Source organism: Cucumis melo, chromosome 6, assembly GCF_025177605.1.
Source record: "Cucumis melo cultivar AY chromosome 6, USDA_Cmelo_AY_1.0, whole genome shotgun sequence".
NCBI classification, from domain to species: Eukaryota; Viridiplantae; Streptophyta; class Magnoliopsida; order Cucurbitales; family Cucurbitaceae; genus Cucumis; species Cucumis melo.
In genome coordinates, this window is record NC_066862.1 from 8,258,133 (window position 1) to 8,330,221 (window position 72,089).

At 35.6% G+C, this 72,089-nt stretch overlaps 3 protein-coding genes across 6 annotated transcripts; 2 read left to right on the top strand and 1 right to left on the bottom strand.

Annotated features, from left to right (window-relative positions):
- The first annotated feature begins 6,760 nt into the window (after positions 1-6,760).
- On the top strand, positions 6,761-12,736 carry LOC103484157 (probable protein phosphatase 2C 76). Of its 4 annotated transcripts, none has more exons than XM_008441120.3 (9): positions 6,761-6,950; positions 7,603-7,871; positions 8,037-8,164; positions 8,790-8,888; positions 9,903-10,061; positions 10,343-10,429; positions 10,927-11,018; positions 12,137-12,211; positions 12,308-12,736. In XM_008441120.3, exons 2-9 carry the CDS (start codon positions 7,615-7,617, stop codon positions 12,470-12,472), a joined length of 1,062 nt encoding a protein of 353 aa, XP_008439342.1. In that variant the 5' UTR covers positions 6,761-6,950; positions 7,603-7,614; the 3' UTR covers positions 12,473-12,736. The 4 variants fall into 4 exon arrangements, with proteins under 4 accessions (XP_008439342.1, XP_008439344.1, XP_008439343.1 ...); XM_008441122.3 differs by having other exon boundaries at positions 6,766-7,322; XM_008441121.3 differs by having other exon boundaries at positions 6,766-7,296.
- Positions 12,737-16,997: 4,261 nt separating this feature from the next.
- Positions 16,998-20,495, top strand: LOC103484159 (probable trehalose-phosphate phosphatase C). The gene is made up of 9 exons (XM_051086963.1): positions 16,998-17,250; positions 17,331-17,471; positions 18,522-18,593; positions 18,688-18,774; positions 18,876-18,929; positions 19,066-19,167; positions 19,307-19,384; positions 19,881-20,021; positions 20,100-20,495. Exons 1-9 carry the CDS (start codon positions 17,047-17,049, stop codon positions 20,265-20,267), a joined length of 1,047 nt encoding a protein of 348 aa, XP_050942920.1. The 5' UTR covers positions 16,998-17,046; the 3' UTR covers positions 20,268-20,495.
- Positions 20,496-52,362: 31,867 nt separating this feature from the next.
- On the bottom strand, positions 52,363-53,030 carry LOC127149997 (uncharacterized). Its single transcript, XM_051086618.1, has 2 exons — positions 52,623-53,030; positions 52,363-52,383 (listed from the first exon to the last, which is right to left on the bottom strand). Exons 1-2 carry the CDS (start codon positions 53,028-53,030, stop codon positions 52,363-52,365), a joined length of 429 nt encoding a protein of 142 aa, XP_050942575.1.
- Positions 53,031-72,089: the final 19,059 nt, after the last annotated feature.

Below are 72,089 nucleotides of genomic sequence, written 5' to 3' on the forward strand. Positions count from 1 at the left end.
ATAATAATAATAATAATAATAATAATAATAATAATAATAATAATAATAATAATAATAATAATAATAATAATAATAATAATATAATACAAAATTTTAGCTTATAACCTTTTCTTTCTCTCTATTTTCTAGAGAGAAGAAAAAGGTTAAAAGATTTTTTTAGCACGACGATAAAAAAAAGTAGCAAAAAAGAAGTTTTCCTTATGCAATTTTTCTTTCTTTTACTTTTGAAAAAAAGAAGAACAAACATAAGAACTCAATCCCGAAGGAAATTGCTTGTTGTATGAGGTGCAGATCCTTGGGATTCCTACCTAATGCAACCTCCAACTAAGTTTTTCCTATATGAGATTAGATTTAGGGTAAAAAAAATAAATAAATAAAAATGAAAATAATGCATAAAAAAAATAAAGCGAAAAGAAGTAATAACCCATATTTTGTAGAGAAATATGTATCTTAAAAAAAATTCTGCTTAGAGAGGGTGTACCACAAATTAGGAATAAGTATAAAATCAAATTAGGTTATTTTATTGAATTTCTTTTTTCTAAAATAATAAAAATATGATATTGAAAGATTTTGTATAAAATAAAATACTTTGTTTTTTTTCCTAAAATGACAAAGATAAATTAAAAAAATTTTGTATGAAATATATTATTTTACTTTTTTCATAAAATGATAAATCAAATATGATATTAATAAAACAAAATACTTTGTTTTTTTCCTAAAATGATAAATCAGAAAATATTTTGTATTTATCTTTTTCCTAAAATGATAACTCAAAAATGATTTGAATTTTTTTTTAAATAATAGATATTCTCATTAATGGCTCTATTTTCTATTTTAATAAAAAAATAAAAAAAAAACATAAGATTTTAAATTATTACAAAAGATTTTAGCTTTTTTTTCTTTTTAAAATATGAAATCTTAGCCTAATTACGATTACTATATATTTTAAAGAATAAAAATAAATGTAGGATGAAATTAGTGGCTACTTTGATTTAAATTTGAAATAAAGGTTAGAATATGACCAATCCTTAATTTGAAGAAAGTCTAAGGTTTTATCCCCAACTTACTTTGATTTGAGGATAAAAATTTGTTGATTAATAGTCTTTTTTTATTATTATTGGAACCATATTTTAATTTAAGACAAAGATAGATTTCTAGCATATCCTAATTTGTCCTTAGATCACAAGAATTTGGAATGACCAATTTTAATTTTGGGATAAAATGACCAAATGTAATTTTCAGATAAATAAAGTTAGATTTATGACTCCATTTTAAATTTGAGATAAAAATGGGGTAAAGTCTAAATTTTAAAATATTTAAATATGCTTAATTATCATAAAGTGGAATTCGAAATTTTATTCCAAAATAGCATAAGATAATTGAATTTTAATTTTATTTAAAAAATTAAATCATTAAAATATGTTTAAATATGTCAAAAGTGAAATCCGAGATTTTATTCAAAAATAAAATAACACAAGATAATTGAACTTTAATTTTATTTAAAAAATTAAATTATTAAAATATATTTAAATATCTCATAAGTGAAATCCGAGATTTTATTCCAAGATAAAATAACACAAGATAATTGAACTTTAATTTTATTTAAAAAATTAAATTATTAAAATATGTTTAAATATTTCAAAAGTGAAATCCGAGATTTTATTCTAAGATAAAATAACATAAGATAATTCACTTTTAATTTTATTTTATTATTTAATCATTCCAAATCATCTTGGGAATTGGACTTGTTAGCTTTATAAATAGATCCATACCTTGATTATTCTTTTCTCATCGAGCAGAACAAAGGTATGATAGAAACAACTTTTCTTTTCCGATGTCCTACTTCTTTAACCGTCAACTTCTAGGGTTTGTTCATGATAGACGATGCAACTCTATCATGACGCTCTCCTGTTTCTTAGGGTTTGTTTATGATAGCCGATGAGTCTCTATCATGACGCCCTCCTGCTTCTTAGGATTTGTTCATGATAATCGATGAGTCTCTATCATAACGCCCTCCTACTTCTTAGGGTTTGTTCAGGATAGCCGATGAGTCTCTATCATGATGCCCTTCTCCATCCACTTCTACTTTCATATCTCCTTTGTTCCAAGACCACGTTATCAGCACACTAACTTGCTTCTGGTGATCTTATTTTGTAGAACGATGGTTTACTTCACAGAACGATTCTTGTCTGGAGTCCAACACCTTGTAGTTTCTTTTGATAGAAATCAACTAAAAGAAGATGGACTTGACTGCACCACATTGAAGATGAAGATCAACTGCACCGCATTGAAGATGAAGATTGACTGCGCCGCATTGAAGATGAAGATGATGATCATTTCAGATACGCCACATTGAAGATGAAGATGACGATCGCCTCTGTTGCGCCGTATTGAAGATGAAGATGATGATCATTTCTACTATGTCGCATCGAAGGTGAGGATGACAACCACATTTAAGATGAAGATGATTATCGTTTTTGCCGAGCCCGTATTAAAGATAGAGATGATGATCATTTCTACTACATCGCATTAAAAATGAAGATGATGATCGTCTCGGCTGTGCCACCTTGAAGATGATGATCGTTTGCATCGCGTTGTATTGAAGATGATCGCCTACATCGAAGATGATGATTGCTTACGCCACATGAAGATGAAGATGTTGATCGCCTCGGTTGCAACACATGTGAGAAAATGAAGACGATGCTCTTGGTTGTAACATGTTTGAGAAGATGAAGATGTAGATCCTCCCGACCACAACACATATGAGAAGATGAAGATGAAGATCCTCTTGGTCGCAACACATGGGAAGATCATCGTCTGCAACATATCCGAGAGGAGTAGAGTTCGCTGGTCAACATTTTCGAGAAGAGGCGAAGTTGCACCTTAAGAAGGCAGACAATTAAACATCTCTATTATCACCAAATAAGCCACCGAGGCCCTAGCTATGGTTCATAAGAGCCTGGACTTTGCATGCGAAGAATTTAAGAACTACAAGTGGAAGCTTTAACTTTGCCCCCTTTGCCCCCATTTATTTTTAGTCCTTTACTTACATCATCACAATGAATAATATTTTTTCTTTTGCGTGCGACTGAAATTAAAGTGAACTTTAAGCTGCCTACGTACTTTTTCTATAACATAGGGATCAAGTCATAACGTAGTTCAACTTTTTTTTTTTTTTTTGCCATTCACCTTTTAATCTCTTGTGGGCTAGGAGTACCATGCAATTTAGGCTCTTGTGATAAGGAGCTTTGCATATTTATCAACTTTTATTTTCATCAAGAATTTGCTCATCTCCTTCGTTTGTAGAATTGGTGAATACAATAAGTCTTGATTTCACGGTCAAGGAACCTTTTGTATTTATGACAAAAAACAACTTCCTTTTCATACGTGATGAGACATGACTGTGAATCTCATCGTCATTGTTTTCTTCATGAAACAGTTTTGCCTTCAAAGATTTCATCTGTCTTTGTTGTTGATTGTTTATCATCTTTAGACAATCAAAAGCAAATGTTGAAGGTTGATCTTTCTTCGATGTGGAGATACTTAGCTTTTTGAAAGCTGAAGTTCGAGTGTAAGTAGACATTTGACATTGGTTTTCTTCTTCTTTCATGGTCATACTCAATCTTTGAAAGACTAAAGATCGAGTATTTGAAGGCTTGATACGATCAAAGACAAAAGTCCTTTGCTTATTTTCATTTGAATTGTCAACTTCTTTAGAAGATCCATAATTATTGTCGACTTCTACTATGCTGGCAGCTTGACATGCAGTAACTTCTACTATTTCTTCTGAATGATCCTCAAGGAAACTTCTTGGGAGGAATTCTGCCAAAGTTATCGACCGTCGAGGTTGGAGGAAGTCTTCATCTTTTCCTTTGATAGGCTTAGGCTTCCACATCTTCTTGTTCCTTCTTCCCTTCTTTTTATGGGAGATGTTTCATTTTGCATAATTTTGATGGAAACGTGACTCCTTTTGAATGGAATTTAGTTGTCTTCCTTTTTGACGAGTGACGGCTATCCATCCTTCGCCATCATCCTTACCATGCGCTTCTTTATTTTGGAAGTTTATCGTCACAATCCTTTGTTGGAATAGCACATATATAGGTTCGGAAGTCCCAAATTGAATCAAACTTTTTCTTTGATCATCAAGTTGTGTTAATGGCGGAACACTTGAAGTCATCTCGACCGCAACATGATTCGTCTAAGCTACTTCATAAATATCTAGCTCGATCTTCTTTTCACGAGCCAACTTTAAAATCAGCTCTTTCAACACGAAACACTTTCCAACAGGGTGACTAATGACCCAATGATACTTGCAGTAGTTAGGATCATCTACTTTTCCTGCTTGTTCTGGTCGTTTGTATTTTGACAATTGAATAAGTTGGTTTTGTAACAACTGCTATAACATGTCTGCAACATCAAAGTCAGAAAATTGATAAATTTTTTCCTGATTTTCTTTAAAAGTTGGGTGTTGCTTTTCATCGTCATCATGCTTTCAATTTTTGTTTCTTTTCTTTTAGAGAAAGATTTCAAAGGAGTCGCATGAATAACCATAGTTTTATGACACTATTTGTTATCTTTTCAATGTCATTAAGTTCATTCTTGTCACTCATCGATTTTGGAATCAAGAAATCTTTTGCTCCTCTATTAGCGATACTCAATTCCATATCATGGGCACGAGTCGCCAATTTTTCGAACGTACGAGGTTTTATTCCATTCAAAATATAAAGAAGTCCCCAATGCATGCTTTGGGTGCACATCTCCACTGCAGAGAGTTCAGTGAGTCGATCCTTACAATCAAGACTCAAAGCTCACCATCGGTTAATGTAGTCGATGACTGGATCTTCCTTTCGTTTTCTTGTGTTTGTAAGCTCCATCATGCTGACGACATGCCTAGTGCTATAAAAGCGGTTGAGAAACTCTATTTTCAGCTGCTCCCAGCTATCAATTACTTCTGACTCTAAATCAGTATACCACCCAAAAGCATTTCCTTTTAAGCTTCGAACCAACTGCCTGACTAGTTGGTCTCCTCTTGATCTTGCATTTTCGCATGTTTCGACAAAGTGGGCGATATGCTGCTTTGGGTTGCCCTTTCCATCGAATTGCTGAAATTTTGGAGGTTGGTACCCAAGTGGCATTCTCAAGTTGTCGATTCTCTTGGAGTATGGCTTAGAGTACATGAAAGAAGTTTGCGATGGTCCTCCATACTGAGCCCTAATGGAATTCACAATCATATCCTATAGCTGCTGAATTGAGAAAGAAGCAACAGAAACTGATTGTTGTTGTGGTTGGTTTTCCTGCACCACATTCTTCCTTTTATCAGTAGCTTTGACAATAGGAGTTTGACTTGACTCTGCAGTTTCATCGAGTCCGCATCTGCTCTCTCAATACTGTGATTTCTGATCTCGTTCCTCCACAACCTTCATCAGAAAGTTAACTTTCCTCTCCCTTTCTGCCATGGTAGCATCGACCATTATATCAGCCATTATGACAGACATCACGTCAGGGTATGCTTCTTTCTTTGACTTGCTAGAGGCAGAATCAGAATTATCATACAAAGGATTTTCTTTGAGGACAATTCTAGATTTAGGAGACTCCATCAATTGCTTGAGAATGCTATGAGCAACATTAGAACATTGATCCTGCTCTTGAGTGATTCCCTTAGAACGACTGCGGGTAATGGGTCTTGTGTAAGCTTCGTTTGTAACAGAAGATTTGGATGTAGCCTTTTTTGATGCCATTGATTTTCTTGTAGATTTGAATGACAAGAGAGAGATGAGAGATAGAAAGGTCCCATCGGGTGTGCCAATTTGTTCACACGAGATTTCTGCAAGAAATTTGATTCGTGGAGTTAAACTTGTGTTGATGTTGTATTTACATTGATTTGATGCGATGTGGTTCGATCTCTAAAATTTGATAATTTGATTCTCTCGACTGGATGCTTATGCTTGATTTGAGGAAGTGAATCACTTGATGTTGTTGGAGTTGGAGTCTTGGAAGAAAGTTTGTATCTTCAAATGAGTTTCAATCCTTGAGGGTGTTTTTGAAGTTGGAGTCTTGAAAGAAAGCTTGTATTTTCAAAGAAGCTTCAATCTTTGAGGGTGTTCTTGAAGTTGGAGTATTGGAAGAAAACTTTTAAGCTTCAATCTTCGAGGGTATTCGACTCAGGAGCTGAGAAATCTTCTATTTCTTTAGGGCAAGTAAATAATATTAAATTAAACGAAAATAATTAATTTGATCAATTGTCATAATAAAAACACGTGACATCAATTTAATTTGGGACACATGCCAATTTTTAGTTAATCCCAATACAATTATTTTAGTAGATTACATGGCGTAATTGGTTCTAAATTTCTTATTCAACAATACTCAAGATTATTTTGGTGTCTTGTTGGTTTTGAAGTTCACTCCTCGTTGCCACGAGTTGAAAATTCTGGAAGCAATGGTTATTTTGTACTTGAAAGTATTTGATTGAATGATGAGATCATCAACATTTCTAAAGCGTTCTTTTCCTGAATGAGATTGAAATGAGAATCGTCTCACTTTTTCATGTTCTTTATTCACTTGGTAGAGTGCACTACTTTGAAGAAGCGAGTCTTCACTTGTTCTTCAAACTCCTTATCCCGAGGGGTCCATCCGGTACATGTTTAATAATGCAATATCGTAGCGCTCTCTCTCTCTTTTTTTGGTTTTGCTGTCCGTATGATTGTTTCTTCTTATATATATATGACCCAAAAATAATAGTTAAAAAAAGGCAAAAAGAAAGCATTATTCAGTGGACGCAAGCGAGGCACCATGTTGCCACCTGGCTTCTCCTCTTCGGTGCCAATGCTTCGAAAAGCCACCATTTTCTCTCTCTTTTCTCATATTTCCCTCTCCCTCTCTCTTGTTTATCCCCTTTTTCTTCCCTGTTCCACTCTATTCTGTCCCGATTCTTCCATTTTCTACCCTGAGTAAGTATATTCATCCGATCCCCTTTTTCATTCCCAATTTCCCAGATGGGATCATTCTTTTTTCTGTTCCCCATCATCCCTTTTGATCCCACCCTCGAATATTTCTGATTTCCCCCTGAAATTCCATTCTTCTTCAGTCAATCTGTATCGATTTTGTTCGAGACTGACTTTTTCTCACGATTATCCGCATTCTAAAGCCCCTCCCCCCATTTTTCTGGATTCTCTTTTTTATGTTTAGCCATCCAGGTAGCTTCTGTAAATAAAGGGTGGTGGATGAATAGAATGGATTTGATCATTTTGACGGACCTATTTCGTTAATATGGAGCGGAGACATAGTTTTAAGGAGGTGTTACTTGGGTCGATCATGTTGGGGTTGAAAGTTTTACTTTAGCGTTTGATTGGAGATCATCATAGCGAAAAATCTTGTTTTTGTTTTCGTATTATATTTTGTTTGCTATTTTTGGTTCTTGCCCATCTCTTCAGATCTTGGTATCATTCTGATATCAATAACATACAAGAGAGATAGAAGTTTTGAATGTTCCATTGTTTATGATGCGAGGATTTATTTTTGCTGCATCTGTTCTTTGTTATTGCTTTTGAATATTTCATCGAGTTTGCTTTTATTGATTACTATAATGATGTGATTGTGCAGCTGCTGGCTTAGATGGTATGCAGCTACAATATAAGGAATGTGATTGCTCAGGCTGGACATATAGGAATAATCAATAGAAGGATCCAAATCAATAATATCTGGAGGAGTTTGCCTTCCAATCTTGGATTTGTTCACACCTGGAAGCGTGAATATAGAATAAGTCTCATGATGATGGTAGATACAGGTGCATCTGAGAACCGTAGGCCGATTGTTGATAAGCATCCAGAGAAAGATGAAGATGGTGGCTATACAAGTGGAGGATGGAAAAGGTCTGAATAAAGCTTACTTCTATTTATTTAAAGTTATGTTGCTGAATTGTTATTTCGTTCTTATGAAGATGACAAGATCGTAATGCTTTGATCTTGTTATTGCACCTAAACTATGGATTCCAATAAGATGTGTACTAAAGTTGTTATCTTTGGTTTGATATACAGTGAAGATGGGAGACTTAGTTGGGGGTATTCAAGTTTCAGAGGAAAGAGGGCAACCATGGAAGATTTCTTTGATATTAAAATGTCGAAGGTCGATGGTCAAACTGTTTGCCTTTTTGGCATCTTTGATGGTTAGATTCTCCCACCATTCTTGCAGTGACATGATGTAGGTGTTAGTTATTAGTAAATTTTAATCTATCCAATTTCTAGGTGATATGTTGTTAACTATTAAGTTTCATTTAGGTCCCATTTGTTAATATATCTTTTTTCTATTTTTGAAAGTGATGGTTGTTTTCTCACGAATTTGTGGTGTGCTTTCAACTCCCTTTAAAAGACATTTGAATTCTCAACCAAATTCCAAAGACCACATCAAGTTTTTGAAAACTATATTTTCTTAGTTTTCAAATTTTGGTTTGGGTTAAGAAAACGTTTTTAATAAGTAGCAAAGCTAGAAAAATGTATGTATAAGCTTAATTTTAAAAAGAAAAACTTAAAAAATGAAATGGTTGTCAAACAGCCCCTTAGGTGATTGAAGATTTAAAGAAAATAAACTTTGAGATTCATCACTCTGCCAAACGACTCCAAGTTTCAACTTTATCACCCAAGCCATAATTGATTTTGATGCTTGAATTCAATCATTATCAGAGATGAATATCTTTTAATGCATAGTTGATGCTAATCTTTCAAATTAGTCCATCATGGATATATTACATATATTATAAATAGTAGAAATATTTACTTTCCATTTGGGTGCAGGTCATGGTGGGTCCCGAGCTGCAGAGTTTTTGAAGGACCATCTCTTTGAGAATCTAATGAAGCACCCAAAATTTTTGACGGATACCAAATTGGCTATCAGTGTGTTTCATTTCCCTTTTGCCTTATTCGTTTGTTTATGAAGATAAAGTCATTACGTTTATATGATGATTGTATTTTAGCTGCCTACAAGTATTGTTTTTTAAAGCTCAAGTTGCAACAAAGGCAATACTCTTCTAGTTCTAGGGCTTAAGCACAAGGTAAAAAAAGAAACGAGGACTTGTTTTTTGTGAGGCTCACTATATATAAAAGTACTACATTAGGAAGAGAGAGCATTGTTAATGTGGAAATATGAAAAAAAAAACCCTTCACAATGAGTTTTGCATTTAGGCTTTGTAAATTTGATTTTTAGTTAAAAAAGAAGGAAAACCCCAAATTATTGTTATTTTTTTAAAAAAATGAAAAAGCCACAAGGCGTAGGCTTTGAGCCTTGGGACTTCACTAAAGGTGGTGCCTTGTATTGTGAGCCTCATCTTTTCAATGTGAGATGCTAGACTTGGGCCTTGAGTCTAGGCGTGTGCCCAAGAGGGCTTTTTAAAACACTGCCTACATGTGTGACAGTACACGTACACTTATCTATATCGGACTTTGTAGCGTTCGTGTGACCATCAAGGAGTTCCTCCTCTATTCGCCTTTCAAAGAGGGGGTGTTTTTTGTGGCTGGCAGGGGTGTGTGCTTTTATTTGGGATGTTTGGGAGGAGAGGAATGATCGGGTGTTTCGTGGTAGGGATAGAGATCACAGTGAGGTTTGGTGCTTGGTTAGATTTCACGTGTGCTTTTGGGCTTCATTGTAACTATTCTGTGGGTAATATTTTAATTAGTTGGACCCCCTTCTTGTAATTGAGGTGTTTTGGTGGGCTCATTTTTTGTATGCCTTTGTATTATTTCATTTTTCTCAATGAAAGTTGTTTCTATAAAAGAAAAAATAAATAAATGTAATAGTACAGGATCTAGAAGTTTCATGTTCTTTGTTTACACAACTGTTTTCTATTGGGAAAATTGTATTTGGTCATTAACTCTGAATGTACATCAAAAGTTTTTTCTATGAATTCCCAGGTGAGACGTATCAGCAGACAGATGCTGAATTTTTAAATTCGGAAAAGGATACTTTAAGGGACGATGGCTCTACTGCTTCAACCGCTTTGCTGGTTGGCAATCATCTCTATGTTGCCAATGTTGGAGATTCACGTACTATTATATCAAAGGGAGGTGAAGGTATATTTATGCTATGTGACAATATTATTTGTTTGCTTTTTCTTGTTTTCTATGCTTTTTAGTTTTAATAATAATAATGTAAGGTAGAAACTCAAGGCTGTGAGCATGATAGTCTCTTGTAAAAGTAAAAGATAAAGATGATTAGAGTTGAACAAATCATAATGATTATAATGACTGATATTTAACTTTGACTATGAGCGTTGTTTCCTATGTTTGGTCTTGTGCCTTCATGCTTACTTTTCATACAGAAACTTGAAACTTATTTTCATTCTGCTGGGCAGCGATCCCTCTTTCTGAGGACCATAAACCAAACAGAACTGACGAGCGGAGGAGAATTGAAAATGCTGGGGGTGTTGTCATGTGGGCTGGTAAGAATTTAACGACAGTTTTGTTAATGATGTTAAGAACTGCTATCCCTGTTGGTTTTCTTGTGTATTGGCAAATGATCAGTAATAACTTGAAATAGATAAATTAGGGACGCAGAGTTGCACCATCACATTTACACTCTCCAATAAGAATGATTCACATACTAATGAAAAGTGTGAGTACCGAAGGGTGAAATATACATCTTAAATGAAAAACTGAAGGTCTGATTCGTGTTAACGACTTTGGAAGTAGAATGATTTCAGGGAAGTTGGAATTCGTTTCCTTATAATATCTATGGTTGCCTGAGCACTGTTAGCGTATACAGCAAATTAAACTTCTCAGAGATTAGTTTCTTCTGACCATCTTCTAGGTAGAATTTATTGCCTTTAGCTCTTGTTTTTGAAGTTTATCAAGTTGTAGTTCTTAATCACTTTTGAGTTCGTACGATGTCATTGCAGCAATCCGTACTGTAAGCACATTGTATTTCTGTTGTTGTCAGGCACTTGGAGAGTAGGAGGAGTGTTAGCAATGTCCCGTGCTTTCGGTAACAAGATGTTGAAGCAGTTTGTTGTGGCAGATCCCGATATTCAGGTATCATTTCCAACACCCCGTCGTACAGCTGACCATTTTAGTTTCTAAATTCGAGTCTGTTTACTATCTGCAGGGAGACTGAATAACCGTATAGTTCAATTCGTGATAGCTGGCTAACTAATAATGTATTTTTGGAAGGCTTTACTAAAAAATGAGGGAAAAATACCTTTTAGTCCCCAAGTTTTAAAGAATATGTGTGTTTGGTCTTTGAGTTTTATGTACTTTTCAGTCACCTAGTTTTCATTTGGTCCTAGAGTTTTCAAAATGTGTCTTTTTTGGCTCCGAGTATTTAAAAATAAGTTTAAAATGTTTCATCAAATAACTTTGTACTTTTATTTTAAATAAATAATTATATGACATTTAAAATTAGAAGAATGATTCATACAAATCATATTGTCTCTAAAACTATTTTTGTCTAATTTTAAATATCATATAATTAGTTTCAAAAGATCAAATTAAAGTATTTAAACTTTTAAATTCAGAAACTAAAAAGATTCACTGGGATCAAATGGGTCTATTTTTATAAACTTGGAGAGTAAAAAAGTACATATTTAGAACTCAAGAACCAACCCATATGAAAAACCCATATGAAAAACTTGAGGATTAAAAAGGTAATTTTTTCAAGAAAATAATGTATTTTTTTGAAGGAGAAGCTCTTTGATGAATGAAATATCTGGCAATGGTTTATAACTTTCTAGAATTGTGGCAACCAAAGGATGGTTGATTTAGACATATATCTAATCTCCATTGACAACGGAATGTAAATCAAACTTGCATAATCTTTTCATTAATGAATGATCAATGATAAGTAGCCATATGTCTAACAATTAAAGAAGTTACATAACAGCTCAGCAACAACTAAAACTGATACATCAAATATAAAAGAGCCTGTCGTTAGTGTCAAAGGTTCATCATTGCAGTTTTCCTGTTGCAATAAATTTAGCATGTTATCATTATGTATGGAGCAAGGCTAGATTCTTTTTTAGTTGCAATCTTACTGGAACATGATCTGTTCTATAAACTTGTACAACCGTGTTCTTGAATTCTATAGATTTGTTTATGCTTATTGTTGGACATACTTGCCATGACTTACAAATTTTGCCTGCCATACTTACCAGGATCTTGAAGTAGACAAGGACATTGAGTTGCTTGTTGTCGCAAGTGATGGACTTTGGGACGTGGTTCGCAATGAGGTATGCTTACTCATTATGCTCACTTGACACTACACAAACCTATTGAAGTTGCTCTACATGGTGATCTCCACACATCAACTTAAATTCTGTATGCAGGATGCAGTATTAGTCGCGGGGAAGGAAGATGAACCTGAGGCAGCTGCTCGGAAGCTAACTGAAGCAGCGTTTACCCGTGGCAGTGCTGACAACATAACGTGCATCGTGGTGAAGTTTCATCACGAGAATGCAGGTCCTGCGGCAGATACTCGAGAGAACAACTAAGAATTTTGTATTGCAATGTGTAGATTCTTTTTCTAGAGAGGAGAGAGAGAAGAAAGACAACTTGGATATTGGCTGTTAATTAATTCTGCACCTTCAGCAAAATGGGTGTGCATAAGAGCTGATTTGTTTATTCATTTGTATTTTGTAATTTGGTTTTCCTCAATCTTGTTTTTAGTTCATTCCACATATCTGTATGCTCTTTCTGTCTGTATCAATATACAGAACAAGTTAATCTAGTTTTATTCTGATGCTTCTTGTCAAGAAGAGCTTAGATTAACTTGTAATTTATGCAAGTCGTGTTTAGGGTGAGGTTTGAGCCATTACTAAAAAAAAAAAAAAATACTTTTTCTTCTTTTTATCTTATTATTATTTTATACTAACATGAGTCTATTATGGTTTAACTCCTGTTCTGCATTAGCTTACATTGTATAAAATATACATATTTCTGGTGTAATGTATTTTTGCAAAAAATTATAAAAATAAATCAGAAAACAGATTTTAATTATGAAATAAATATTTTATGATCACTAAAACGAGTTCTCATGTCGATTATTGTTTGATTTTTACATCTGATGGTTTTATTTTACACATTTTGTCCTTTTTTTTTTCTGGGTCATTCTTTATTTTCGTTCTCTATCATTTTAGTTTAAATATCTCTAATCCTAAATTTAAAATAGAAGAAGAATATATGGATATGGACCTTTTTCATAACAATTATGGACGAGAATTGAACCTTTCAATCTTTAGGATAAAATACTATTATTTTTCAATACAACAGTTGAAGGATGGATTAAAAACCTTTGATCCTCATACGTTGTAAATTACTTTTGAATTGAACTTAATTTGATAGATAAGTTGATTTTTCTTTTTCTTTTTCCTTTTAGTACAAATAAGATTGGAGATTTAAACCATGAAATTCTTGATCTTTAATCCATACGAGAGTTAATTTAAGTTAAATTTTTGTTATAATATAGTAATTAACTAACTTATTACTGTTGAAAGTTTACAAAAATTTTATATTATATTCGTTTTAAACTAAATTATTTAATAATCCTTTCAGTGAAATGTTAGATAAAGGTTGATATGAATTCATTATCATGCTCGAAACGAAATCAATTAAAAAACACATTTATTATATATATATATATATATTTTTTGAAGAGGACTTAAATGTGCAAAGATTTGCAAGGTATACTCGTGAAAAGGAATTTATGTTACAATAATATCAGAAAGAAAGAGACATAATGAAATAAAAAAAGAAAGTCAAGATGTGAAATTAATTTTGCAATTGCTTGGAAAGCTTCGTTTTAATTTTAATAAACAATCTTCAATTGAATACCCCATGCAAATTGAATTTAATTTATTTAATCCAAAATTACACACGAAGTTTCTAAATTAAATTCAAAATTAATGTATTAAATGAGGAACTAAATTAATTAAATTTTCATATCAACAATTAAAAAAACTAGTATTCAGTGAGAAATGTTGGGGGAAGTTTTGAAGTAATGGTGGGTAATATTATATTATTTAATGAATAAAAGTTAAGACACTTCCCAAAATACCCTTTTCTTATTCTCTTTATATATTTCCCAATCATCTTCATTTGGATCATTTGTTTTCTCCCTCATATCATCGGGAGCCATTTTTCAAAAACACATTATTGGTAAGTTTCTCTTTCTCTCTCTCTCTCTCTCTCTCTCTCTCTCTCTCTCTCTTAACTTACACTTTCCTCTCAACTGTTTGCATGCAATTATAATGCTAATGCATGTTTCTTGCCACATACATGGCATGCATCAACACTTGGCACCCATTATGTATGTATGTTATGTTTAATATCTCTACTTTTTATTCTTTCTCAATTCTTAACAATTTCTCATTTTTCTTTTTGCATATTATTTTCGGGAAATTCGTTTTCCTTTTTTTTTGGTTGGTTATTTAGTTGAGTAATTTGGACCTTACATGTGTGGAGGAGGGAGGGGGAGGGGTTGACTCATTGTCTCACCCACTGACCGAAACAAAAATAGCTGCCCGAAATTGGACAAATGGAGTCCGGCTATTCCGATTAAATCCCTTACTAAATGACACGTCAGAAAACAGTCCTCCCTGGAGTGACCACGTGGGACAGCGCTGGCCCTACCTTTTTAACTCCATTTTGTACGGTAGCAGGTCAGTTCTTGACCCGATTCATCCTCGTAAGAACGGTTACCGTTTTCTTTTGTCGGATACCGCCTTTTGGTCCCCCTTTTTCCACCGTTCTTTTTCCTTTTTTTTTGAACCAATCTACAACTTTACATTATTTTTTATATTATTATAACGTGTCTTCTCTTTTATGATAAAGATACTGAATTTCATTTCTTTTTGATAAGATAAAACATTTTCAATTTTCCCATATTCTCGTAATATAAAAATAAACTAACTTTACCACCTTTCCAAGACTTAACCAAATATATTTTAAAAATTAATTTGATAGTTCATATTCGTTATTTTTGTAAAAAATGTCAAGAAAAAAAAAAGGAATAAATGGATTATGACCTAGAGAACAATAGGTCAAGAGTGTGGATGAATTATTCAATGGTATAAACTAACACCTTCTATTTAAAATTTATTAAATCATTTCACTTTTTTTTTTAAAAAAATTATTTTATTTAGAAAGTAAATAAGTTTAATTGATTATAATATTTATTGTTTGGATGTTTTGGGAGTAAGGAAAAGGTAATAAGTTTAAGAATATAATATTTCAATCATACCTACTAACAAATATCATAGGCTATTTAGTAGTTTATCTGTAGCTATACAATTTTTAAAATTTGAAAAAATTTTATGATGTTTTATGTTTCGAAAATTAAAATGAGATTTGAAATTATATTCTATTCTAAAAGATAGCAACCAGTGATCCATTAAACTATCATCCAATTTTTGAAATATTATACAAGATAATTTTAGTTCTTGAATATATTTATATATACTTATTGATCTTTTAATTAAAGATATTTCAAAACAAAAATTATACTCATTATCTAAAAAAATCTAAGTTCCATGATTATTAATTTTTAAAATATTTTTAAGATAGCAGTTCTAAATATAACAACAAAACATAGAGTATCATCGCAAGTACAAAAGAATTTATATTTTGTTTAACTTTTTTAATTTTTAAAAAATGTTACATATGCAATTATTAAACCTACAAGTGTTATTACAAATTTTTTAATATAACAAAAGTAACAAGTTTAGAATATAGATCTTTTAGTTTTTAATACAAGGGACAATCGTATGCCTATCGAATTGTAATAGGATTTGTAAATAAATTTTCTTCAAGGTTATTTAATTACTAAAAAGAATGAGCAAAAATGAGGTATTATTTAATTTTATTATTTTTGTCATTGTTATTATAATTTAAAAATAAGATGTTTCAAACATTCATGGGAAATGATGAAAAGGAAAATTTAAATCTTCTTAACAAGGAAAAAAACGTGATATCATGCAATGGGGGTAGGTAGGGTATTATTCTTGCCAATTCAAAAAGAGTGCAAAGAAATAAAGAAAAACTCTAATTGTCACAATGCTTCACTCCCATCATCGTTAAAATTGGTTCAACTTCTTTTCGATAACGAATAAACGAATTTAACTAATCGATTTTATTAAAATAGTAACAATATGAATGCTAAATAAAAGACAAAAACGGATGAATTGAAATTTTTTCACGATTTTAAATTTAACTAAATATACACCTACATAATTTGTTTTACTTCTAATGCAATAATTTGACTTTTTTACTTTCTATAATCACTTTTAAAATAAAAAAATATACGTTCTCATTCTTTTTTTCGATTTATTTTTTAAATAGAAAATATACAAATATTATGGTAATCAAATACATTAAGCCTAAAGTTAGAGTTTATATTTAAAGTTAAATGTGTCGTCAGTTCCATTCTAAACATTTTTTTTATAATTATATATAAATCAAAATTACCAATTTTATGATGAAAATAAAACCGAACAAATGGAAGAATTTGGTTGGATTTGATTTTTTTAATTTTCCTGCCGGCCTTATACATCATGGTGCATATATATAAAACTGTGAATATATATATATATATATATATATATATATATATATATATATATATATATATATAGTTTGCAGTATAGTTTTAATTTGAACTTTTATCATTTGAATTTTAATTATTCCCTTATTACAAGATTTGACTTTTGGAAGTGAGGTTGAAATTGGTAAAAGATTATTTTAACTTCCAATTTTTGTTTTTGTTTTTGTTTTCTATAATTTATAAATGGGAGTCAGAAAGAGTGTATTTAGAGGTGGACCTTTTTTCTGAACCTAAAGGCAATTAATAAATAACAAAATAAAACTTAGGTTTGACTAAGAATCAAAGTAAATTACTAAAATAGCCACATCAGCTCTCCACGTGGCCGAATAAAATATTAAGTTACTTTTATCAAATTTTGCCTTTAAATAATCCCCCACCGAACAACACAAAACCTCCCCTCCCTCACTTTCTTTCCCACTCTCTACTCCATAGACAAAAGAAAAGAAATAATAATAATAATAAATAAAAATGGATATTTCTCATTTCTTTAGCAATGTTTTGTTGAAAATTTTCTTCCCTTTCACTTTTGGTTTTCCCACCGGCCGCCGCACAGTGTTCTTCAGATCGTTAATGGGACTGCCCACCCCACTTTCCGGTGACCGGAAGTCCGTACAAGTTGTTCCCAATATTGACAATTCTTCGGACGATGAAACCAATTACAATTCATGGCTGGTACGATATTAATTATTTTATTATTATTATTAGTATTATTAAATGAGAGATTATATCTTTAATTAATTAATGTGTATTAGAAAAAACATCCTTGTGGGTTGGAATCATTTGAGGGGATAATGAAAGGGCTGAAACGGAAGAAAATTGTTGTGTTTTTGGATTATGATGGAACTCTTTCCCCCATTGTTGATGATCCTGATCGAGCTTTCATGTCTTCTGAGGTAAATTATTTGTTTTCTTTTTTTTCTTAAAAAAAATTAATTTAATATATCTTGTTTAAATATTAACTTTATATGTTTTCTTTAATAATATAGATTCAAATCTTGAGGAGATATTAATGCCTAATTGGTATAATATCTCTGTTTTTATTTTATTTTGTTATTGTTCTTCATTGTTTGACTTTTATGAAGAAAATACAAATGATTTTCTTTTTTGTTTAAAATTTTAAACTTAAAATCTAAAAAACCTTTAATGTTGAAATTATAAAGTATTTACAAATATAGTAAAATTTGGTTATTGCATTGTTATTTAAATTTTTATTATGTTTTATAAATGCTTATTATATTTACAAAGGTCCGACCTAATTGCATCATGTAGTTTTAGATTAAATTGAAAATTTGAACCTAAAAGAAAATTAGAAATTAGTTTCTACCATTTATAATTAAAAGAAATTAACTTTTATAATTTAATAAATTTTTTCATAAATAGTCTCAACTATATATTTACGAGGTCGATTTATAGAGATTACCTATAGTAAGGATTAAATTCTAACTCTTACGATCACACCGACCAAATCTTTAACTTTCTCATAGCTAAATTTGTAATTTAACGCTTCAATTAGTACTTTTGCTTCAACTTAAAGACAGTTAGTAAAAGTTTGTGTGTGTTATTTTATTTTTAACTTCAAATGTCGTAATTTAATCTTTACTTTTTATCATATATTAACCCACATTTTTAAATGATAATAATGTGATATAATAATGCTAATTGTTAATCATGTTAATTTAGTTGTATTAGGGTTATGAAAGAGACAAAATATTTAGAAGTATCTATTAATTGGTAGAATGAAACAAGTGAGTAGAGGACAATTTGCCAACAACTTTTGAGTTTTTACCAAAACATAGACTTCAAATATTTTAAATTAAAATTTTGTTTTCTTTTCAATAATTTGTAAATAGTCTCATTGTTTACAATTTCCTTTAAAAGAATATTTGTGAAATTATAGAATGATTATATATAAATACATATTTTTTCTCTCCCCAAAAATGTAGATGAGAGAGGCCGTAAGAGAAGTGGCAAAATGCTTTCCAACAGCAATAATAAGTGGAAGAAGCCGAGATAAAGTAAATTGTTTAAATGTTGAACATTTATTATTATTTATAATTTATATGTATATATTTAAAAGAATTAAAAGAATGAATAATTAATAAATTTCAGGTAAAAGAGTTCGTGAAATTAAGTAATGTTCATTATGCTGGGAGCCATGGAATGGACATTACTACGGCTCCAACTTCCGACAATGAGGTTCTTGTAGTTTTATAACATTTCGACATGACGAACTTCACCAACAAAAGTATGAATTAAAATAAATAATACTACCATATGCTATATTTTAATTATTGTAGGTCGATGCGGTTTCTTTTCAACCTGCCAAGAAATTTCTACCAGTAATTCAACAAGTAATTTTCTATTTTCTTAAGGATATAATATTACATAATAATAATTATGCTATATTAATAATTAATAATTGGAACTTTAATTTTTATATGATATAAGGCTTGAAATATGGAAATATATATCATTTAAATGTGACAGATTAGGGAAGTATTAGAGGAAGAAACTAGAAAAATCGAAGGTGCAATGGTGGAGGATAATAGATTTTGTGTTTCGGTGCACTTTCGACATGTTCATGAGAGGGTAAATATACAAATCTTTGTCGATTCATTTGTCATATATATTATATATATATGAACCTCCTACTTACATATGAATAAAGCTTAAAGAAATTAATTAGTGTGTTGAATATTTTGATTATAATTGACTTGTATGTTTGCAGGATTTGGATAAATTGGAAAAAAAGGTAGAGACTGTTCTTGAAAGATATCCTGATTTTCATATAACTTCGGGCAAAAAGGTAAATAATTGTATAATTCGAATTGCAATGTAGGTCGGTTGAATTATATTCTTTTTGTCCTGGAAAAGAAAACATTATACTTTTTTAATAAGAATGTATGTGTTTGTATACGACGTTTTAGATATGTAGTGAGATGGTGTGATGGTACTAAGAAGCACAAGCTCTTTAGTTTGGTTAAAGCGTTTCTATCTTATACTTGTTACATTTGTATTAGTATTATTGGATATTTGTTAATAAAATAAATATGTTAGACATGCAGAAAGAAACTTGTTGTATAGACTAAAAAGATACGACATATCATATCAGACAACGCAATAAATGCATAGATTCATTTACTTTTATTTCTTTTTAATAAATGTGTCCTAGTCGTGTTGCAACCTAGATTTTTAAAAAATGAAGTGTCATCATATTCGTGTGATCGTATCAATCCATATTTATTGGTGATATAGTTTTATATGTATTATGGCTTTATATAATAATGTAACCTATTTTGTAGGTTATGGAGATAAGACCTACCATAAATTGGAACAAAGGGCATGCAATGGAATATTATCTGCACACTCTTGGACATACTAACGAAGACGATGTTGTTCCTCTTTACATCGGAGATGATCGAACTGACGAAGATGCTTTTAAGGTAGTGTATATGTGTGCGCGTGCATATAAAGATCAAATTTAATAGTAGGGAATAAATTAATGAGCATAAATTTTGTAGGTAATACAAATGAGAGGGCAAGGGATTGCAATACTTGTATCATCAATACCAAAGAACACAAGGGCATCATACTCTTTGAAGGATCCATCGCAAGTTCTGGCTTTTCTGTTAAGGCTAGTAAGATGGAGGAAGCTCTCATCTTCTTCAATTACAAACCCACTTCCTTAGATTTAGAGAAAAATAGGGGAGGTGATCTATTTAGGTATATAGGTATCTACGGAAATTAAACAAGAGATGGAGATACCTAAATCCTACAATTAATTAAATACACATGCGTTTTATTTGTTGATTAATATGAACATATAATAACATGAACAAATTGCCCCTTTTGTTGGCCTAATTGAGCCTAATTGAGGAGGTTGTTACATCTTATAATAGTTGTATATTGGCTCAAAATTGTTATGATTTTATTACAACACATTATATTATTATCCTTTTTATATAAATATAATAGGAAGATTATTTTAATGAATATTAAATTAAATGATGTATGCCAATCAATATTCAACTGCTAGCTAGTTAAAACATTACTTGAACTAAGAAATTAGATATTCAAATGTCTAGAGGTTGTTTTGACTTACTAGTCAAACAAAAAAATAGGTTATAAAGGAAATTTTAAATTTTGTTTAATCTCTCATAACTTTTGTGTATGTGACCAAATTTAAATTAAAAGATCTTGATGCTTAGAAAATGAGTTGGCTTGACTTTGACGGACAATTTAATTGTTTATTTCATAGAGAAAAAGAGAAAAGAGAGAAAGAAGTGAAGACAATTGAACTCAATTGTGGTGTGTATACAAATGATCTCTACAACCTCTGTTTATAGGGTTGTGAGAATAATGGTTATAAAACCAAACATAAATAGGGGATAAGAAAGTTATGAATATCAATGAGAAGGTTAATTGATGAATTTGTAATCTAATGAGGTTATGGACATCTAATAATATTTAACTTTAATTTAAAATATTTATAATAATTTAATGGAAAACTTTCGTAAATGTAATAAAATATCAAAGTATTTACGACCCATGTAACAAAGCCTTAGCCATTTTTTAAATACTTCAGGTTTGCCCTTTCATCTTTCTTCTCTTCCTCGCGATGAAATCGTCTTCTTCCTGCGATTTCTTTCATTTTCCTCATGCGATTTCTTTCATCGTCTTTCTTCTTTTCTCCTTTTTTTTTTTTCTTGCAATTTCTTTCCATCATCTTTCTTATTTTTTAATTTTTTATTTACGTCGTTTAATCTGTCTTCCTTATTTTCCTCTTCTTTTTTCGATTTCTTTCCATTGTCTTTTTACTTTTCCTCTTTTTTTTTACGTCGTTTACATTTGGTTAACCAAATTTAAATGGTTGTATACAAAAAAAATAGGAAAATCTAAAAGATTGTGTATAAAGAATCTTAAAAAAAAATCATTTAGATTGGAGTAGCCAAATGTAAACTATCGTGTAAAAAAGTAACAATCGTGTAAAAGAAATAAAAGTTCGTGTATAAAGAATCTTGAAAAAAAAATTCATTTAGATTGAAATAGCCAAATGTAAACGATCGTGTAAAAAAAAAAAGATTATGTATAAAGAATCTTGAAAAAAAAAATCATTTAGATTGGAGTAGCCAAATGTAAACGATCGTTTAAAAAAAGTAAACAATCGTGTAAAAAAATAAAAGATCAAGTATAAAGAATCTTGAAAGAAAATCATTTAGATTGGAGTAGTCAAATGTAAACGATCGTTTAAAAAAAGTAAACGATCGTGTAAAAAAAATAAAAGATCATGTATAAATAATCTTGAAAAAAAAAATCATTTGGATTGGAGTAACCAAATGTAAACGATCATGGAAAAAAAAGTAAACGATCGTGTAAAAAAATAAATCATCGTTTAGAGAAATCTAAACGATCGTGTACCAAAAGAATTAAAAAAATAGTGTACCAAATTTTGAAAAAAAAATCATTTAGATTTGGCTCCCCAAATCTAAACGATCTTGTAAACAAATTTAAACGTAACCAAATTAAATGATCGTGTAACAAAATTAAACGATGTAATTATATCTAAACGATCGCTTACCAAAAAATAACCAAATTTAAATGATCGCAAATATATTACACTTACGTTGTTGACGACGTAGTTAACGGAATATTTGTGGTATTTTATACGGTGGACCTCTGAGTTTTTTCCATTTTCGAAACTGTTCTATAAATTGTAAATATTTTACCGTCTTTTTTATATTTTTGAAAAGACTCCTACTTTAATCTTTTGTTGTTGCAGTCTTTTAGCCTTTTCAAATGAACTTTTTTATTTAGTAATTTATTAATATCCTTTTAGACAAGTTTTGTGTCACTAAGTAGGTAATTTAACTAGACACGTTTCATTATGTACCATGATTATGAATGAAATGAGTTGGGTCGAACAAATATCAAATTATAAGTTTGGCATTATAGCCATTTAAATGTTAAACTTTCCCAAACTCATGTATCAATTTAGATCGTTTTTTAGATTTTGTTCAACTAATTGAGTGTGAAACTTATAATTTGAGTCCTTTTAACAAAATCCAACGTAATATTTATTTAAGTCAATTAATTTAGACATTTCGTTCCGACTATCTAATTTGAAAATTATCCATAGATTCGAAGACTTCTTCAAATATCAGTTTTACAAAATTAAACAATTACAGTAAATGAAAATAAAATTTTCGGGAAGTTCAAATTAAGAGTTTAAATGGATTCATTTAGAAAATGTAAATTGACGTACTTATAAAGTTTATGATTTAAAATGACACAAATTATTAATTTCAGATTTATATTAATATAACTTGTTAAGTTTAGGGATATAAGTTGATATTTTTAATTCCTACCCATTCTAAAACTATTTATCTCTATCCCTATTCCTATTTCTACTAAGTTGGAAGAGGCTAAGAGAGGAGAATTCTTAATCTTCGCCCTTTGACTTTTTCTATATAGACACTTTTGTTCTCTCACTCACATCCTTCCATACTCTTCTACCTACTTTTCGTAATTTTTTTCTTCATCTAATTAAGATCATTGTTAGTAAAACATGTCAATTCAAACTAAATATTTTATCCTACAAATAGACACAAATTGACTCCTCATTCATGAAACATCAATTCAAATTAAAAATTTCATCTTAACACAAACTAAATCTTTTAGATAGAGGTATTCCAAAACTCTTTCTTCTAACCCACTTCACTACATTGATAACATGATTGGAATAAATATATGGAATATATCGGATTCAGTAGAAGAAATCTTCAATAGAAGAAATATGGATATACAGATTCAATAGAAGAAATCTTCTTTTCTGAAGCATTTTGTGTATGGGTGGACTAATTTCAAATGATTGGTTTTATTGTTTTATCTTTTTTTTTTTTTCCAATATTGTATTAAATTTTGTTTGTTTATTTATATGGAAAAACTCAAATTCGAAACAATAAAAAAGATCTTCTCAACTGTACATGTGGATAGTAGACCTTAAATCTGTTTGTTGTTTTAAATAAGGAACCCCGTTTATGGCACGGGGATCTCGAAAGGCAAAAATGTGTGTCATGAATGAGAGAAGTAGGATGAGTTAGCGGCCAAGGGAAAAGAGATAGGTTTTATCCTAAAGGTATCTGAAAGAAAAGCGAGGATTCCAATAATGGAAGAGCGCTTACAGTTAGATGTTTAAGCTTACAAGCACCAAGGATTAGAAAAAACATTCTTCGCAAGATCAGAGCAAGGAAATAAAGGTCTAGTGTGCAAGTCATGGTCTTTGGAATGTTTGTTGATGGAGGATTATGTCCAAAAGAACTCGAGAAGGTCTCTGCCGATTCTTTTGACTATTTGCTGTCTCACTATGAATTTGACCTTGAGTTCAATCTCAACATTTCTCCTACTAATGGGAATATGAGTGAATATATGATCTTTTATTAGAATAATAGCTTTTCAAAAAGAATTGAAATTGCCGCTGAAGAAACTTGGACTACTTCCCTGCTTGCCACTGCTAAAAGAGATAGAGACTTCTTCCCTGTACTCTTTCTTATCTATTTTCATTGAATTAATTAGCCTTTGGCAATAAAAGGAATCAGACTCGACCTACAACTGACCCACGTAGCGGGAGAAACGAAGCACATTTCTCTAAGAAAATCAGAGAAAGCGAGCCCTTCGGACGGAGCGCAATCAATGAACATCCATAAATCAGGGGAGTCTGGAGAAAGGAAGAAAAAAATATTGGAAGAAGAAGAAAAATATTTGAAGTTCAATAAATGAATAAGGTTTCGACTGAAAGGAGAGAGTTGAATGAGACAAATTGGAGTTCCATAAATGAGTCCGACCTATCCACTTAAAGTAATAGAAGTTTCAGTTCTTGAAAGAAAGCAGGAACATGAAAGTTTGAGTTCCATTAAAAGGTCCGACTATCCTAAGACGTTTCATAAGGAAGGCCTAAATCACTCTTTTTGGGAGAGGTTTCTAGCATGAACTGGTGTGGAAGCTTCTTTGAAAAGGGCTAGTTATCCTATGGTGATATGAGGATCCGAAAATACTAATACTGGAGTTTGGCATCCCACGTAGCGGTTTTCTTGAAATGAGATTATGGTTTACAATCGAAAGAAATGATAGAATCTCTGATTGAAATGAACTCACATCTTTGCACTGAGGGCGCATGAGAAATGATAGAATCCCGTCTATGATACTCAAGGGCGCATGAGAAATGGAATGAACTTACGTCTTTGTACTGAGAAGGGCTGTCATGAAACTCTTTCCATTCCTAGTTTGACTTAGTCTGTCTCCTCCATCTAAATAGGACTAAAGAAGAAGGTAGGTTATCAGCCGCTCGAATGAGTCCTTGTTCATTGAGCGATTGGGCGAGACCTGCTTTCTGCAGAGTCAGAGTATGAATTCCCAAGTAAGAAAGGAAAAATATTGAGTTTACGAAGAATGAATTCTCATTCTCAGTTGGAATTCTCTTTAGCTTTCTTTTCTTATGAAGAAGAGTAGAATAAGACATAGAAGCTGCTATTTTAACTTAGTTTGGGTCAGATTCTATAGGATCAAACCTATAGGACTTAAGGAATGATCGAAGGGAATAAAAAAGAAAAAAAGATAAAGAAAAATAAGTAAATAAAAATGACGTAGAAGAGCCCATATTCAAAATGAATGAAAAGGTGACTTAATCGGTCTTGGTCACTCTTCGGGACGAAATGAAAGAAGGGAGGAGATTCTCGAACGAGGAAAAGGATCCAATGACTTTGAAAGAATTGAGCGAGGAGCAGTATGAGGTGAAAATCTCACGTACGGTTCTGTCGAGTGGTAGCAAGGGTGACTTATCTGTCAACAGGAGGGGAAGGAGCGAAACTTCCCTCGTACCTAAAAAGTGCTGAGTTAGAAGGATTTTACCATTTTTCATATCATCGAATAAGCTTAAGTATAGAAAGAGCCTACCCTTCTTCTCCACCATGAGGTTAGGCAGCACTGGAGGCAAGGGTAGGTAGAAGACCGGGGGTTGGAGGGAACTACTAAAGGGATGTGCATAAAAAGGAGAGTTTTTTTTGAGTCAATCATCAAATTTGTATTTGATCGCGAAAACTTGCAAGTGTGTAGATTAGAGACTGAGTGGGTCTTTTAGCATGATAAAGAAGTAGGTGGCTAGGGTAGCCCCCATTTCTCAGGAAAAAGAGGAGGCGGAGGGCTGGATTTTGGCATTAGACTCAATTAGATAGAGAGGACTTTCAAAAATGCAATGCAGTCTCAGGTCTGTAGGGAGATTAATTATCAAGACAGAGAAAAAAAGGCAATCCATCACAATTACGAGAAGAAATGGCTTAGCTAACTCTCTGGCCAGGACACTCCTCCTTCTTTCTACTGAGTTCAAGCTTAGACTTTTGCCATGAAATCCTTTCATTTTGAAATTAGAACTTTCTTTCTTTATAATGGTATTTTTTTTTCAATATTCAAGGTTCCATCTCTTCTTGAATACCCTCTTTTGGCTTTCCCTTCATTAGTGAATGTCTAAGTGGAAGAGATTCTTTCTTGAAAGCTTGATTCCTTTTTATCGTGGGTAGAGAAATTTTCTAACTTGTCCAATTTCTAATTCAGAAAGACAAGATAATCAATATTATCTCTTCGTCTACTAGGTGTGGGATTCTCAAGTAATCTATGACCTCTTACCAATTAATTTTGAATTGAGATCAGAAGTGAAATGCACAAAGGTTTTCAGACTACTCTAAAGGAGAGACGGAAGTAGCTCAACCATAGGAAGAGGGGGCAAGCAATTCCAATTTTCTTATAAGGGGATAAGAAGAAAGAAGTGTAATATCTTCACTAATAGAATCACTTGAGGGGACCGTTTACGGGCTTAGAAGAGTACTATCCTAGGTTTATTGATTTTATTCGCAAATTCTTTGCTCCTGCTCTCACCCGCTTTGATCTTACCTTCTTAGTCATCCGTAGAGCTAAGAGCTAAAGGGAATCGAAGCACTCCCTTCCTTGGGTTTGCTCTTTGATCAATGTATTTCTTGATATCTTTCGCTCATTCTCCAACTTTTAGCGGGCCTTTCAGTTTTCTCTCATAGTAGAGCTCGATGTAGACCTACCTCACCCATTTGACTATCCCTACCCGCTCTTCATCGAAAGTCTCTTAGCCAACGTTATGAATAAGATTGAATCTTTTCTTTCGCTGCAGATTCTTGCTTCTATTAAGCTTGTTCAAATGGCATTCTAATCTCAAACCTACATATTTAAAGAGAGGAAAAGAGAATATTTTCAGACGAGAAAAGGAATTTAACTCCTTTTTAAATTCTTTAACCCTTTAATTGAGGCGATAAGGGCAGAGATTCTAGCTAAGACTGTCTCGACTCTATGCCCTCTCCCCATCTCTGGTTGAAGGAGGGATCTTTCCCTATAATCTCTATCCAGTGCTCTTCTGACTCCCTATCAGTCTAAGTACCAGTGCAATGTCTTTGATATTGAATTTTAAGCTATATATCCCTGTGACTGGTCTTACTAAGAGCAGCTACCGGGTTTGCTTACTATAGACCCTTACGATAAAGCACTTGAAAATAGAACTTCCTTGACTCTCTTTGACTATTATGCCCAAGGCTTCCTTTTCTACTCCTTTCTTTTGGCACTGAGTTAGCGCCTACTCACTCGCTGGAAAGGCTAGTTACCTTCGACTCATTCTCAAGCGCTTGCTACTGGATGGCTTCTTCGCTTACCGCATCAAGTCAATGAACAAGGGTTATTCAATATGCGAGAGCTAAAGGGAGAGAATATGATTTACTATCTTGACTTTTAAGAGTCTGAAAGACAAAGAGAAAAAATACTTCTAGTTTCATTCTCTGTTAATGATCTCTTGAATGATCTCTTTCATTCTCGTGTTATCTTATTTGTTTATGTGAATATCTGATTATTTCTTTCTCAATGTGAATAACTGTCTTTCTTTCATGAGATGTGAATTCTCTCTTTACAGGTGCGAGATAAGGAGCTTTCTTTATTGAATAGTAGGTTCACGAAGGAGAAATCATAAGCTCAACTTCTTTTCTAAGAATAGGGGAAGGAGTGGTACGAAGGAACTCGATTGGAAAGGTGCAAACCAGCTTGACTGACGTAGCGATGTAGAAGGATCAAAGTAGAGCAGATTTACCGAGTTAGAGAGGGGAAGGAGTAGGTCTCATTCAGTAGTCGGGGATTGAGTCGGGTTTATTGCAGTCGAGATTGAGGAAGAAGTGACTGACAGAGAAGTTTTTGATGTTCTTGAGAGAGAAGTTGCGTCAGAAGTTGTGAGATTAAAGGATCACAGAAAAACAAAGGTCTAATTCAGATAGAGGTGGAGTAGGGGCAAAGAATTTGCAAAGGATATATGAACTTGAAAGGTCCAAAGCAGCTCGACTAAGAAGGAGTGAATGAACAAAGGTTTGAGAAGTGACTTCACAGGAGTAAAGAATTTGTGAAAGGAGTCCAAGATTCAAGCTGAATCAATGAGCAAGGGCTCTACTGAAAGAAGAGAAGGAGGACTCATGAATTCCACTAACCTCGTAATTAGGAGTATTAAGACTGAAGGACCCATTCATTCCACTAATATTTAACTCTAGACCTCTTTAATCCACAGATGAATATGTCCTTATCAATGAGACCATTAAAAGACAAAGAACAAAGAATTTGAGAAAGAATCCATCCCAAAAGAAAGAGTATAGGACTAGCCTAAATTTAGATACGATTCAACTCCTTACGGAGCCTTGTGAATTGAGGTTGGAACTCAAAGAAGAGCCGTAGCAAGAGTAATGGAAGGGATTTTTGCAAAAGTAGAAAAGTATCAGACCATCAGCTAAAGAAAGTCCTAACAACTCCTCACTATGGAAGGGAAGGTGCAAAGCCCCAAGCCCTTATTTCTCATCTTTACTTATGGAACTTCTTAGTCCCTCGCCTCAGTGTCAACATCCTTAGCAAGAGGAGTGGGCGAGCTGGCCTTGACGGAAGCTCGCACTCTAACACTTCTAAACCTGATTTATGGTCCCACTGGATAACTAACTCCTTCCTCCCGTAAATCAGTCTATGAGCCTTATGGTGGGGCTTGTCCCTCTTGTTGGGAGTTGGTATTATACCGCTACGTGGGTTACTAAATTGACTAATTTCTTCATCATATTTCATCCATTTTCTGACTTGTTCATAGACACATAATAAAAGCTTTATACTAAAACCCCCTACATGGGCTTTGACAACTTGAAAAAAATAGCCAAGATTGATGCCACTAGAGAACTCAAGCAAGAGCGACCACTGCTGGTCGAACTATCGATTCCTATTTGGTATAATATGTGACTTGGGTCTGGTTTTTTTGACTCTTTTGGGGAGCAGATATATACCTGGGAGGGATGAAAGAAGGTTTGCGTGAGCCGGTAGGGAATCACACTTTTTGTGTGAGCAAGGGGGCGGGAAATATGAGGCATACACCTCTCTTTATGCAAGGAGAAAACTTCCATTCTGCCATCCTAGTCCATTGTGCATTTGCCCTATGAAAAGACGGGTAAAGAACCTCTCTCCTTTTAGTCTTCAGTCAAGTTCTAAACGTCTTTCATTTCGAGCGCTCAGTCCTGATTTATATCCATATTAACCTGTGGATAAACAAGGGTTCAGACAACCAGTCTTGTCTTTACTTTTTTTAGCTCCTACTCATAAACAAGTCCAAGAAATCTATTCCATTAACAAGTCCTATTCAATGGATCTAATGGATAGTCCTCCGGACCGGTCTTGAGCTCCTAAAGGAGGAGGGATGAGATCGACAAAAGAAGATTCCAAAGGAAAGGTCAGACCAGAGAATTCTATTTGGTATTGGGTGGGCTACTCTTTGTTATGTTACCAAGGAGCACAAGAGCCCTTACGTTTGGGGACAGTAATCACTAGAAGAAAAAGGGTTAGGTAGAACAACTTCTTAGGGGAAGCTGGATTTTTTTAAGAAGGAAGAGAAAGAAAGAAGAAAATACGAAGAGCAAACAGACCCACAGAGCAGTAAAGATATCTAGCCAGAACCTAATAGTCCTAGCTGCTAGAGGGATTGGATTCTCTCTTGATTTTGTATCAAGAGAATGTAGAAATCCTTCTCTCTAGTATGCTCCCAGAATGAGCCCAAGACTAGAGAATGAAAGGTTCTCATTTTCTCTATTCTATAGATATAAGAAAGCAGCTAATTGATAGCTCTCTTCCTTTGGTGCAAGTGAAGGACTAACCGCCTGACCTCTACTCATTCCGGAACTCAAGAAAGCAAATACAAAAGTCGAAAAAAATACAAGAAAAGAAGCCAGAAAGAGAAAGAAAGCCTAAGGCTCGATTGAAAGGAGAGGGAGGACATTGATTCCTTATACTTTCAGAATCCTTCTAAACCTACTTAAAGGAAGAAAGCCTAAGGCAATAACCTACTATTTGGTTAGAAAGGAAGTTAAAGGAGAGGAAGAAAAGAAAGAGAGAGAACAAGAGGAAGAGGAAGACTCCTAGAAAGTTCAAGCCTAGGAAGGATCATATTCTATTTTGATGCCAACTTTCAGTTCCATAAATGTCGGGATCAGACTTGCTTTTTCCCTTCCTAGATAAGATAGGGAATTCCCTCTTTCACTGGATGAATTTGACTAATGTAGATAGGAATAGGATGAGACCTCTCCGTCTGGGCCTTCTCACATTGATCATGTAGTAGGTATCGCTTTCTCTTTATTCCGTCTTTGAAAGGCGGTCAGATTTCTACCTTTATCTTCTTGCTTGAAAAGAGTAGTGATGATCACCGCAGAGTGGGACTCTGATACTCAAAGACATGATGGGAAGACTTCACCTCTTTAGTACACTAGAGCACCTGACAAAGAAATTGTAATCGTTGAAGGCCAGTACGAGTTCCCTTATTAAGGGCGAAAATAATTCATAACATAAAGATTGATCTTCTCACCATAAAAGTAATAATGTCGACTCTTTATTAATTAAGATCGACTTGACTAATGAAGTTCAAGCTCAATAACCTATTCATTCAGTGAAGGGGCTAGACCGAAGATCACTCACTTCACGGACACAATTGATTGAGGTGTTTAGGGATTTAGTCTTAGTCTTCTTCTGTCTTTGTCATAGCGCTAAGCGGCTGAGAAAGGCTTGGGCTTTCTAGCTGTGGAAAGAGTCAAGGCTCTAACCTTTTTTTATAGGCAACATCTAAACTCATGTAAATTGGTCTAATTCTTAGAAAGAACTATTGGCTCGAGAATAGGGGGTTTCAGAAATGGTAGGCAATCAAACTTTCTTTGGAAGATCTTTAGAGGTGAGTAACTGAAATTCAAGCATGCCAAGTCGACTCTCTAAACTAAAAGTACCTCTGCTTGAGGGTTGATGTAATTGACTTGAGAAAGATGCTTTTGATGCTAAGACGCCTATAAAGTTCCCTACTACTCCGATAGGGTATATACCTTGGTAAAACTCCAGGTAAAGAGGCGTCGGGAAAGCCTATAAGAAGAAGACAACTCATCTAGAGCTTTGTTTGGGAAGAAAATCAATGAACAAGGGCTCTCCGTCTAAGCCTGTTAGGGTTTAGTTCTATCTTGACTATTGCTATTCTATTACAGTTCTCGCGGATGGAGTTGAGTCTTAAGCTAGAAGATGAAATTATTTGCAAATTCTTTGCTCTTCTTCATGGAGATGAAATAGTCATCCTTACAGATAGACATTTTGATGCTTGATTGAATAGCAATTGGCATTCTAGCCTAGAGTGCACTCTACTTTCGATCGATCGAAAAAAGGCAATTGGAGCGAACAAATTGTCCTCTTATCCTTTCTCGCTACTACTCCTACTTCTATTCTTATATCACAATCTCTCTCTCTTCATTCTTGCTAGCTTATTCACCTATCTGCTCATTTTCTCACGAGCTGGGATAGAATAAAAGAAAGCTAGCCTGACTAAGATAGAGAGGAGCAACTTTTAAATGACCGAATAGAGAGAGGGTACTTGGGTACTAAAGAGATTGAATTGAACCTTTAACTTTAGCAGAGCCCATGTAGCGGGATTCCCAATAAGCAAGTAGTGAAGTTCGAAAGGAATGAAATAGAAGTAATTTCTTGATTTTGACTTTGTAGTTAGGCGCTGCTCCCCTTTAAATCAAGGAAGTTTTCGATAGGCACTGATGAAAGTCAAGGCCGATAGGCAGTGGGCTTTCCCTTTTTTGCCTAGATCCGAGGAGCTGGGGGGAATCTTCCCAAAGGCGGAGAGGTCTTGAGTGGGCTTTCCCTTCTTCGAGATCGGAGATCGGAGAGGGACCTCCTTTAACTAAAGGCCGTTAGGCCGAGAGGGACCAAACCTATTCCTTAGCCTTAACTAAAGGCCGATAGGTCGAGAGTCGGCTTTAACTTTTGTCTTCCCTAAATCCGAGGAGATCGTAGATCAGATAAGAATTTTCGAGCCAAAGGACCTCTTCAATTTCAATCTACCATATTGACTTGTTCACATGGAATTATCCCAGGATTTGTGGATGGAAAGAGGCTGAAAATGAGAGAACACTCATCGAAGCAAACTAATACACTGACCTAGTTTCATGAAGTAGTTCTTAGGGATAAGTGGAAGAGGGTCGATCGAAAGGAGGAGAAGCTCAATTTTCAAAGCAAGCCAGAAAAAAAGAGCAAATTTAATGCCTAATGGGCTTTATCCCTAGATCCCCCGATTAATCTTGGATCTTGCCCCTGGGGAAGGAAAAGGGACGTGGACAGGTTAAAGACAGGGATCGAAGGGCGTAAGCTGTCTACATAAGGTTCAAACGAGCCTTGTAGTGGCCTAGCTGAAGGGGGATGTGGGTGGAGGATGAGGCTTCGAGCTTAGAGGTTAGCTCTGACTTATGTAGTTGAATCATAAAGGTCATTAGATTTCGTTGGGTTGACCCACTTCGTGGTAGGGTATGAAATACATGAGAGTTAATTGAATACACTAGCTTTCAAGAGAAGTGATGAATGAAAGAGAATCAACCAAAGATGAAGAATGAAATGAGGCTCCGTAGGAGTTGAGGGTCTAGAGGTGCGAAGCGAAACGACTGTAAAGGAGACCTTTATTTTTAGAAATAACTCAACTCCAAACATAAAGGTTTAAAGAATTTGAAAGCAAATTCCTTATTCTTAGAAGGAGTGCATTATGAAATAACTCGACTTAAAATCAAAGGCTCTGTTAGGATTTTCAAGTGAAGTCCTTATTTCTTATTCTATGAAGGAGTGCATTATGAAATAACTCGACTCAAAACATAAGGATCAAAGAATTATCGAAGAATTTGAGAGTGAAACTCTTTCATTATAGCCCTTATATTTAGAAATAACTTGACTCCAAATGATAAGGATCTCAGAATTTGAAAGCGAATTCCTTCCTTATCCAATGAGAATGAGTGTGCAACTCTTGAAATTCCATATGAACCTCCGAATGAGCCAGAAATCTATATTCATCTTTAAGGTGCGAAGTAGCTCGACTAAGAAGGAGGGGTTCAAAGAATCAAAATCAAAGCGAAAGTCCTTATCCTTATTCTTCAATGAAAAGAATATTGAAAGCGAAAGACTCGTTTTCTCTGATTTTCTTAGAGAAATGCTTCTCAAATTCTTTGAGCCTTCCCAACTCTTCTGTACAAGACCTCTTTAATTCAAGCGCTAGCCCGATTCTAGAAGACATAAATAGTATGAATCGAATAGTAAGACAATACCGGATCATAAGACCTCTTTTATGGGGGAGATATTCTCACCGCTACGTGGGCTACCTTTGGAGGCACAGGGCTTTTCGAGTCACAGAAAAAGGGAGAGCCTAAGACCTCATTCATCTGAAAGGGTCGGTGTCAAAATTCCCCAGGAAAAGAAAATGCAAATCCAATTGAAGAAGAGTGAATTTGAAGATTCCAAGTAGAGTGGTTTGGTCTTTCAATGCGTTTAGGACTCTAAAAAGAGTGTTCTCGCGACTTAGCACCCTTCCCAATGGGATGAGGTTCTCTAGTGATGAATGATTGCGAAAAAAGGAGAACCTCTTCCTTGGTTGGAATCTTTCTTTTCACATCAAATTAGGCATGAAAGCTAAAATAAAGCTCCAGATGAGTTGACAAAGAAGAAGCGGGATTGGACTTTCTCACTCTATTGGCTCGAAGAAATTACCTGGAATTGTTTTCTCACTAATATCAGTAATATGTCTCATACCTCTTGAAAGGTTTTAGACCTAGAGAATCGACCCCTTTTACCGCGTAGTGGGCCTATTTTTCTATCTTCGTGTGTACGAGTAACAAGGGTAAAACGAAAGTGCCCTGAGGGACCAAGGCATCCTTATCTTGCTTCCTCATGGATACAACCTCTCCTACCCTAAGTTATTCCCTTCAACTTATCTACGGGATAGAGTAGCTTAAATAGTACTGTTTTGAGCCCCGAAGCGGCTTTCCCCTTGAGATGCTATCATATTGCATTGCTTTTGCTTATTCATTTATGAAATTACCGCTCCATGGGACCTGTTCCACTCTTAGGAAAGGAAGAGAAAGAAAGGAAGAACCCTTCAACCAAAAATAGATCGTCTATCCAAGGAAAAGTTCAGAGGACGGAAGGAAAGCCTATCACAGCACATGGCAAAAGGATTGGCACTTGAAAAGAAGGAGAAGAAGAAGAAGCCCACTCTACGGTGTAGGCCCAAGAGTATAGGAAATTCTCTTTAAAAAAGATAGTGGAAATGAAAAGAGGTTTCCTCCCTATAAGAAGATAAAGAAGATCAGAGGTTATACTAGGATAGACATCCCTTTCTCTTTTTCTTGCACCTCTTGTTCAGTTGCTTTTCTTGAAGAAGCTTATAGCAATCGTTCACTCATTTATTCTCTATGATAAGAAAGAGAACGAGGCAAGAAAGATGACTAATTAAGCTACAGAGGACCTTCTTCTCTGATCTTTCACTTAGCTTTTTGAGTCATAAGAAAGAGGAATCCTGGATAAAGCGAGCTCAATTTCATCGAGCCTCATCAACAAAGAAATCGAAAGACCTTGAAGGCATTATCGTGGTCCATCTTCTCTTAGAGTTAGAGCTGGAATAGGCAGTGCTAGTGAGGTGGAAGAACCACTCTTATAAATGTGCACAAGCTCTCATTTTGAAAGCAAACAAGATTTGACTTAATTCAATAGAAAGTGAACTTCTACCCAATCACTTGTCTTGGTCTTAATGCACTAGGAAAGCTCTTACTCCTGAGAATTCCTTTCAGACTTCACCCCTACGGGAGTGGATTGGTTAAAAAGGAGTATTCCTTCATAAGAAAAGCATCAGTTCAGTCTGAAACCTTTCGAAGCTGAATGTGAAAAGGAAAATCTAGCTTGGAAAATCCTTCGGACCATAGGTGAAAGTCTAATCTTTCTTTTTTGCACTCCTCTCTTCGTAAATTCTTTCCGCCTCTTCTTCTTAGTTGAGCTACTTCACACCTTGGAAGTCACTTTGATAATTCTTCTTAATATTCTTTGAGCATCTCATTGATAAGGACCTATTCAATTATTCTTTCTGTAGTGGATAGACAAGTGGAAAGAAGTCTTAATTCACTCACCCATCTCATTCTCAAATCATGAAGGACTGGCAGGGTTCTATTCTTCTCTTTTATTGGATTCTCTTTCTGCTTGAAGATGAATCCCAGGATGAAAATTAGCCTCGAAGGGAAGGATTCAAGGTCGTAGCGAATGAAGATCTAAGAAGTGAGAACTAAGTAGGGCGCAGGGGCAGACTAAGTCTAACTAGGCTAAATCTAATTGAGGAGAGTTATTTTCTAAAGAGGAAAGGGTCGTAAAGAGGCCCAACTTGGTTTTCAAGAGAGGATCAATGAGAGTAATGAAATTCTGACTTCTAGAATTAGGGCAAACCTGGGGGAAGCCTACCCGATTGAACCAGCTCTCTGGATTGCTTGCTTTCTGTATCAGACTGCTCTTGACATTATTTGAAAGAAGGCAAAATGGGATTTCAAGAGTAAGGATAAAGATGCTTTCTACCGCGCGATCGTCTTTCTTACCATTGCATTTTACCCACCGTGGGATAGGCCAAAGCAAGGAAGCATCAGCACCAGACCAGACCAATAACTAATTTTTGATTCAATCTAATTAGCAGTTAGGATTGTGGCTGGCTATTTCGACCTTCTCTCTAATGCATGGTCTTACATGCGGATTGGATGGAAGAAGACGTGGATTCCCACTCATCAACTAAGTAAAGCCTATCAACTCGAGGTTTGATTGCATATTTCCTAAAATAGAAAGTGTATTAATCAGATGAGATGTGGACACGTGGGCCTTAGCCTGAGATCATCCATCTAGTCGAGTGTGGAGTCCTTCCTCATACACCGAATTCCATGTGATTCACAATGACTACATCTTAGAATAAAGGATATGCACACGGAGTCAAACCTTGAAAAGTGGATGGAAACCCCTTGATCTTGAATTTTAGTCCTCTTTCGTAAATTCTTTACCCGTTTGGCCTTTTTCTTTTGATTCCTTAATGAATTTCATGGGTTTCCTTCATTCATGGGCAAACTTCTTCTTTCCCTTTCAATCATGATAATGAAGACCCAGGTGAGGTGGGACCTAAAATGACATCTTTGCCCGTCCCTCTCCTAAACCTCAAGTGGTCCCTTTCTACGTGTGAATCAGTTGTTCTCCGGTTTTTCTCCTTGGTTTCTTGAATCCTTCATCTTCGTCACGACTCAAATCACTCCTTCTAAGTGGCAGAATAAGGAATTTGCTTGAAAATTCTTCTCAAATTCTTTGGTCCTTATTTTCTTGAGTTGAGTTATTTCATAATGCAATCCTTTTAAGTGGCAGAATAAGTAATTCGCTTGAAAACTCTTCTTATATTCTTTGATCCTTATTTTCTAGAGTCAAGTTATTTCTAAATATAAGGGCTCCTTATAAGAATATGGAATTCACTTCACGCCTCTCCTTCCTAACCTCAATCGAGTGGCTTCGCCCCTCTCTTCTCCTTCTTAGTCGAGTTTCTTTGAACCGACCCTTTTCATTTGGAGTCGAGTTATTTCTAGATATAAGGGCTCCTTCGAAGAATATTTTAAGTCGTTTTGTCCCTCTCCTCTCCTTCTTAGTTGAGTTTCTTTGAACCCTATTGTTTTAAGCCGAGTTATTTTATAATGCACTCCTTAACAGTCATTTCGCTTCGCGCCTTCGAAGCCTTGGCTTTTTTCTTTCATTTTTTACGGTCCGAAGGACTAGACTTTGATTCAATAATGATAAAAGATCTTTTTTGACTGATTTTGAATGATTTCTTGTCAATATTCTTTGAACCTATGTCAAAACCTAGCACTTTCTTCATTTTTGCTAATGAGTTTGCTAATTCTGTGCACCTTTACTTGCAAAATCCTCATTTTCTCGCTCGAAAACTCACTTCTAGGTTGCAACTTTTGATCCGGTATTAAAGGCATGTGATTGTGATAGAATCCTTCCTTTATTTATCACATTCAAAGGCTAAAAGGTTGAAAGGCTGAAGAGGCAGAGGATGAGCCAGTCGAGGATATTATTGACAATAAAGGATGAATTTAGAATTGAAGGTACGAGAGGTTCTTTGCTTAGAAAAGTGATTTAGGTGGTGATTAATTGACTTTTCAATCGCTGTCTTTCTACCTGAAGCCACGCCTGTACAAACTTCAAGGAGATCGTCAAGACCTCTTCAATCCTATCCTCATCATCTGAAAGTCAAATCAAAGTAAGTAGATGAGCTTATCTTGAAGACGAAGAAGAAGAGATAGAGATGAAAGAGGTTATCCACGACGTCCAATCAAGGTTCTGATCCTCCCTTCGAGGTATTGATTCTAATCTTTCTTTGTGTTGAGACCTTTTTTATGATTCTCAAATCTTATTAGATTCAAATGTGCTTTCCCCAATATGGGTTTAGTTACATAGGTCACCGATCGACCTATCTTAAGCATATGCCAAGATTTTTCTTGATAAGTTGAAGGAGAATCCTTACATAACACTATATCATAAGGATCGATCACGAAAAGCCTTTGTTCACTCCACGAATCCCACTATTTTTCAAGGACTAGACAAGGTCTGACCCTCATCGAGGGTGAGTCAGGAGTTCCCAAGGTCCGAAATGAGAATGAGTTGGAGCCTCAAATTGAGCCTCTTTCTTTTTTCTTTTTTCTTTTTCGATCGCCATCCTCGTCAGAAATCACGCCTTCTTGATTTTATGAACCTTCTGATTTCAATACAAAGATCATTATTTGAGCCTTTATTCGACTCGATCTTATCTCTCCAACCCAAGCCTGAACTCAATAATGAATCCCAATTGGAAGGTTAGCTATATGTTGAATATCTCAGAAGATCTCTTGATAATGGTCCTAGAAATGCCTTCGCACCTGTGGGTCCTGTCTGGACTTATTTGAAAAGTTATTTTGCCAACCCACAACCCTGAGACCTTTCCATCCAAGCCCACTGGTCAAATTTGATCCTCTTCCTTTTTGATAGAGTCTGGGTAAAAGGATGAGAGGATAGATTTGTTCAGTCCTTTTGAGAATATGAACCTATCTCGACTGAAAAGAGTTCTCGCTTATGAAGGGCTACTAATTACATTTGACCTTTTAGACTGCTACCTAAAACTCAGTCTCTGACCTTTATCTCTTCTCCTCTATTCTCCATCCAGCCTCCAGAAAGTGAGAAGTTTCATTGAATAAGAATTTCGGTTTCTTCATCATCAAAACCTTCCCCTTTGTTTATCTTTCTCTTTAAGATCAAGATGGTAAAGATATGTTAACCTTTTCGATTTCAGTTACGAATGAAAGAGAATAAAGAAGAAAGGAGAGAAGAAGGAATTTCCTTAGGACCTCTGGAACTTGTGGAATGAATGGGTCCTTAGGACCAACATTCAAAGGTGAACTTTCAATTGCTTCTCAAATTCTTTGAGCATCCTCTGAAGTCAGAAATCCATATTAACTTGTGGAATTAGACTCGTCCTTCTGCGGTCTAAAAGGTACGATGTGGTCTGAAGAACTATCTATATTAACCTGTGGTCCGAAAAAGTCTGAAACATTGTTAAAAAACTTTAATAGTCCAGAGTCCTATGATTGGAATGAATGAGTTCATCCTCCTTTGTTAGAAAAGTATTCTTTTTACATTCATGTTAAGGAGTCTAATGAAATCTCAGAATTCATATGTTAAGCAATTCAAGATGAAAATGAATCCAAAAGGAAAAGTTGCTATTTCACGTCTTTTTTCTTGCATTTTTACATTTTGAAGGACTAGACTTTGATTGAATAACGAGAAATCAATGAACAAGGTCAAAAGAGATCTTTTTTCCATCTTCCCTATGTCAAAACCTTGCTTTTTGTGCTATTTTGCTAAGAAAGCAGTCATTACCTACGACTTCCGGATCTTCCGGAGGCAAGCTTGACTCATTCTCCTATGCGTCATCTCATTCTACTGTAGAGTTTGATGTCCTATTCTTTTTTAGAAGCTCTGATTTTCTCAAAGATTGAATGAAGAAGTTAGAAATGGTGGATTCAATAGTAGGGACAAACTCACTCTCTCACTTGATCAAGGAAAGGCGCTCTACCGAAAGGAGCAAGGCGGATGAAGGTGGTGGATCCTACCTAAATGAGTTAATATTGATTGCCTGGTTAAAAAAGAAATATGCCAGGCGAGATGCCGACGAACTCAAATCTATCTATTCCACACCATTTTGATGATTGACTCTAAAATGAGAAACTATCCTCTAGGTTGGTCTTGGAGTTGCTAAGCGATGAATTCTGAATATGGTATATGACTTGGTGATCGACGAACAAGGGATAAAATAAGGGGAACGGAAATAGGAGGATCTCCCACACCTTTGGTGATTAGTCTCAAGACTATTATAGGTGCTAACCAACCCGAAGGAGAGGATAAAGGATCAATAGGGGCGAAGAGGAGTCAATGAATAAGGAGTGGTTTAACGCCAGACAGAGGTTTGAAGAAGCTTGAGCTAAACTCAGAGAGGTTTCTTCGATTGATCTGCGACCCTTGCTTTTCTTCTTTCTTCAGTTGTTGAGTATGCCTCATAAGAGAAGTCGATGACGAAATCTCCATCGGCCTTTCTTCATACTCTATTTCCACGTCCCGGTGAGAACCTATCTATATTCTAAGACTTTTGACTTTTATCCTAGACCTTCAAGAGTTAAAAACTCAAGCTTTCCATCTCTCTCTCGAACCAATCACCAACTTGAGGAATGAAAGCAAAGAGATATACGGAGAGAGCTATCGATTCCATTGAAGAAGAAGTTAGCATTCTCACTTGAATGAGGAAGTTTCAGACTTGAATTCGAAACTAAAATCGAAACTCAAGCTAAGATAGCTGGTAGCTCGATGCATCAGAAGCCATATTTGAATATATTATTAATGACAAGAAAGCATATTATTTGCGTAGCGAGTCAAGGAATGGCTAGGTATTCGTTGATCTTTTAGAACTGGTGCAAGAGACCTCTCAGCGGATAACCTCTCCCTGACCGATTCGTTTTGTGAGCATAAGAGCTTAAAAAGCAACTCTAAGACCACTGCAAGGAGAACAAGAAAAGCCACTGCCGACTGCTGGTCCCTTCAACCTCGACAAAATTTGGATCGAGAAGAGGATAAAGGAAGACTGTGAAGAAAGATCAAGCCTAGCAAAGCAAAGCGACTTGATCCTGATCAATGAACAAAGGATAAGGGCATAGAATTTACGACAGACTTCAAAGAAAGAGAAAGCCTATGGTATGGGGTCGAAACTATTGTTAAAGGATAAGTTTCATAGTCAGTGGCACAGAAATCGGTAGCTTCAATAGGAGCGGCTTTCATGAGCCCGAGTCTAGACTGCTCTATGGGAGATATGTTGCCAAAGGAAGTTCTCTTTCTGTGGCTATTCTGATACTATTCGAGTCAATATAAGAAAGATTCCCCATTTTTGAATAGATTCAACAAAGAATGAACAAAGAATAACAGAACTATTAACATCAATTCAATGGATAAACAAGTTCAGAGGTCTCGAAATAAAAGATGTTAGTCTTTGTAGTCTTTGTAGAAAGGGAATCCAAGACAAAGCCTAAAGATTCATATGGTAGATTGAAGAGGATTGAGGACCGATCCATTAGGAGTCTTTTAGTGGTCCTAAAATAAAGCTCTAGATGATAAAAGGTGAACTTTCAGTCGCTTTAGTCATTCTTTGAGTGTCCTCCCCAGACCTCTTTGATCTTAACGGAGGCTCCTTGAGAGTTGAGAAGATAGAAAAGCTCCTTCTACGTGTTAAGAATTGCAGAGAAGACGATGACTTCGGAGCCATAAACAAGTTAGATCTAATATATAGGATTAAGAACTATATCGAGCTATATAAAGGAACATCTTTCTCGAAGTAGTGGATAAGTGAAAGTTGAATAAGGAAGAATCCTATCCACCCTAATAATCCTATCTAATTGGTATCCTTGACTTGAGAAGGTTCTCACCAAGTTTACTCTGTCCCATCCTGATCGAAAAATGAAAGCAAGATGAAGATCGACAGCTTCTGGTATTGGTCTTGCCATAACGATGAATGAAATATATAATGCTACATAAGATCCCCCCTCTACTTCCTCAAGCGACTACCTTTACGTCAAAGAGTGGAATCCTCTTGTCTTGCTCCATCTACCCGATGCTACCAAAATCAGGCTTCCTTCTGGTCATAGTTATCTAGAATCGAAATCAAATCAACTTGTAGAAATAACAATTCCCTCAAAAGAGACAACTTCCTGATCTTCTCCTTCTTCTTGATGTCTCTATCGTATCGGGAAGAAGGAAAGCCTAGGGCTCATATTCCTCATTTGTTCGATCTAAAACGATTGATCTTGCTTCGACAATAGAGAATACAACTGCCGAAAGATGTCATGAGAAGTCTTCCTCTTTATCTTTATCAGCCAATTGTCTGTCCGCATTCTTGCCGGCTAGATCTCTCTTTCAGAATATTCTCATAAGTAAGGAAGCGAAGAAGGAAGTTGATTGAGTTTACGAAGGAGAAGTTGAGATAAAAACAAGACCAAATAGTCAGTGCCTCAAGCGTAAAAACGAAGATACAAAGTCAGAGGGCGAACTATCTCTTAACGTAGTAGTCTTTCCAAAGAGAAAGCCTAGAGTTAGAGGTTAGCTAGAAGTCTCCATTGTAGTCAAGAAAATTGCAAAACTTTTCACTTTTTTTTCACTATATTTCACCTTCTTCTATATTCCCATATCCCCATTCACACGAATATGCATGATCCAGGTGCAATCAGGCTAGAAGAAAAGCACGAGATAGAGAGAAAGAAAGTCTCGGCCTACGGACATGATGTAAATCAAATAAGCCTAAATCTATAGAATCTACTACTTTCTAGTTTTCCGTTATATTTAAATCTATTGCTTTCTAGTTTTCTGTTATATTTTAACTCTTTTGTTAGTTAAGATTTGTTATTCATTAATAGGCTATTAGTTACTATGTAACCATCTATTTTCCCTATAGATAAAGTACATCCTCTCACATTAAGGGTAGAATATTCATACAAAAAAAATAAAATAAATAAAAGACTCTTTGGTTCACACCAATTGGTATCAGAGCGCCAAAAGTTTTTGGGCCAAATGACTGTTCGACGTGCTAATCTGGTGGTAGCAGAGCAACTTGCTCAAAACCAAAAGGTAGAGGAAAACCCCTCCTCTCTCAAAAAACTACCTCGAGATGCTTGCTGTCCATGGAAGCTTCTAGAGAAAGAATTGAGAGTACACTTCAAGAAGTCTTGTAAAGACTAAAGGCATTGACACCTCCTCAAGATGTTCATTAAGAAGATTAAGAACTTGTTCGTGACTGAAGGTAGCGTGGCATCCGTGGTGCTGGAATTCATAGGGCTGAAAGAAATCATTAAGAAAGGAGATATGATGTCCAGAAACGAAGGATACCATTTCAAGACTATCAAAATCATTTTCCAAGAAGCCAAAAAATGTATCAAGAACCTCAAGATTGGAGTTCCTCTGATGATGAGCTGCAAGAAAGGCAATTTTTTAACTAGAACAGAATACGTTAGTTTGATGAAAGAAAGAGAGATTCGACAGAATACAAGATGAAAATTGATCTTTCAAGCTACGATGTGTTAAAGCTGAAGGCTGGAGCATTGGCTTGATGGGAACAACTCGAGATTATTAGGCAAAAAAATAGGAAGAGACCCATTGCTTCATGGGAGAAAATAAAAAAATTAACGAAGACACATTTCCTTCCTCTCAATTATGATCAAACTCTTTATAATCAGTATCATAATTGCCAAGAAGGAGCAAGAAAAGTTGCTGATTATATAGAGGAATTTCACCGTTTGGGTGCAAGAACCAATCTAATGGAGAACAAGCAGCACCTTATTGTACGATTTGTAGGAGGATTAAGGTTTGATGTCAAAGAAAAGGTAAATTAAAACCTTTCTTAAATCTTCATGATGCTATTACCTATGCAGAATCTATTGAAGAAACTATTGAGTTGAATTTGAAGAAAAATACAAGGAGGGGACAATGGAACACTAGTTCCAAATTGACTGCAACTGATCAATCCTCTATGATTCGTTATAACAAAGATCAAGAGAAGGATAAAACTAATGAGACAAATGCAAAGAAGCAAGCAAAAAATGCCTATCAAAGGCAAATTTAAGCAAGTGTTTCCACTGTGGTCAAACTGGCCATCTCTCAAATGCTTGCCCTAAAAGAAAGATATTGGCTATTCTTGAAGAAGATGAAGATTATGTTGAAGAACAAGAAGAGGATCTCTCTCAAGAAGAAGAAGTATTAGAACCCAATGATGGAGAGAGGCTATCATGTGTGTTGCAAAGATTCTTAATTACTCCAAAAAGTGACACCTCTCACCAACAAAGGCATAGCCTTTTCAAAACCCAATGTACCATCCAAGGCAAAGTGTGCAGTGTGATCATTGACAACGACAACAGTGAAAATTTTGTCTCCAAGAAGCTTGTGGCTGCACTTAAGCTGAAAACGGAGCCTCATTCATGTCCTTACAAGATTGGGTGGATCAAGAAAGGTGGTGATGCCTACATAAATGAGGTTTGTTCAGTCTCTTTATCAATTGGAGGGACCTATAAAGATCAAATTGGGTGTGATGTCTTGGATATGGATGTTTGCCATATTTTACTTGGAAGACCATGGCAATACGATATTCAAGCTATTCATAAGGGGAGAGAGAACACATATGAGTTCCAATGGATGAACAAGGAGATTGTGTTGATGCCCCAAAGCAAGAAGAATGAGGAAGGACTCAATCAAAATAAGGTTGAAAGTCATCTTTTCATCACTGTAGGTGGAAATTTTTTTTTAGAAATTAAAGAATCTGATATTTTGGGACTTGTTATTGCAGACCCTTATACTACAAAAATTTCCAGCTTGATTCCACTAAAGGTGCAAGACCTATTGAGCCAATTTCAACCTATAATGGAGGAGCCCTCTGAATTGCCTCTTCTTCGAGATTTCCAGCACATTATTCATTTGATACTCAACTCCTCTCTTCCCAACCTTCCTCATTACAGAATGAGTCCTAAGGAGTATGAGTTTTTACACCAAAACATTGAAGATTTGTTGAAAAAAGGGAATATTCAGCTGAGCATCAGCTCTTGTGCCATACTAGCCCTATTAACTCTAAAGAAGGACGGCAACTGGAGGATGTGTGTAGACAGTTGAGCCATCAACAAAATAACGATCAAGTATCACTTCCTTATTCCAAGAACTACTGATCTCCTTGATCAACTAAGAGGAGCTCTTGTTTTTTTCAAAGGTAGACCTAAGAAGTGGATATCATCAAATTAGAATAAGGTCAGAAGATGAGTGGAAGATGACCTTCAAGACTAATGAGGGGTTATTCGAATGGTTAGTGATGCCTTTTGGCTTATCAAATGCTCTAAGTACCTTAATGCGATTGATACATAAAGTGTTACATTTATTCTTAAACAAATTTATGATACTCTACTTTGATGATATCTTAATCTATAACAAGAATGAACAAGACCATATGCAAACACCTGAAGCTAGTTTTTGAAGCCCTTCAAAAGAGTAAGTTGTTCATTAATTTGAAGAAATGTATTTTCTACATGGAAGAAATATCTTTCCTAGGCTTTATTACATCTGAAAATCAAGTAAAGATGGATGAAAATAATGTGGAAGCTGTAACTAAAACAGTAAAGGAGATTCAAGCTTTTATGAGCCTGACATCTTTTTACAGAAAGTTTATTAAGAACTTTAGCTCGCTCCTATGACTGATTGTTTGAAGAAGGGAGCCTTTTATTGGGGAGAAAAATAGCAGCACAATTTTAACTCCCTCAAAAGAAAGCTTGCTAGCCAACCAGTCCTCAAATTACCAAAGTTTGACAGTCCTTTTGAAGTGGCAGTAGACGCTAGTGGAGTGGGAATTGGTGCTGTTCTTTCCCAAGAAGGTCATCCGGTAGAATTATCTAGTGAAAAATTGAGTTCGTCTAGGCAAAATTAGAGCACATATGAGCAGGAACTTTATGCACTTGTTAGAGCCTTAAAACAATGGGAGCACTACTTATTATCTAAAGAGTTTGTGCTGCTCACTGATCATTTCTCCTTGAAGTATCTCCAAGCCCAAAGAAAACTTTAACAAGATGCATGCTAGATGGGTATCTTATATCCAAAGATTTGATTTGTTAATCAAGCATCAAGCGAACAAAGAAAATAGAGTTGCAGATGCCTTAAGCAGAAAAGAGACTCTTCTAACTGTGCTGTTTGTTGAGATTACAGCCCTTAACCATCTTCCAATGCTATATGAGACTGATGAAGACTTTGGTGAGATTTGGAGTCATTGTATTGCCTATATCCATGATAGAGATTATCATTTGGTGGAAGGTTTTCTCTTCAAAGGAGACCAACTATGTATTCTCTATACTTCCTTAAGGGAAGCCCTCATAAAAAAAGCTCATTCGGGAGGCCTAGCTGGACACTTGGATTAAGAAAAGACTTTTCAGATTGTCATAAAGAGGTTTTATTGGCCTCAAGCTAGACGAGACATTAATAACTTTGTGAAAAGATGTTCTATTTGAAAAAGAGCAAAAAGATTTTCATCTAATGTCGGTATCTACACTCCTCTATCAATTCCTAAGAACATATGAGAGGATTTGTCAATTGATTTCGTTGTGGGTCTACCTAAGACTCAAAGGGGCTTCAACTCGGTTATGGTTGTGGTGGATAGATTCAGCAAGATGTCTCATTTTTTGCCTTGTTAAAACACCATAGATGCAGTGCACATTTCCACTCTCTTCTTTATGGAGATTGTTAGACTACATGGCATCCCAAAAACAATAGTTTCTAATCGAGATACTAAATATTTTAGCCATTTTTGGAAGACATTGTGGAAGAAGTTTGACACCACCTTGAAGTTTAGTACCACTGCTCACCCACAAATAGATGGACAAACTGAGATAACTAACTAGTTCTTGGAAAATCTAATTTGCTGCCTTAGTGGAAACCACCCTAGACAATGGGACATGGTTCTCCCACAAGCAGAATTTCCTTTTAACAATATGATGAATAAAACCACTGAAAAATGCCCCTTTGAGATCGTTTACACCAAGGCACCAAGGTTGACATTCGACCTAACTAGCCTACCTAAAGAAGTAGAAATCCAAGAGGAAGTTGAACAGTTAGCTAAAAGAATACAGAAACTTCACACAGAAGTCATTGACCATATCACTAAGATTACTAAGTCCTATAAAAAAGAAAAGAATAAGAAGAGAAGGGAAGTCCATTTCCAAGTTGGAGATCTTGTAATGGCATATTTGAGGAAGAAGAGGTTCTCGATTGGAACCTATGGAAAGATGAAAGACAAACCGATTGGCCCATGTAGAATACTTGTTAAATATGAGAAAATGCTTACACAATTAAACTATCGCATGGATTTAACATCAGTCTAATCTTCAATGTAGCAGACCTTAGAAGCTACAATGCATCGGATGAATTTCAACTTTCATAGCAAACTCGAGGCAAGTTTGATGTTCAGGGGGTGGAATGATGTAAATCAAATAAGCCTAAATCTACTAAATATACTGCTATCTAGTTTTCTGTTATATCTTAACTCTTTTGTTAGTTAAGATTTGTTATTCATTAATAGGCTGTTAGTTACTATGTAACCATCTATTTTCCCTATAAATAAAGTACATCCTCTCACATTGAGGGTAGAATATTCATACAAAAAAAAAAAAAAAAAAACAAAAGACTCTTTGGTTCACACCAAGACAAGTAAAAAAAGTTTCGCCTTCAAGGTGCAAAGGAACTCGACCCTTGACCTACTGGTCGAGAAAAATAGTTCTTTCATAGTGAGGGCTCTAAGCATTAATCTCTTTCTCAAATTCTGAGACGAACCTTCTCATAGGTTGAAGATGTAGGAATGGAATTCCTAAAGCGAAAGCTTATGAACGCCCGTGCGAGTGAAATTCAATTTATGAAACCAATAAATTCAAAGAAAAATAATAAACATGCTTTTCATGGTAAAGGTGAAAATAAACTGACCTTTGTAGAACCAATTCAATTCTTCTTCCAAGCTTGGCACCACAAAATCTTCCTCGTTATTCTCCAAGTAAAGAATCACAGAGAGTTGTGGGCTTCTGTAATTTTTGGTGAGGGAAGAAGCTTTTGAGAGAATTTTCTTTTGTTGGGATACAGAGAGATCGTAAGATTGTTTTTTGCTGTTAAAAAAAAACTTTTCTTTTTATTTTCTTTTAAAACAAATCTCAACAATGGAGGGGGAAGTTATCAAATAACTTCCCCATCCTTCCCACGTAGAATAACTCCCAAGGGAGTTATTCTATTCTATTTAAATATATTAATATATATATATATATATATATATATATTAATTAAATTAAATAAAATCAATATAAATTTAATTAATATATATTATATCTCATATAACATAAAATTAATATAAATTTAATTACAAATATATTATATCTCATATAATATAAACTTTATATTATATCATATATAATATAACCAATGATTTAGATCTCTCATATAATCTATAGTTCTAATATGAATCGAATTCAATTTTAACCTATAGTTTATTTATGAATCTCATTCATATTATTATTATTATTTGAATCATATTCAAATATTAACTTCTCTCATAAAAAACTTTACATTATAATGTATCAAATAAATTATATTAATTGTATCATATACAATTTATTCCCTTTAATCAATTTGAACAATTCAAATTAAACCAAAATAAATTTGATTCTCATTTATCCTTATTGAGCTAACAAGGGGACCTTATGGACCTACAGATTGAAGCTCTAATGAAATGAGATTAATTAATTAAACTCTTTAATTAAATTTAATCTCTATTCATTAACTATTAGTCATTCCACTAAAGACTAATAGTTGCACTCTTCTAACTGTAGATATATTTTTGTGTCCATTAGATATAACCAATCAACAGTGCAATGACCCTTCACAAATTGCTCGTAAGTACAGCTAGGCCAAAAATTACCGTTTTGCCCCTGTAGTTACATCTAACTCCTTAAGTACCATTGATTCCTCTAATGAACAATAATTATAGTCCTACTATAACTGAACTCCTCTCAGGCCAAGAGAGGGTGTGGCGCCACATTGTTCAAGCCCTGAAATCAACCCTTAAGAGAGCAAATTCTCTACTTACTCCATCTATAGAGAAGGAGTGAATTCCTTCTTGTGTAGCTGCGTTCCCAGCTCCCCAATCAGACGAATCCCCAAAATGGTAGGCATATTGAGTCGGCTACATAGGCCACTCTCACCCATACAAATCAAAGGATCGCCTACATAGGCAGGAGTTCACAACTCACTCAAGATTCAGGTCAAGTCACCTATAGTCATCCTGGTGAAATGTAGTCTCAACTAGTAACGGTGTTAATAAGAGAGACTATTCATTTCATGGTCCGGTCTTATACAAACTCTTTGTATAGAATACCCCCGCTCTAATGTCTCGACATAAATGATTAGGATCAAATCATTTGTAGCACTTTAGAACAATTGTAACAACTACAAAGCAGACCGTATTCGTAGTGTCACCAGGATAAGGTATCCAGCCTTATCCATTTACTACAGACCATTTAGGTTATCACTTAAACATGATCCACTTGTATGTCTCTACATACATGTTTAGGTTACAGAAGATAACCTTGGATGTTAGTTTATTGGTTTTGTGAGTTAATGCAACTAAATATCAAATAAAATAAAACACTTTATTTTATTAGATAAATAAAAAGTTTGTATTATATATACAATTACAAACTACAAGACCACGAGATTTAGGGCATCAACCCCAACAATCTCCCACTTGTCCTAAAGCTAGTGGGGTGTACAAAATAAAAAATAAAATACTATAATAGTACACAAAACAAGAAACTAGGGCATACAATATGCACCCAGTAAATCTCCCACTTGCCCTAGGTTAAATGTGGCATGTCACGTAGACCCAGACTCTCTAGGTGACCCTCAAACACCTTAGCCGTGAGGGGCTTTGTAAACGGATCAGCAACATTGTGTGTCGAAGCTATCTGTGTGACGATCACGTCCCCTCGATGCACTATCTCTCGAATCAAGTGATACTTGCGCTCAATATGCTTTCCACGCTTGTGGCTTCTGGGCTCCCTAGAATTAGCCACAGCCCCACTATTATCACAGTAAAGAGTAATTGGCTTTGACATGTTTGGAACTACTTCCAAATCAATCAAGAAATTTCTAAGCCAAACAGCCTCTTTGGCAGCTTCACAAGCGGCAACGTACTCTGCCTCCATAGTGGAGTCAGCAATACATCCTTGCTTGATACTTCTCCAAACTACAGCTCCTCCGTTAAGAGTGAACACTGAACCTGAAGTAGATTTCCTAGAATCTCTATCAGTCTGAAAGTCAGAGTCTGTGTATCCTGTAAGAATCAAATCCTTAGAACCATACACAAGCGTGTAGTCCCTCGTTCTCCTAAGATACTTGAGGATAGTTTTAACGGCAGTCCAATGAGCTAATCCTGGATTAGATTGATATCTACTGACTATCCCCACCGCATAACAAATGTCAGGTCTAGTACATAACATCGCATACATCAAGCTGCCAACAGCTGATGCATAGGGGATATGTCTCATTTCCTCAACGTCTTTAGGTGTCTTAGGACACTGTTCCTTAGACAAAGTAACTCCATGCCTGAAAGGTAGTAAGCCTCTCTTGGAGTTTTGCATTGAATATTTAACAACTATTTTGTCAATATACGATGCTTGAGACAAAGCTAGCATTTTGTTCTTACGATCTCTAAAGATCTGAATACCCAGAACAAATTGTGCCTCTCCCAAATCTTTCATTTGAAATTGGGTTGCTAGCCATTGTTTGATGTCAGTTAGTAAACCTATATCATTCCCAATGAGTAGGATATCATCTACGTACAAAACTAAGAAAGCTACTGATTTGTTGATGATTCTTTTGTAGACACAAGGTTCATCAACGATTTGATCAAATCCATAAGATTTTATTGCGGTATCAAATCTTATGTTCCAAGATCGAGAAGCTTGTTTTAATCCATAAATAGAACGATTAAGCTTGCAAATCTTTTGCTCTTGACCTGGAATTATGAATCCTTCTGGTTGTTGCATATAGATGGTCTCCTCAAGATTGCCATTCAAAAAGGCAGTCTTTACATCCATTTGCCAAATCTCATAGTCAAAATATGCAGCAATGGACAAAAGTATTCGAATAGACTTTAACATGGCAACAGGTGAGAAAGTCTCCTCATAGTCAACTCCCTCAACTTGGGTATAACCCTTTGCCACTAGTCTAGCTTTAAAAGTTTGTACCTTACCATCTGCACCTCTTTTTCTCTTGTAGATCCATTTACAACCTATAGGTTTTACCCCATCAGGTTGATCTACAAGATCCCAGACCGAATTGAAGTACATAGACTCCAATTCAAGATTCATAGCTTTGATCCATTCATCTTTATCCACATCCTCCATTGCCTTCTTAAAAGTCAATGGATCCTCAATGTCGCCATCAGATATGACAGTTAAGGTTTCAGTTAAACTCATATAACGAATAGGTAAGTTTGTAACCCTCCCACTTCGTCGAGGTTCCCTCAACGATTGAGGTTGATGTGTCCTAGTAGATAAACCGACATGAACAACTCTTGTTAATGCACTAGGCTCTTCAACAACTCTTGTTGAAGGTTCAGTAGTTTCTTTGGAAAGTTCATTTAATACTATCTTACTACGCGGTTTGTGCTCCCTTATGTGGTCCTCTTCTAAAAATGTAGCATTTGTCGATACAAACACTTTATTATCTTTAGGATCATAGAAGTAACCACCTCTAGTTCCTTTGGGGTAGCCTACAAATAAACATAATTTTGAACGAGGTTCCAATTTCTTAGGGTTATTCTCAAGCACGTGTGCTGGACAACCCCAAATTCTGAAATGACGTAAACTACCTTTACGACCATTCCATAATTTTAAAGGTGTTTCAGAAACACTTTTAGATGGAACACAATTCAAAATATAGACTGCAGTTTGCACTGCATAACCCCAAAACAAATTAGGTAAGTGAGCGTAACTCATCATAGACCGAACCATGTCCAACAAGGTTCGATTTCTCCTTTCTGATACACCATTCTGTTGAGGTGTACCAGGTGCTGAGAGTTGAGATACAATTCCACATTCCATCAAATAGTTTTGGAATTTCAAATCCATATACTCTCCACCTCGATCCGATCGAAATGTTTTAATAGTTTTACTTAATGCGTTTTCAACTTCAGCCTTGTATTCCTTGAACTTTTCAAGGGCTTCAGACTTATGTTGCATTAAATAAATATACCCATATCTTGAATAATCATCAGTAAAAGTGATGAAATATTCAAATCCTCCTCTTGCTTTAACATTCATAGGACCACATAGATCTGAATGTACAAGTTCTAGAGGTTCTTTGGCCCTATGACCTTTTCCAGTAAAAGGTCTTTTGGTCATCTTACCTTCAAGGCATGACTCACATACAGGTAAAGAATTTTCTTCTAACTCACTTAGAAGTCCATTCTTTACTAATCTCTCAATCCTATTGAGATTTATATGCCCTAATCTTAGGTGCCAAAGATGAGCATTTTCTTTTGGAGAAATTTTAAGTCTTTTATTTTGAGTTATTGCAGTTTTGAACATTTCAGTATTAAGAAGAGCTTTAGATGTTAATGATCTTAACACATAAAGATTATTTTCTAACTTTGCAGAACAAATCTCAACACCATTTTTGTAAATAAACACTTTATTTACATTAAAAGTTAACGAGTAAGATTGTTCTAGTAAGCACTTTACAGAAATCAAATTCCTTTTTAAATCAGGAACAACATATACATTTTCTAATAAAAGAAAAGATTTCTGTAAACAAAGTCGAAGCCCTCCCACTGCAATTGCTGAGACGACATGCCCAGTTCCAACTCGCATCGTCATCTCTCCAGTCTCCAACTGCCGCCAGGAACTAATTCCCTGAAATGAAGAACAAACATGATTAGTGGCACCTGAATCTATTATCCAGGCTGAATCATCATTTTCCACTAAACAAGTCTCTAGTACTAGTAAATCATATTTACCTTGTTTAGCCTTCTTCTTTTCTGCCAAGTACTTGGGACAGTTTCTCTTCCAATGTCCCTCTTGGTTGCAATGGAAACATATTCCCTTTGCAGCTTTGGCTTTCTTGGTCGTTTTAGCAGCAGCGAGGTTAGCTTTATTTCCTTGGCCACCCTTCTTTTTCTTCTTCCACTTCTTATTGCCAAATGAAGAAGGCATAGACTTAGTTCCTGAGGTCGAACCCCTATGGAACTTTCTTGTGGAAGTAGCAACATTTGCCTCTCCCTTCTGTCCCTTGATTTTCATCAGAGACTCAAAAGTCTGTAGCTCGTTGAGAAGGGTGGTAAGGGTATAAGCAATCTTATTCATAACAGCATTGCTTCTAAATTGCAGGAAACTCTCTGGCAGAGATTCCAAAATAAAGCTAACCTGACTGGCTTCATCGATGACAGCCCCATTCATTTCTGCCACGTTGAAATGAACCATCATATTGAGAACATGTTCTCGCACTGAAGCTCCCTCATTCATACGGGCATTATAAATGTATTTCAGAGCATCATGCTTGATCTGATAAGAGGCCTGACCAAACATCTCCTGCAAGGAGTCCATAATCTCACGAGCAGTGAGCATTGATTCATGTTTCTTGGCCAATACTTCAGATAAGCTTGCCAAGATGTATGCTCGGGCGTTTTCATTTGCCTTGGCCCAACGCTCATATAGTTCTCGAACAGTTCGAGTTGCATTAGCAGCTGGGACTTGAGGACACTCCTCAACTAGGACAAATCTAAGGTCATCGATGATTAGCACAGTGTTGATAGTATTTTTCCAAGATGCATAATTATTGCCATTAAGTTTATCAGCAGCCAGCATATTCAAAGTAGCACTCGTCATTATCAAATTACTGAAAACATACAATTTATTTATATTAGTTATACTAGCATTTTCCATATAAAACCAATCAATTTAGCAAAATTTTAATGTATCCTAAGTGATATCTATTTTGCAATGATGCTTCAGTGAGGTAGGATAAAAATCTCCGTAGGGTGATTAATTATCCCTTCACTAAATTGAGACAATCTCAACTAAATATTACACTAGAATAACTCTTATTCCTATAATAGTTAGTCATCATTGTTTAGTCAAGAAATGATTAACTTACTTAAAAATTTCTTGTAAGTGTAACCTTTCATTTTAGATTCTAGAGTTCCGCCCCAATAAGTAATCCGTAGGGAAAAAACCGATTGGAGCAAAAACTAAAGAAATCTTATCCATTTCTGGAGTTTGAGTAAAATCTAATGCAAACACCTTCCGTAGGGGAACACAAGCAAAGGTGCCTCAAGGCCAAGCATGAGAATTTACTTAAAACTAATGAAAGAGACCGCGGGATGTGTTGACACACATCCCTCTCCCACTTACTATAAACACTATCTCCATTCACCTTGTTATTGACTTACACAAACACCATCCGTAGGGGGACACAAGCAAAGGTGCCTCGAGGCCGAGCATAAGTCTCACGGTGTGAATGTTTAAGGAGAAACATGAAAAGAAAAATGAAGTATCATATACCTCATTTCCTCCCACTTAGTGTTTTACTTAAAAAAAACAACTTAGAAAATACGGCTAATTATTTATCTAAGTCCATTGTTAAATTGGCCCAATATAACTCTTATATTGGATAGTTTAACAATATATGATTATTGTTCATCAAACACTTTGATAAATATAATCATGTATTGTATGCTTATAAAATGTTTGACTAATTCACCTTCCAGGTCAGTTCCCAGGTAGGGGTGTTCCGTTACCGTCAGCTTAAGTACCCCAGCCTAGACAGAACCTTCCTTAGACAAAGGTCCCTTTGTAGACAAATATTTTATAAATTTAATCTTTTATTGATATCATTTTAATCCTAATAAAACGAGAAAAGATTAACCCTATTTCTAATCTCATTAGAAATATTATTCATTAAGGTCTAGGTGAATTAATTTTAAACTATTTAAAACTAATTGTGACCTTATGTTAGCATGCAACTCTTTATTATAGATTTTAATTCTAAATTCATAAACTTATAACACTTATAAGGAAAGAAAATAATTAAAATCTATAAACATGCAATTCTAATGTCATTTAATATATATATTCTCTAAGTAATGACATGCTCAATGCATTTTCATTTTCATCACACAATACAACAATTATATTAATGCAATGAAAATAAAAACATCCATCAATCAAACTATATAATACAACATGTTAAATTATAGGATGATGCATGGATATATTAATTATACATGCTATCATATAATATAACAATTATATTAAATATGATGCATGAGCATGCTTAGAAAATCATGCAACTAAAATACAACACTTATATTTAATTATGATGCATGATAATTATAATCCTAAGGTGGGATTTTAAACTATATGACATACATTATGTATATAATTAGTTTAATAAAACATCACATGCAATAAAAAATTAAAAGCAAAATAGACCGAATTTGGCACTCCTAAAAAAATAATCAAATTAATATAATCAAATTATATTAATTTAATTAATTAAAACCAAAAAAAATGAAAAACTGCACAATCTGGAACTCGAAGCCACGACCTCTTGCAACAGAAATGGACAACCAGCCACTGCACCAGGAAGCAATCCACGATGTTTGAAAAACGCGCGTAAAAGATATATTTGTTTTGTTGTTTTTTTTTTTTAATAACAAAATCTGCTGCAACTCTGTACAGATTTGAACCTGTACGAACTGGAAAAAAAAACTCCGTAATGCCTCCGAAAATCGTTCATCAACCCAGCAACACTTGCCTCGAACGACATGGACTTACAGACTCGATTACAGAATTAAAATGGCCAAAACAACAGCCCCTTACATCAATCAAATTAATGAAAAATAAAAAAAAACTGTAATCTAAGGTGCCAAAATCGAAAACATCTATTTTGCAAACCCACATACAACAATGCAGAGAAAAAATACCCACCTTTTCTTTGAATTTTGTTTCAAAAAAAATTGAAAAAACGAATAACTTCCCCATCCTTCCCACGTAGAATAACTCCCAAGGGAGTTATTCTATTCTATTTAAATATATTAATATATATATATATATATATATATATATTAATTAAATTAAATAAAATCAATATAAATTTAATTAATATATATTATATCTCATATAACATAAAATTAATATAAATTTAATTACAAATATATTATATCTCATATAATATAAACTTTATATTATATCATATATAATATAACCAATGATTTAGATCTCTCATATAATCTATAGTTCTAATATGAATCGAATTCAATTTTAACCTATAGTTTATTTATGAATCTCATTCATATTATTATTATTATTTGAATCATATTCAAATATTAACTTCTCTCATAAAAAACTTTACATTATAATGTATCAAATAAATTATATTAATTGTATCATATACAATTTATTCCCTTTAATCAATTTGAACAATTCAAATTAAACCAAAATAAATTTGATTCTCATTTATCCTTATTGAGCTAACAAGGGGACCTTATGGACCTACAGATTGAAGCTCTAATGAAATGAGATTAATTAATTAAACTCTTTAATTAAATTTAATCTCTATTCATTAACTATTAGTCATTCCACTAAAGACTAATAGTTGCACTCTTCTAACTGTAGATATATTTTTGTGTCCATTAGATATAACCAATCAACAGTGCAATGACCCTTCACAAATTGCTCGTAAGTACAGCTAGGCCAAAAATTACCGTTTTGCCCCTGTAGTTACATCTAACTCCTTAAGTACCATTGATTCCTCTAATGAACAATAATTATAGTCCTACTATAACTGAACTCCTCTCAGGCCAAGAGAGGGTGTGGCGCCACATTGTTCAAGCCCTGAAATCAACCCTTAAGAGAGCAAATTCTCTACTTACTCCATCTATAGAGAAGGAGTGAATTCCTTCTTGTGTAGCTGCGTTCCCAGCTCCCCAATCAGACGAATCCCCAAAATGGTAGGCATATTGAGTCGGCTACATAGGCCACTCTCACCCATACAAATCAAAGGATCGCCTACATAGGCAGGAGTTCACAACTCACTCAAGATTCAGGTCAAGTCACCTATAGTCATCCTGGTGAAATGTAGTCTCAACTAGTAACGGTGTTAATAAGAGAGACTATTCATTTCATGGTCCGGTCTTATACAAACTCTTTGTATAGAATACCCCCGCTCTAATGTCTCGACATAAATGATTAGGATCAAATCATTTGTAGCACTTTAGAACAATTGTAACAACTACAAAGCAGACCGTATTCGTAGTGTCACCAGGATAAGGTATCCAGCCTTATCCATTTACTACAGACCATTTAGGTTATCACTTAAACATGATCCACTTGTATGTCTCTACATACATGTTTAGGTTACAGAAGATAACCTTGGATGTTAGTTTATTGGTTTTGTGAGTTAATGCAACTAAATATCAAATAAAATAAAACACTTTATTTTATTAGATAAATAAAAAGTTTGTATTATATATACAATTACAAACTACAAGACCACGAGATTTAGGGCATCAACCCCAACAGAAGACACTGCCGTCAGATTCGTTATGGGTTCCTAACTCAATCCCTGAACCCCACAAAGTCAAAGCAAAAATGAGATCAATGCTTCCAAGGCATCGACATCTTTTCCCTAGGCCTAAAACCTTTTCTTATTTTTGATAGTTTGTAGATAGTTCCTGAAAGACCAGTAAGAAAGGCAAGGCATTTATACCCACCTGAGAAAGAAAAGAATTAATGGGAGAAAGCTCACACCAAAAAGAGGTCTTTCAAATCACAGCCAGCAACTCTCAAAGATTAATATGGTAGAATAAACAAGTTCGATGGACGCTCAAAGAATGTGAAAAGCAACTGAAAGTTCACCTTTGAATTGGACTAATTAAGCTATGTAGGATGAATAAAAAATCCATATAAAATATGAAAGGTGCGAAGCAGCTTGACTAAGAAGAAGAGGAAAGGCACAAAGAATTTGTGGAGTCCTTATCCTTTTAATTTAAAGGAGTGCAGCGAAGAAATTCTACTAGACAGACTGCCTTTTGGTTTTGAATGAGGGGCCTTTAGACTTATAAGTTAGCTTCAACTTAGATGGAAAGTTTTAGGTTAAGAGATGAGAATAAGCGCTACGGCTTGAGTTGCAAGCCAAACATAGACTGAGGAGGTGTTGTCCTCATTTTTGAAATGAGATTGGACCACTGGTTCGAGATGAGAAACTTCACCTTGTGGTCCAGTTAGTCCTAACGCGTCTTCGAAAGTGGCTGTGGGATTAAGGCTTGTGAGAGCTCTCTTTGCTACGATCTTTTGAAAATCTTTCTGATGATAGATTGAAGTTCTTTCTAATTCATCTTTCAATTTTGCATAAATAGGAGTGGTTCGATATAAAAACCTAATCCATGAAAGGTAGCCTGCATTAGTCTGTTATTCTACATAATTTTGGGCTCTAGAGTGGTCGGAGCCTCGACATGGCATTTTTCAATCGAGACATAGCAGCCCTCACTTAATCTGACTACTTCTATTCATTCATTTTCTCTATGATTCCAACTATAGTCAATGCCCACTAAGTCGATAGTGGTTTTTCGCAAATTCTTTACTCCTTATCCTTCAATTGTTTTTTAATTCCACTCGTAACTCCTCTCAACTCCTACGGAGCCTCGTTCTTTAATATTCTTTTCACCCTTTAGTTGCACTCCTTCAAGCCTTTTCATAGGGATAAGTCTTTCTCAAATTCTTCTCTCCTTTCAGTTGAGTCCTTGTTCATTGATTCAGTCGAGTTATTTCATAACCAGAGAACCCTTAACTCCTTGCAAATTCTTTGAGCCTTAGTAGCTTAATTATTCAATCTACCATATTGATCTTGTTGTTGGGACTTGTTAATGGAACTGATTTGAATATGAAAGATGGAACTCAAACTTCTTTCCTAAACTCAAACTTCTTTCCTACTCGTGATAAGGCTCGCTATAAGCCTTGGCAAAGAGATCTAGCATACTCAAATGATCACAATGATAAACCGATATGCAAGGAAGATCCTAAAAAGGAGGGTCAATCAGGTCATCATCTTAGTTACCTTCGACCAAGAAGCTCTGGATCAAAGACGACATCGATCTCTTCCACTCCTTTGAGAGCTAAACTTTACGCGTGGATCATGAATTCATGCTTTGCTTCTGGCTTCGAACCTGTGGAGTTGCTTAAGTCAGTCGTCAGTTGTAAAGCCATCGTTTGTCAACTTATCATATCAATATAGCCTCTGCCCTAAAGACTCAGGAAAGTCGATCGTCTTTCATCTAGTCCTTAAGAGGTGCGTGCAAGGCTCAATTCAATATGAGAAGGGACTATTAAGGAGTGCCAAGGATCAAGTGGTGAAGTTAGAAGATGTTCCAGAATGGGAGGATGAAAGGGCAGTTCCCCAAATATTCGCTTTTGACACCTTTTTCTTCTTAGTGTACTTTGAGGCATCTTGAGTCGGTTCCCCCTCTTTTCTGAAGTACTAAAGGAAGTGTCAGCTTTCAAACAAGCAAGTGGTATGCCTTTGAGGTTGAGGAATTATGCTTTGAGATCGAGACCACAAAAGGATAGACCACCTGCCTGTTGTTCTAATAGGACTTTTGATATAGTTGAGGTTTGCTTCTCCTTTCATACTTATTTGACATTCAAAGCATAAACCCAGAATGGCATGATTCGATTGTTGGGATGAAACTCCAAAACCCATTCCTTCAGGATTAACGTTCAAAGCATCAATCCAGGATTGAAGGTCCATTTTATCGGGCCATGAAAAGAAGGAATGAAAGCACTGAAAGAGCTAAAATAGCAAGAAGAGCGACCAAAACCAAACTTGCCCGAACGAAGAGCATTAGGCTCTATATCCACTCATAGGGAAATTACCTGACCATATTAAAATCCAGAGTGTCGCCTTGGGGAAGAGATCTTTCTCATTCGCATATCGATTAATTGAAGTCCTTCGATCTAAAATTCTTTCTCAATAAGGATCAATGAACAAGGCTCTATAGAAGTTGAGAGGAGTTAAGAAAGAGAAAGCAAGAACGAAGACTCCGAATTCATGACACGAGACTGAGTTGAAGAGGGGAGGGGCCCACCCCACCGTCCAGCTTAAGAAGAAAAAGCAGTTGAAGCTTGAGGTTCTATCTCTTGCCTTTTTCAGTTTCAGTTTTTCTCCTTGCTTTAGTGGTTAGTAGTTCAATAGGGAATGTGCTTGTCAAGATTCTTTGATCCTCACGCCAAGGTAAAGCCTAATCAATAAAGAAGGGCGAGATATCTTACCTAGAGAAGGCACACGAGAGTTTTTGTAGCTGGAAAGGAAAGAGGATTTGTAGTATTAAGCATAGGACAATCGCCTCCTTGATTACTTGGTTATCAAAAATGGCTTGCACGATTTGTTTTGAATTTAGACTGAGTTTTAGCGGATTTGACATTATCTGGCTTCCAGCCATAGCTCAAAGCCTATTCTTTGTCCATTCTCCCCCTCTAGATTTTACAGATCCAGTCGAGTCAACTTCAGTTTTTTTCATTGAACTTGTAAATTATTTGTGCCTACTCTGCCTTGTTCATCGATTCTTTGAACCTTCCAAAAGGAAGAATTGACGTTCATGGGAGGGAAAGCCTATCCTTCATGAAAGAAAAAGAAGGGTGGGGAAAGAAGCTTCTTAACCACTTTCAGGGTTGTTCCTTGCGTGCTGGTCGGGAGTAAGAGTTGAAGTACGGTTTCTTCTCTGATCACATTATCTCATGAAAGATGTTTCATAAACTATTATGTTAGATAATCAACCAGAGAAGAGGATAAAGGAGGGGTAGATTGAATGATTTAGCCTACTTCTTTAATTTATGGTATTCAATTAAAAAACATCCCTCTTTCATTTCAACGGGCGGATTGAAGGTCCTCCGGGGCATGAAAAGAAGGAATGAAAGCACTGCAAGAGCTAGACGAGAAGAAAGTAGCAACCAAACTCCCTCCCCCAAATGAAGAGCATTAGGCTTGTACAGTATCCACTACTCATAATCTGGAAATTACCTGGCCATATTCTTGCCTCAACTGCTTCGATCCTCATCGCTCTGTGGGTTTGACCGCAGAGGCTCAAAGAATGTTCATCATTTCAGAAATTGATACCACCCTGTGGGAATATTGATGTGAGATTCAAGCCTATATTCTTTTATGTCATCTTTGAATATGAAAATCTCCTTTGATTCTACTATTATCATCAAGCCTATCCGTCCGAAGGACGTAGTAGTAGGACTTCATTGACTTTTGATTCTGTTTTCGGACCGAGTTTCTTTAGTTGGTCGAAGTCTGTATCAATGATCTTTGAGCCTCTCTATTTTTTCTTTGTCATGAGCTCAATCTTAAAGAGGGTCTCTTCTGATTTGATTTTCATCGTATTTTATTCTACCATTATCAGAAAGAGAGCCTACCATCCGTATGGTGTCTATTAAGCTATATAGGACCAGTCCGCTCCTTTGAAGTCGCTCCGTTGGATCCCCATTTTTTCTTTGTCTTGAGATATTCTCTCTTTTACCTCTTTCTTAAAAAGGACCTCTTCTTATTTGAATCTTAAATGATCTTGCCTTTCATCTTTTTCTTCCTAGGCTTTTCCTCTTTTCCTTGTATTTCAAATCACTAAAACTTATACCTACTAAAGACTTCTAAGAAGAAGACAAGTCCCCACTAGTTTGATTTGAGTCGCTCTGCTTCGCACCTTCTACAACATCGTGCTTTCTTTGTAAAGGACTTCTTTATTCCACTAAATCATGTTCCTGGTTTATTTCACAACTTAATGGAATGACCTTTCTTGAAAAATCCTATCCATGGCAAGTCCTCACTTCTTATGCCTGAGGAAAGCAGGGAATAAAGATTAGCCTTTTAGCTTCAGCTTGATTAGATCACAAGCCCTCTGCAAAGAAAGAGGGCTTGCCAAGAACTAGATTAGAGAGAAAAGCAAGCAATTGCATTAGCTTCGACCGGATATAGCTAAGACTAGTCGACTGATATAGTCTCATAAGCATTGAATGATCTTTCTGGACAGAATGTATTCTTAACAATTAAATCAGAAGCAGAGAATGCCAGAAGGAAGAATTAGACAAATGGCTTCCGGTCTCAGATTCATTATCGGTGTTAGCACTTTCTTGACATTCATAAGTTGCAAGAATGCCTTCTTAGGGTTAGGAGGAAGAGTCTGGCCCTTCATAAGTCGGGAATAAGCGCTCTTGGAGGAAAAAATGAAGGGCAAAATAAAACCTAATATGCATTGGATGAGAGAGTGAGATCGTCCAACCCTTTTCAACCATTAGCAAAAAGGCACCCTGATTTCTTTTATGAAAAAGTATATTGTGGATATGGGCAAACCTTTAAGCCTTCTCTCTTCAGCATTCTTCCATAAGACTGACGACTACTAGAATTCCTTTGATTTTTGAATCTTTGCCAGACTTTGGGATTCCTATTCTCTCTAGAACAGAGGGCGAGGAAGGCCCCCACTACGCGAAAAATGAAGCATATTACTCTTCTAGTGGCTTCTTATTAGTCTCAGTCTGACTCTTTTAGATCTAGACCAGAAAAAGCCCTTTCTACTTTTGCAACAAGGTGCAATACACAACTCATCTGGAGCTTTCTTTTTCTTCGATTTCTTTCTTTATTGCTAACCTCAAGCTCAAAGCTTATTCTATTCCTCGGCTCCCCTCCTATAATGTAAAATGAAAGAAATGCTTTCCCCATGACTCCTATTGATATTGAGAGGATGACTGCAACTTGAAAATACAAGAAAGAGAGCTCTTTCTTTCTTCTAGTTACTACTCCGAGTAAAGACTACTGACCTTAAGCCGTTCAGGGATTTTTGACATGAAAAAATTGTCTATAAAGGCTTAAAAATTACCCTGATTCTTGAAACTAGTCTGACTCTTCCAATTTGTAGAGTTGGCAAGCATAAATGACTAGGGGATTTCCGTCTCATTAGGCGGATCAGTTAATGTTTTAGCAAAACCATCTGCTGTCGCACTGGATTCACCGCTACATGGGTAAATATGATCTTTCTTTTTTCCAAAAGTGGATATAATTATTAGCTCGACAAATCTTTATTCAAATTCAAGATTTGCCCCATCTTGCCTCATCAATTCTAATTTCAGCAAAACTGATACCATTCTGTAGGGCCCAGTGGCAAAGAATAGGCTCAAAAGGAAGTGGAGAAATAGAGGAGGTTTACAATAATCCTATCCTTTATTTTCTATACGATAGAAAGAGCACTCATTCTGATTCCACTTCGGATCTTCATAGTCTGTCTGACCATCTTAATAGTTCATCCGCGACCGTCTGACTCAGCAGCCTATGTGGAAGTAATCCCTTCCTATGATGAGAGAGAATTTTTGATGAGTAAGGAATGACTTTTTCTTCTCTTCTCTTTCGAGTTTTGAATTTTAGAGTAAAAAAAACCTCGTATTCTTGAGAAAGCCTATAAGAAGAAGTCAACTGAAGAGGAGGCATAGTGCTTTCTTTATTTGAAAAAGAACTAGACTCTTTTTATGTCCTACTCCAATTCCTATTTATCTTATTCCTTTCTTCTGAGCTCTCGAGCTACTTTATATCGCTCCAGAAAAGCCTATCGATAGTCGGGCTGATTTATTCCATATAGACTTTTCGTACTGATTATTATACTGATTCATCCTTTCCAGTCGAAACCGGATAGTTCTCGTACTTTTGGATGGAAGAATTTCGTACTGATAAAAGGGATTCAACTATGGATACTGAGACTTTCCTTGCTCTTTCTTACCTCCCAAAAACTAAGGAAAGATTTCCACTCGACTCTCTTCTCCTAGCCAGTGCATACTGTTTCCTTTCTAATTCAGAGAAGGTATTCATGAAAGCGCGGATACTCTTGCTCGAGATTGGTCTCGTCTTCAATCATTTAGTGCTCTCGTCTGCCCTTGGAGGTTGTAGAAGACTATCATATTTGCTCTTTGAATAAGCTTTGATTTTTAGGATAAGTTGAGCCTGCTACCTTAGCTAGATGGAAAAACCTGAATTCCTCTGCTCACTCAATATCAATTCAGTAAAGTTGGTCTGTGATGCTTGCCTTTTCCGACACGCAACAAACTTCGCACGTACCTCTGAGAAGACCTCTTCTTCGAAAAAATTAAGCCTATCCTCTTGGTTTTTATTTTCTTTGTTACAGGGAAAGAGCTTAAGAAGTTAGAACTTGATCCCTCCAAGTTTTCTACATTGAGGTGCTACTTGAACCTAGCCTGATTTCGAGACAGAAGATGAGAACTTTGATTAAGTCGGTATCTTACTTGCTGCCTATTGATGTCTCGCTTCGTCCTAAACCTTTGATAACCATAGCATCATAACGAATACCTTGAATCTCCGATCCTCTTCTCTCTTACGTACTATTTAGATTTAATTTTGATGCTTCCCCTTTGCTTCGAAAACATCTCATGCTTCCTATACCTATACAGGGCAAACTCGTTCATTCCATGATCAGATTTGAGATATTATGTCTTTATGGGGTTTCCAGATTTCAAGAAGACGGAGTAGGATGATTATCCTTAAGTAATGAAATATTACCTCAAGGCTCAAGCTAATAACCGATGAAAATAAAGCTCCAGATGAGTTGTCTTTTCTTTGCCTTGAAAAGAGATCTCTAGAAAGATAGAAAATAGAGTGAAACTAATGAACAAGGCTCAAAGAATTTGAGAGAAGTTACGGTCCGAAGGACTCTTTTAAATCCACTAAATCTGGTTCTAGAAGCGAAACAACTTAACAGGATAGAAGGAGCGAGACTAAGAAGGAGAGAAGTGCAAAAGGAGACGAAGTTCTTTTCTCGAATTAGTGAGACTGTGGAGTGGGCTGAAACTTCATAGAAAGAGTCAATATTCTTTATTTACATGATCTCTGAATTCGATCTTTCATTCTTTTAGACTACTTATATCTTGTAACTATCCACTTCTTTCTTGAGCAGCGAGAGAGATGTGAGAGTCAAGATTCCTTCCAAAGACCGCTTTAGTCTATTTTCCCTGTATTTGGGGCACAAAATCAATGAACAAGGCTGAAAGAAAAGTGAATATAGAATTTTGCAAATTCTTTGGTCCTAACCCTTGTTTTTGGGAAGCGGCTGAATAGGTTCTTATTCCATTGAATGACTCCTTCGAAAATAAAGCTCTAGATGAGTTGAATTGAGTGAATACACTTTACTGGAAGGGACCGAAAGAAGTAAGAGTTGGGTAGAAGTTCCCTCCCTTCTTCCATTTCATCATAAGAAAAGCACCAACCTACTACGACAAGACTCCCAGAAAGAATCAAACCTAGAGGAAGAAAGTAGCTAGCTCTCTTGCTGTGGCTCTTGCTTAAGAAGTAGCCTTTGAGCCCACAGAGCGGTAATGAAACTGATCCGTATTTAGTTCTCTATGGAGCGGTAAGGGACCTAAGGAGGAGGATACCGAGTTTCCGCTACATCAACTCTTGAAAAAGAAAGATCAAGCCTATGAACCAGATAGGCAAAAGAGAGTTTCATCCAGATCCGACTGTTGAAGTCTATTTTTTTGAGTCAGTTTCATAAAAGGAGAAGTAGTAAGATCGATCAATAAGCTTGAGTAAGGCCTAAGCGTTACGTGGGGCTTTAAACGACATATCCTCCTTCAACATAAAAGGATAACTCTCAGAATGCCAGGGAGGTTCAGAGAATTTGACAGCAGGCTCTCTCTCTTTTCTGAAATGCTAGGTGCGAGACACCTCTACCCTTTAGATCTTTTCCCATCCATTTTGGACATTCATTCACATTGAAAGTCGAGTGTTGAAGTTAGAGGTTCACAAAGGAAAAAGAACGAGTAGGAAGGATCGCACAGGCTCAAAAGAAGAGTCCTTTTATTCATTCCCAAAAAAAGCAGTAGCTCTTGTTGAGGATAAAAAATATGTTGATGGGGTAGGGAGCTAGATCGAGCCCTCGGCCTTTCAACTCTCCTTGTTCATTGATTGCCCAGACTTTCTTCTTCTTCTCTTTTCTTGAAGGGCACCTGCCATGCAGACGAAGCCCTTCTTCATTTGCTGCATTCAAACCAAGAAGTAAGGGATCAAAAAGGGAACTAAGCAGCTCCTTCTAAATAACCAAAGCAGGCAGTATTCTCTATTCTCTGGAAAGGCTTGCTCCCCTTGCTTTCTTCATTTCATGGAATGCATAGTTTCCCCTTCCCAAGGCATAAAGAAGGCACATCCTTTTTCCTCATTCTCTTTTATCTCAGAAAATAATGAGAAAAGAAGAAAGAAAAATTCAAGATATCATCCTCCATTTCAAGAGAAAGATTCCCCTAATGAAATAATCCCAAGCTCGCGGTGTCAAGGGCTAAGAAGAAGCTAGCGGTACGTGGGCTCAGTTGCCATTCTCTCTCTTTCATGATCTGTTGACGAGTCGGTACAAATTTGCTAAGAGTGAAATGAACCAGTCATCTCTTTTGCAATTTAATGCGTATCAGTAGTGATTGAATCAGTAAGCACAACAATATCCCTAATTCTTGGAATAACCGCTGCTAGTATAGTCTTTTGATTGACGCTGGAACTTTTCTAACTAGAAGTTGAATTAATAAGAGAAGAAAGCATATCCTATCGGTATAATCTTTGGGTTGAGTCTACTGTGAGGGGTTGTTGCAGAAGTTGTTTAGTTCTTTATGAGATGGGGAATTGAATGAGATATGCTTTCTTCCATTTCCTTTAATTAATCAATTAAAATGTCAATTTTTTCGTTTCACAAATTCTTTTATCTAAAGGAGGTGTGAAGCGAAACGACTGTGAATGAGCCCTTATATTTAGAAATAACTCGACTCCAAATAGTGGAGAGGGGTGAAACAAATTCCTTATTCTTATGTGAAGGAGCTCTTATATTTAGAAACAACTCGACTCTAAATAAAGGAGAGGCGCGAAGTGAATTTCTTATTCATATGTGAAGGAGCATTTTATTTTTAGAAATACCTCGACTCCAATAGAGGAAACGGGTGAAGAGAATTCCTTATTCTTAGAAGGAGCCCTTATATTTAGAAATAACTCGACTCAAAATAGAGAACTGTTCAAAGAATTTGAAAGAAAATTCCTTATTCTTAGAAGGAGCCCTTATATATAGAAATAACTTGATTTAAAATAGAAGAGAGATTCAACGAATTTGAAAGCGAATTCCTTATTCTGCCACTTAAAAGGAGCCTTTTATTTTTAGAAATAACTTAATTCAAAATAATAAGGTTTAAGAAACTCGACTAAGAAGGAGAAGAGAGGGGCGAAGTAGATTAAAAGGTTCTTAGAAGGAGCCGTTTCAATTAAAAATCCCTCAATCAAAAATAAAGAGAGAGGAATCATTCAATTTTGAAGTCTAGGGAGAACTACGAAAGATGGTTTACTTTCTTGTTCTAGCTTATTCCTCAACTGGAAGAAGAAACTTTTGACTCTGGAATATGAAAGCTTATTATTCAAGCTTATTGGTTATTCGTTAGAGAATAATCTACCCTGAAAAGTAGCAGCATACCCATATAGGTCCCGAACCACCCTACTGGATCTTTAGAGTGAGCGCGAGTCTCCCCCTTTCCTCAACGGATTCCACTAACCCTAAATCTAATCCATTCCCAGATAAATAAGAAAGAAGGGAATCTCCAAGTTTGATAAACCAACTCATCTTATCTACTTAAAAGCTGTTTGCCTATCCTTTGATTTCATCAATATTCCAATTCTAGGAGTCGACTAGCTCTTTCATAGGCAATTGCCTTATGATAATTTAGAGGCTTTACTGGGTGAGGAATAATAAAGAAAATCAAGTAAAGTAGCACATCATGGAAGAAGAAGAAGAGGTTATCTTAGATAACGAGGGCCTCTTTGATCTGTAAAAGAGCTAATTCACAGAAAGAAAAGTCTGAGACTACTACTAGGCGAGATCTTAGAAATCTCTGAAAGTTAAAGAACTTCAGCCTTTACTTACCTTCGGTACCAAGGAAGACTTCTCAGTGAAAGATGCTTCAGTGGAAGTGGAACCAGCACCCTCGGATGTGAGAAAGCACTCGAAATCCCACTTCGCGGTTCAAATTCCAAAATGTGAGGAAGACCTCATTCACGTCTGAGCAGTAGTCCTCAATTTTGTTATTGAGTAGACTGGGGAAGCCATTATTCTCACAGAGAGTCAGGCAAGGCAATTCTTTTTGAGGAGTTGTCTTTACACCAGGTTTTTCCTTTTTCCAAAGTGCTCTTAACCCGAAGAAGGTATAGGAAGAAGGGGATGCCGGTCGGGTATCTATATCCCAACAAGTAGAGTCAGGTAAAAGTAGACCGCTTGGTCAGTGAACAGGAGTGGTCCAAGTACTCATGGGACCCCGCCTCTTTAGAGGGGATTGAAAAGTGAAGTTCAAAGCTTAAGCTAGAGTTTTTTTTTTCTACTAAAGCTTATTCTTCAGGTCCTTTTACTTCTACTTCAACCCAAGAATCAGGGAGCCCATGTAGCGGTTTAGGTCATGAAACTCACTCACTTGATCTTCTATTCAACCAAAGTAGAGGGTCCACAGATCTTCTAACATTGGATTTTCAGTCAGAAGCATGGTCATTCAAACTCTTTTCGAATGAGTCCTCTGACTTGGCAACTGCGATTTTTCTTTCAATCTGAATCTTCCAAGGAATCTTTTTAAGAAAATCCTAGGTTTTCTTCTTTCTGGTTGGCACTTACTACGATATTACTATGAAAATCAAGGGATTGACGTGATCTCATTCCTTCAACTTGGATGAAAACCCTGTCATATAGGCTATTTGAACAAGTGCGGGTCTTAAGCTGGCATTGAATTATGAACTCTTTTTGTTTCAAAAGAATTTTCCCTTTTCAGGGTGGTATTATCCATTGAAGAAGAAGAAAGAGGAAGAAAGTAGCTTTACCCTTTTAAGAGGAGGATAAACTTTCATAGTTATTTTAGGTTTGAGGCGTAAGAGGCTCCAAAGGTAAAGGAGGGAGCAGACTCTGAGAATCTTGAATATGAAAATCAGTTCTATTAACAAGTCCATCAATGAACAAGGCTCCGTAGGAGTTGACTAGGCATTTATAAAGGGTCCAGATGGTCTCACTAATTTCATGGTCTTTTCTTTTTCTTGTTAGATAAGATAAGTGGAAGATTGAGTCAAAAGACTACTTTTAGAAGGCAAAAGGTAGTGTAAATTCATTCTCTCATTCGCAAATTCTTTGCTCCTCTTAACTCGAATTTGTCTCATCCAACTCCCGTAAATTCTTTTCCCTTCATTGAACTCTTATATTACATTGAGCCTCTCAACTCCTACAGAGTCTAGGCTTTCTTCTTTTTCTACTTAACACATGCATTCATTGCCTCTAGTGAACGCGCCTTTTCTTATGTGATTTAACACAAAGACTTCCATCCCACTACGTGATGAATGAATCTTATTTTTCACGGTTCCTTGGCTACTTAATGTAGTCACTAAAAGGAAGAAAAGTCGACAAAGAGGTTCCGTAGGACGACACCCTAGCTTAAGTCCTCGCTTATGTTTTGGACTGATTTTAGTCCTTTACTCAGTGGAGGCTCTGTAGGAGTGTAGCTACAATCCTTTTCTTCGATCACTCATGATCAGATTATCTTTCTCTAGGATTGACATTAATCTACTTTCAAGATGTCCCACCTTTATGACTCTTTTTTATGAGAAGAAGTAGGGATTGAAAGAAGAAAAAGTGGAAGCGCATCTCAAGAGGTAGAACAAGAGGCAAGAGCTAGAACAAAGCCATAGGCATACCATAAGATAAGGAGTTGGATTGGAAAGGTTTTCTTTGTAGCATTCTCAGTTGCGGGATTGGTATGTGATCCCACATAGTGGGCGCTTGCTACTCGACCTTCTTTAGAAAGGGAGTCAGTCAGGGAATCTGTCCCTCTTTAGTCAGGGAATCTATCCCTCTTTCCTTCTTTTTTGCAACTAAGTCACTTCATTAGTCTGGAAGGGGGCTTTGTTCTTTCTTCCATGCTTCTTTTCGTTTGAGTTGAAAGATCGATAACATAAGAAGAAGTTTGCCTAGGATTCAGATGCCTTATCCATTGAGAGGTAGGGCAGAGCGCGCCATCGTCACGCCTCATAAAAGGCTTATGAAAGCCTCCAACATGTAATCCTATCGATTTGACTCTTATTTGACGTTTAAAGAACCCCGTAGTAGGAGTCTTGCCCTTGCATCCTCAATTTAGGAACAGGAAAAGAAGAAATTGTCGAGCAAACAAGTAAGTCAGAAGGGCAGAATGAGAAAGATCAAAGGAGGTGAGATGGAAAGGATAAAATAAAGCTTCAGATGAGTTGAGAAGAATTTGAGAAAGAAGGAAATCCATTTTCATTCTCTACACTGATTGGGATTCCTCCCCAACTGGGGCTTCTTACCGCATAGTGGGCTTTATCTCTCCTTTTTTGCTCCGGATCCAATATAGTCTCAGATAAATGAACCTTCCTTTCCATTCAAGGTAGGCACAATCGCTTGAGTCTATAGGTCTCTACAAGGTCGACTTTCTTCTTTCTTCAGCTCTTCCACATATGTCCCTTCAAAGCCAAGCCTGACGGTTCTTTAAGTAGGTTGGGCTAGGTTAAGTTGATCTTTTGGAGTCAGTCTTTGATCGTATTAGTTGATTGAGTAGAGAAGGAGAAGGACGAGGTGCGAACTCATTAGTCTTATAGAACCACTGCTTTCGTATATTTCATCCGTCTCTCGAAGTCAAGGGGGTGGTGGCTCGAAGCGAAAATCGATTCTCTTCTCTCCTATCCGCTTAGGCATTAGGATGAAGAAAGGAAAAGGCGTCAGCGAAGGATTGGTGATTTTCTTCTATCGTATAGTAGTTCTTCTCTGCATATGAAGTTCTTTATACCAACAAAAGGCTAACCTATCTAATCCACTAATATTATGGGTCAGCTTATCGTAGAGTGGGATGATTCTCCACATCTACTCATTGTCCTTATTGAAATGAGGAGATGTGATCCTCGACTGCTAATGCGTTGCTTAAAGTATAATTGCAAGAAATGGATAGTAGTTCTAGGCCAAACCTTCATGGCTGTAATGTGAGAGAGCCCACTTCTTCTTCTTTTCAGAAGGGAAAGAAAAGACAAGGTTCTCGCTCTAACCTTTCTAACAAAAGTGATTGCTACTAGACTGGGCCTTTGAGAATCATTTTCTAGCACATAAGATAGGTGCTCATAAGATCATGTCATGAGATTGGTGAGAAATGCAGAATCAAGGGCAAGCTAAATCTACTTATATACGAAAGGACTAGATAGCCTGGGATTTTGTGGTGGAGATTTAGGTTCTATTATAATAGAATTTTTCTTTCATCAACCAACTCTTTTTCTGCAATGTGGAAGGCTCCGTAGAAGTAGTTTGAAAGAAATGATGACATCCTGGCCTTTATGAGAATTAGGGCTGAGGTTATACTATGGGGAGAGAATGCCTCAATTTTAGATAGGGCTGAGGCTACTGCCCTTTGAAAGAAATGATGACAGTAAAGAAGTTCTTCCTCAATTTTAGATAGGGCTGAGGTTATACTATATCTAAAATTGAGAAAGAACTTCTTTACTGTCCTGGAAGTGGGATCAAGGCTCTTAGCCCTTTCGAGAAAAAGCCTAGTCTTAGTCTAATCTAATTATAATGGTAGATTCAATTCTATTCCTTATCCCTATACCCTTTCAATTTCTTTCTATTCTATATAAGTCATCCTTTACGAAGAGTTCACCTCTTGGATGAGGCATGCGAGCTTAGCCATTGGAATTTCTTTCCTTTTGTCAGGCTACCACCTTTCCTCTCTGACCGGATGATATAATCTCTTCGCACTTCCTTTTGGATTGACAAATAGAAAATTTTCTTCGGTCAAGAATTGAAGAGCTAGCAGCTGACTTATGGCCTTTGCATATTTCTTTTCTATGGAATTCCATCTCCCAATGCACTCATCACATAGTAATTTTTTACCTCTCTCTTTATTCAATGATCAAGAAAAAGCGAACTTTCAATCATTTTGCTTCGCGCCTCTAGACTTGTTTATTCCATTGATTATGGTCCACAATGAAGTCGCTTTGATCATTCTTCTCAATATTATTTGATCCTTGGACTTCAATAAGAAAGTCAAAGAATTTTCAAAGATCAATTTCTTTATGAATTGGAAAGAAAAGAGAAGAAAATTATGATTATTGATAGAGATAAGAAAGAGAAAGAGGAAGAAAGAGAAAAGAGAAGTTAATTCTGATCGATAGGCTCAAAAAATTTGAGATGAGATTCAAAAATATATATAAAGATATGAAGATAAACCATTAGCCTTTTGATTTGATAGAAAGAGTATGAAATTACTATCTTTGCCACAAATCTGATTTCTTAGCTTTTCCTTTTTCCTTTTTCTCTTAGAGAAAAGTGGTGTTTCCACTTTCTGATTGAAAGAGAAGAAAGAAAGAGAAAAAGAGTCTAACGAGAGGATAAAGCTGAGAGGTGAAAGGGCAGTAGCCTTTGTAGTCCTTGTTGGAGGCATGAAGGACCAAGGCTTAATGAAAAGGTTATGGATTTCTTGACTCCTTTATAAAGATAGTTTATCCACAGGAAAACTGCCTTCCCTTCCTTATTTGCACATCAGAGTCTATCCTGTATTTTGAGGCATGAAAAGAAGAAGATGAGGAAGAACTCTAGATACACGAGATGGATAGTAGGCTAGGACGGAGAGAAGTTGAACATCACTTTGCTCAGTTTTCCCATTTTATAATCAGACCTAGTTGAGGAATCGAAAAAATGGATATCTTTCATAGTAGGCAAGGATGAGTCAATTAGGTTCTTCAATTTATTCGAAAAAGAAACGAGTGCCAAGAAAAGATCTTTGCTGGAGATGAAAAGGAACAATCTCAAATAGATCAGGATCCAATTTCGAGTCATTTCTTGG

What these genes read in the sequence shown, in the direction of transcription:
- LOC103484159 (XM_051086963.1), top strand. Translation starts at nt 17,047, where the DNA reads ATGGATATTTCTCATTTCTTTAGCAATGTTTTGTTGAAAATTTTCTTC. An exon ending in TTCGACATGTTCATGAGAGG is followed by an intron (nt 19,168 to 19,306) that starts GTAAATATACAA and finishes GTATGTTTGCAG; the next exon opens with GATTTGGATAAATTGGAAAA. An exon ending in CTGACGAAGATGCTTTTAAG is followed by an intron (nt 20,022 to 20,099) that starts GTAGTGTATATG and finishes TAAATTTTGTAG; the next exon opens with GTAATACAAATGAGAGGGCA.
- LOC127149997 (XM_051086618.1), bottom strand. Translation starts at nt 53,030, where the DNA reads ATGACGAGTGCTACTTTGAATATGCTGGCTGCTGATAAACTTAATGGC. An exon ending in AACATGTTCTCAATATGATG is followed by an intron (nt 52,384 to 52,622) that starts GTTCATTTCAAC and finishes AAAGTTCCATAG; the next exon opens with GGGTTCGACCTCAGGAACTA.
- LOC103484157 (XM_008441120.3), top strand. Translation starts at nt 7,615, where the DNA reads ATGGTATGCAGCTACAATATAAGGAATGTGATTGCTCAGGCTGGACAT. An exon ending in GGATACCAAATTGGCTATCA is followed by an intron (nt 8,889 to 9,902) that starts GTGTGTTTCATT and finishes ATGAATTCCCAG; the next exon opens with GTGAGACGTATCAGCAGACA. An exon ending in GGGACGTGGTTCGCAATGAG is followed by an intron (nt 12,212 to 12,307) that starts GTATGCTTACTC and finishes TTCTGTATGCAG; the next exon opens with GATGCAGTATTAGTCGCGGG.